Consider the following 70,841-nt stretch of genomic DNA (forward strand, 5'->3'; position numbering starts at 1 on the left):
CAGATATCATATTGCTATCCTTAGCTGAAATGAGACATCTTAGGTGCTCTCTATAACCATAAACCATACAGTACATTGATTCAGGATTCCAGAAATCCTGTACTGAAAGTCTTTTGGAGGAGTAGGAGTAAATATGAGTTTTAATTAGTATGACAGCTGGTAATTATTGGGAAGATGAAATGTTGATACCCACATTAGAAGTTTTCCAGAATTTTAGGAGAAACCTCTCATGACAAAAGTACCACTAAACTTCAGGTTCGTGAATACAACCTGTAGCTTTTTCAAAAGATAAATTTACTTACTAAAGAATGTAGCATCTATTACATTTAGTCTGCCAAGGCTGTTGTGATGATGAGTACTTTTACGTGTTGGAGAGGAGAATGGGTAAATTCATGGAAGAGATCCACTGAAGGTGTCCAAACTCCTACAGGCCACATCCAGCTTGTGAAGCTCCTGAGCTAAAGCAGTTGAGATTTGGGATAGTATTAGGTGAAAGCATCATAATGTTGCTTCAAAGGCTTTTTTCTATGTCCACTGTTGGGGACAGGATGCTGGGTTAGAGAACTGGAAGGAAATAATTTTGATCCACAATGGTAGTTCTTATTTTCCTCAGTGTAGTTTATAATACCACATACATGTGAAAAGTGGAAGGATCAGGCGGCCAGAATGTATATGGAAAGTAAATCAACTAAAAGAATGACTTACAGTACCCATAAAAATAAAGTCTTTTTTTCCTAATATAAACCATAAATGTTCACTCCATGTGTACTCTGACTCTTTGCTTATACGATGCTCTTGAGTTCATGTATTCCCTCTTTAGGCTTCATATGAGTATATTCGTGTAGGTATATATGTATTTTATACTACTACTCTGTGACTGAAAATGTCCATTATTTTGCACATACTAATCATCATTTCCTTCTGCAATGGCCTGTTCTTTGGTTTGCCTTGGAGAAGTCTGTATTCCTAGGACAGAAGCTTAGTGGTTCCAGTTTTACTGATTTTTCCATTCCTCTGATTATTGTCTCAAAAGCTGAAAATAGCAAATGGCTGCAAGTGATATCCCAGAGGTGAGAAACAGGTCACTAATAGTCCATGCTACCAAGGGGCTTTGGGGACTCTCCAGCTTGTACTGCAAATGGTGTGGAAAAGAAAGTGAAATGTCTCACCCAAAGGAGATAATACAAATGAAAAACAGAGATAAGTGTAAACCCCTGGGGAGAGTTAGGCTCAAATTACCCAAGAAGAAAAAAAGCTAGTGCTAAAAGAGTAGGTCTGTGTATCATAACACCTCCTAGCAAATCTCAAATGGATATTTACAGCAGGAAAAAAAGCTGTTAGTCCCAGTGGGAAACCTTGACCCCAAGGTTAAGAGAATGGAAACAGTTGGTTTTCTTTACAACAGACACTTGTGGGTATCAGACATTTGTCATAATTGACACTCTGGTGGTGTTCACACTGGGATGGATAAGCCCATGTAATTATTACCACAGGGGTTATATTCCAGAAAAACTAGCACAGCAGAGCCATGGCTTCATTACTTATTCCTATTTATACTAGGCTGCTGGTAGGAGAACAGTCAAAGTGTTTAGATCAGGGTAAACAGCTTTGGGGGAAATTGGACTTTAGTTTTAGCAGTTGGAATCCTGTGATAACCCAGATTTAGATAGTTATTCTTTAATTAATCTGTTGGGGTTTTTTCTTTTTTTTTTCTTACACTCTTATAATTCATTTCAGAGCTGTTAGTGCACAGTGAGATGGATTTAAAAGTTAGAGGTTTGTGAGGGAGTCATATCTTTCTGGATTAACAGCAAGTGGGAAGAATTTTATAGCAGTGATGCTCAAATGGCAAGTTTGGGCTTTTCCTGCCAACCTCCCAGGTGGAAATTGCTGGCTAAGGAAGTCTATAACTACTAGCAGAACAGGAGCACTGTTGTGTCAGCTGTTTATCTATTGCCAATATTTCATTAGAAAACAATTCTTCCATTTACATAATTGGTAAATGAGACATCTTCTCAAGTTTAATTCATGATTTAAATCCAACCAAGGAGAATAACAGTAAATAAATCTGTAGTACTGTTTCAGTCACCCCGATGAAATGAGTTGAACAGCATCAGTCCAGTTGTTAAAAAGCAGATACACACAAAACAAACTTATGTGCACTAAAAACATGTATCCATGTAGTTCATGACCTAAATCAGACCTAAACACTGAATTCTCCTGTGCTTTCTCTTCTTCATCTCTTTAGACTGCCTAAAGAGAAGACTTCAGCAAGGAAACCTCTAATCTTGCTGCCTATTCTAAACTTCTTAAGAGAATGGACAGATATTTGAGTGTTAGCTTGTCCAGCAGCATTCACCTGGGATTCCCTCAGGTAAATGTCAAATTGAAAAATTGAGTTTGTTTCTTGTAACATCCCTATCCTCTGAATTAATGAGAAAAAATTATTAAAGAAAGACTCATAGGCATATTCCTAAGGGAAGTATGTTTTCTCTGCCATTTCCAGTGTATCACAACTTCTTCTTACAATTTCCTTTTAGATATTCCTTCTGATAATCATCTTATCACCTTGTTCATAATCTTATGTATTGGGATTTCTTTATTTTCCTCAGAAAGCGAAAAAGTTTATTCTTATAGTTTAAAATATTATTTGCAAAAAAAATATTTATTGGACTAACCCATTTTATAGAAACTTATGTTATGTTTATATTATGTTTTTTATATTATGCACATCTGAATCGATCCTCATTATGGGCATAATTTTTTTTGTTGGATGTTTGTATTGTTTCTCCTTCCCAAAAAGGTTCAGAGTGGCAATCTCTCATAGCAGTCACGTTACTGCAGGCATTTTTGCATTCCTCCTTTCAGAAGTTGTGTAGGTAAAAGAAGGCTTATAATCAAGAAGTGGTTGTAATCTAGAAGTGGAGCATCCACGCAGCATGTGGTACAGATGCATCAGCACTTTTAGCTCGTGTTATGGTATTTTGACAGTTATTTGTAAGAGGCAGTATCCTCCCAGGGCCTTTGAGTTTTGATCTCAGTGGGACATAGAAGCTGCTGTCTTGAAGAAGAATGAAATATTTCAGAAAATTGAACATTAATATCTTGCTTGTGGATGAAGGAGAGACCCACAAGACAAAAATGATGTGTTGGTTGGCAGCATTTTGCCTCTTTGAAATGTATAACTCTGTTATTTTTCTGCACTTCTGTTGAAAAGTCTGCTCTTCAACTGGGGAAGGAGAAAACAAGTATCAGAGCATACTAAAAACCTTGTTGATCTCTGAGGTAGCACCCCTCCATGTCTTCCATTACTATCGCCTGGCTGCCTAAGAACTCATTTTTCCAACACTTACTCCTGTTAAAGAGCAGACAACTGAAACACCAAGAAATCCACTGTTTACATGAGACCACACAGTACAGTGGCACAAGAAATTGCATGTTACATCCTGTCCTGGGATGATATCTTCCAGAATGGGCCATTCTTTCCGTTTTTGTTGCTCTAGGTCTTGATGGTGAGAGGTATTGCTTGTGGCAGCAGTTTGACTTGTGACAGCAGTGGAGCAAAGGGATCATCCCTTTCACGCAGAGGATCTGTTTGTTACTTGACCTTTTCTTTGCTACCAGGTTCACCCTGTTTATTGCACAGCATGTTTTCACTTTTCAACTGGGCTTTTTTTTACTCTTTCTTAATAGAGATGGATTTGTTCCAATTATTAATATTATTCATTAGCATGAAATATAAGCATATTGTAACAATGCTTGAAGCTGTGGTCACAAGAGACAGGGAAAAGAGAGTGGTTCTGCCTTCTCCTAGGAGAGGGAAAGTTTGCTAATGCCCCGTGAGGGAGTGACAGATGATTTCTCTCTCAGGTTATACATGCTCTAAATCCTCGCCACCATTTTTCTCCGGCAATGAGGAGACAGATGCTACTCTAACAGCACAGAACTTGTGCAAATCCCTTACAAGAACCTTTATTACTGCTATGAGTAAAAACAAGTGACTTGCTTAGCCTTTCATCCTATTTTTAGATGAGCTTACATTTCTGAAGGACACATTTGATCCCCTTATATGGTTTTGGCTAGTTTTCTGTTGATTTATTTTTCCCTTTTCTTATAGTGTGATATGGGAGGATGAAGGTGGGAGAAAGTGTCTGTTTCTCTGAGCTGTTGTGTTGGTATTTGTTAGCCTGACACTTTATGTGATGTGCCCAGCTCCCTTTCTAGCGGTTTCTAGTAGCCATGGGAATACAGACAGCAGAAATCACACTTTAGACACACAATTTCTCTCCTAAGAAAAAACAACTTATGGAAAGGATAGACAAATGATTTTGGAAACAAATCTTTGATTTGGCCTCAGAGTAAATGCTATGAAGTCTCTGGGGAGGAAGTTTGTTTTTATTTCACCAGTTTAGTGTAACCTGGTTTACAAGAATTACTTTTACATCCAGGGAGCTGCACTCTCAACTCAGTTGTCTTTTTAGGATCTGAACCATCTTCCACAGTTGTCGTTGAGACTCTTGTGATGTTTTTAATGGAGATTTCACCAGGCCCCTTTTCTAGAGCTTTTGTCAGGAATTGCAGTGCGATGGGGATCAATTAATACCATTGAATAATTACTTTGTAGACAAAAGGCCAATTTGTTAGGGACTTCATTGACCCCATAAATCTATGTGGGTACTGATCTCTTGTTAGATATCAGTGACTTCTGAAAACTACTGATGTTTTAGATTGCAATTGCTGTCTCTCAGGTAATAAATCTCTATCATATGCCATTTCCTCTTAAGCTTCCATATTTAATGCATGTGCTTTTTTCTTTATAAGAAAGAGTATGTACTGGACTGTCCTATTTATGTTTTGGTTTGGGTTTTTGTTTTGTATGTTTTTTTTTTATTGTGGTGTTTGGTTTTTTTGTTTGTTGTTTTTGTTGTTTGTTTTTTAGTGTGTGTGTATATATGTAAGGATACATAAGTGTCCATCTTCTGACACAGAAGAACCACAAAATTCACAGTTCTGAAATAATAGGGGATGATTATAGATTGTCATCAAAACTAACCAACTATTGATGTTGACATGCAAATTTTTAAAAACACTGTATATTATTACTCACTAAAGGCAGGAGAGATATCTCTTCTGATAAGTACTTATGAGTGTGTAAGAGAAGCAAACAAGGGAATGATTGAGTGTGTGAGGATGAAGACTGGGGAACACGCTGAGAGAGAGAGAGATGTAGATAAATACCTTTCACCATGGGTGTCAGTTGGACCAGATGTCTCAAACGTGCACACAGCCTTAACCTAAGTGTCCATGTGTACACACCTCCTCCATATACAACATACACATTTGTAGAGGAAAGTATATACCTATGTGAAAAATTATGGGTATGCATGTATGCACACACCTGATGTGGAGTTAAATGACAAGTTGTTTCCACAGTGCAGTGCTTGCTCATATAAAATCAGGGAAATTGTTGCCATCTTGAAAAATGTATGGAAGCTTTGAAAAACCTGTAGACAAAATCATGGTTCTCCTACCTTTTGAGAAGTAGAACATTTGGAGCTTTCTGCTCCCTACCCCAGAAGTGCATCTGATACACTGTACAGGGATTTCAAAGTTTAATTTAGCTTAACTCTTGGCTGCAATCAACTGCTGATAAATTTAGTTGGGGGATTAGGGAACCGTAAAGACTAATAGCTCCTTAAAAGGAGCCTGAAGATGAGACAGCAAAACAAAAACATCTGCTAAAGTCTGCCTTAGAATGATAGCACACCATACAGTCCGAGTTTAGAGAAATAAATAGGTTGGTTTTGGGCAAGAAGAAATTTTTGTATATATAGACACTTTGAAAAAGAAAGCCAAATCTGTAAGTATTTAAGGGAGTTGTTCACTTTACAAAGTGAAGGAGAGGATATCTTGACTGGAATCAATAGCATATAGCAAACATCCTTCTCCTGTAGTTCTAGATAATTTGCTAGCCCTTTAAAAATAGCTATTGTTAACTCCTTTCCCCCATTATATCTTTCTTAAGGACTGTCACATTTGTATAAAGTCTTTGGACTTCTGTGGCAGCATTAATTCAAGTGTAAATTCTTAGAGCGTGGCTACCACATCTTTTTAAATCTACCCATGGATAGTAAAAGTAGACGAGTTGACCAGTACTTTATGTGTCCAGCCAAAAATGGAGACTCAAACCAAATCAGTACAGAAAAACTCAGACACATATTTATTTGCAGAATAGACTTATTAGAAATTACTGGAAGTTTCTCTTCCTAGATGCTCCTTCTCACTTTTTTTATAGTGCATCACATTTTCTATATTGAACTGTAACTGGGGCCTTTTGTAAGTATAGTACTTCTATGTCTCATAGCGAGAAACAATTCTTATGCCAAAGGCACTGTGATCTTGCACAGTCTTCTTTATCCTTAACTTTTAAACCGTGAATAGTCCCTCTCAAGCTAGATTTATAACCTAAATGAGAATCCAGTAACTATTTAATGCCTTTTTTTCCTGCCTTCTTCATGCTGCCTTCTGCTATCCTGCTATCTGCTATACAGATTAGTTTTTTTATTGGCCAAGAGCCCAAGAGAGAACTTAGGTGAGAAAAGGTTAAAAAGAAAAAAGTATTTGAATAATTATTATTCAAACTAAGAGGGAGTAATCATTTGATAAAATTTAAATCTGCTTAAAAAGAAATGTCCTTTCACAGACTGTTTAATTATCTTGTGAGTTTAGCAGCTGGATGGCTATTATCTCAACAAAGAGTTTATTGAGATTTGAAGAAGGATTATATGTTAAAGTAGAGTGTCTGCTGTTAGCCTAGCTAAATCTGATAGACTTTGAAAGCATAAGACAATCATCAGTAAGAATGTGAACTGCATTGCCAAGGCAAGCGTGTATTAAAATTTTTTTTGTTTCATAACTATTGGAAAGACAGTATTCAGAGTAGAAATACAGGTCTGCTTTGATGAATCAAAATATGGATTCAAGAGTGAGAGAAACTAATGATTTTTCTAGTATAAAAATTTCTGATGTTCATAAACTCTTTGTATATTTACATCATGATGTAGGTGGACTGGTAAGCCCTGTATCTGGCCTTCAAATGTATGTCAACAGTGACTTTTCTGTAACTGAGAGCAAAATGTCCCTGACTTTTCAAGTTATATCTCTGAAATACCAATTGGAGTTATGTAGTTATATGGTGAAAGTGTTATCTTCTGTGATTCTTGTTCTCTGAACCAGGTATATCCATAAAACTCTGCAGACTTTCTGATTGTTCATTGGTTAACAGACTAAAGAGTCCAATTTCAAGTTGTGTAAATTTTTCTTCATCCTTTGTTTCACTGTGTCAGGCATATAGCCAGGCATGCTAAGTGTCTATTACCCTTTTATTTCTTACACTATGACTCTTGATGTCTAAAGGCCACAGCATTAGCAGGAATAAAGAGACTGAGGGTAATGGGAACCAAGTTACTAACGCAAAAGAAAACCTGAAGAAGTTTATTAATTACAATTAATTAAATAGAAATTAATTAATTACTAATAAAATTAGTGCAGGTCTAGTGCTTGCTCTATTCATTTTCATGGCAGACATATTTCCCTCCTCTCCCCATTCTGAGCAGTGAATACTTGATGTGTCAGGCGACATTTGAGGAAGGCTGCTCTGAGGAACTTTAGGCATTTAGCTCCCCTGATTATTTTACAAGTATCATTAGTGCAGACCAGGTTTTCCCTGGGATTACCAGGTCAGTTTATGGCTTTCTTTGTCATTCCAAAGCTTCCCCACACACTTGATAGACTTGATGACAAGGGAGCTGACAAAGCAGAAGCAGGCCCAAAGCCAAATAATTAGCTTCTCTTTGCCTTAAGAAATTATTTTCCAACTCAGAGATTCAAGACTAGAAGAATAAAGGGTGAGATTGGGATCAAAAAGGACAATAAAAGGTGATGTAAAGAGGGAAGCAGGTTGAGGAAGAAGATGGACTTGGAGAGGGATTAGCACCATATGGGGAAAATGGTGAAGAAGGAAAAGTTGGAGTTCAAAGAGAAAAGTATTTTCAGATGCATGAGGTAGGTAGTATAAGCAAGGCATGTAGATCAGTTGATTGCTTCTTCCTGGCAATCCAATCTGAGAATATCTATCAATACATTTGTCTTACCTCCCATTCCTTCCTCCCATTCCTTTTTTTTTCTTTTTATACAAGAAATTTAATTTTATAGCACAGTACTATAGACTATCTGAAGTGTTCACAGTTGCCAAATGCATGTGAGATTTTAATTTAGGTCAAGCAGATTGTTTTGGATAAGTTGACGAGTAACTGATGGAGACTTTGGTTAGCTGAAGATAGCATCTGATATCTAAATATAGAACAAATAAGGTTAGAAGGGGCCACTGGATGTGATCTGTGCAATCAATTGCTCAAAGCTGACCTAATATAAAGGATAGATCAAGTTTGTCTAGTCAAAGTTTGCACATTTCCCCAGATGGAGATCCCATAGCCATTCTAGGCCCTTGTTCCAGTGTCATGTTGAATTATTTTTTCTCATGTCCAGTGAGATTTTTTTGCTTGTTGCATCTTGAGATTCTGTCTCCTGGCCTTTCATTGTCCACCTAGGAGAAGGGTCTAGCTGTGTTTTCTCTTTAATCCCACTTTGTTTAGTTAGATTAACAGTTATATCTCCCTGTCGGTCTTTTCTTTTTTGCACTAAACAAAGATAGCTTTTACTTAAGCCTGGTCTGCAAAATCACATGTATTGTGGATCTGAAAGTATAGTTGTGCTAGGCAGACATACTGTCAGACAGTGGAAAAAAGGCTGTGATCTATTAGCTTTTATAATGGAAAGGTCTTAGCAAGGCATATTACCACCTCAGGACACCTACAGACTTCTAGGTACCAACACAGTATATTCCAGGCAGCTCCCTGAAGGGTAAGATCAAAATTTTTATTCATCAGTTTCCCCTTCTTGTCTCCTAATGTAAATTATCCTGGTGTATCTAAGAGATATAATTTATGACCAGCCTGCTGGCTGGGCAGCTTCATGTCTCATAAATTAGATAGCCAGACACATGTGGGTCAAGTTTAGAAATACACTGCACTTTTTTAGAGGAAAGATGGATTCTTCCCAATCCTTCCTTACATCTGATGTTTCTACACATCCCTATTTTTTCTTCTATATTCCTCTTTTTGTCAGCTGTGCATTGTCCCTATTTTTCCTCTCATTCTTTTTCTGCAGTGGAACATGTTGATGGCTGTAGCAGATCAGTATACGAAGTTATCTGACTTTTAAACCTCATGTTTTGTTTATCTGACACCCCAGATACGGAATAAAGGACTACATTCCTCTTCCCAGTCCTTCTTCCCTTCTTCTCTCTACACAGGCACGTATTTCACGATGGGACAAACTGCTAAGAAAGTTCTCTGGATGCTAAAGCTTGTGACGTTCTCTTGCAGCTGAACAACAGTAAAAGAAGTCCCAGCTCTTCTCAAATTCTCAAGAAAGATTTCATTTAGTCTCAGACCAGGTTTCTACTTAATACTGCTGGTCAACATAATTATCAGAGAACCATTAGTGAGGAGGATGCTGTACCATCTAAAGAAGTCTTTAGGCAGTGCAGTTTATTTTGTTCCGGCATGAAGTTTTTGCAGTAGGAGAAGTTATTGATATAATTCTGTTATCAAAGTTCTTTCTTGTTTTTCTTTTCAATCTGAAGTCCACTGACTATGTGTTGTGGATACTGTCAAGAGAAAGAAAGTTGGAGTGGGGAGAAGACAGTGGTATGGTATTTTCTCCTTCTAGCATTATTGGCACCAAAGTAGAAGTAAGTATTATTGAAAATGGGTCTAATTCAATATTTTCTCTACTGTGGAAAATAGATGATTCCAATAAAAGGCATCAGCAAAGATTTCTTCAGTTAACTGGAAGCAAAGAGGGGCATCTGGCATAAAGCCTTTTCTGATCAGTTAATGGGGATACATCAGGTTCAATCCCCTTTTAAGTACATCAGCCCGTATTTTTAAGGTTACTTGTTCATCCTCATTTAGTGGAATATATTACAGTGCAGGCTATCTCTGTGAGATGCAGAGATGTTAACTAGGATGGGGAAAAGAGAAACCAGATTCTCTTTTAAATCCTTGATTATAATATTGCAGAAATCACTTCTTTCTCTATCTCATCAGGGTAGTATTAAAAGAGCATTGTGTCCAAAAGCCTGATTTAGTTTTAGAGCAGCGAGACTTAATCTAATGTGGGAAAAAAAGGGGAAGACTGTGCATCTTAAATTGAATGAGTGTTTGTAATTGCTGAGAAATCCACTGGACCATCTGTTGACAAACAGGACAGAGAGAGCTGGAGATAGATCCCTGGTAGATCTAAGAGCCAAAAATCAACTAAACATCTTGGACAAGTTTGGAAGCTTGTTTTTTGTTTCTTGTTTGGCTCATTTCCTTCTCCCATCCCCCATTTCTCTATAGCAGAAGCAGTGTTGAAGGGTGTGCACTCTGTCTGGCAGGCTCTTGGAGGAGTCTCTGGCCTCAAATTACTCAGCTTGAGAATTCTGTGCATAAAATTAGCAGCAGAGTTCTGTGTATTAGGTGCCAGGGAAAAATGTCACATTCAGCAGAACTCAAGAGGCGAGACGTGGAACAGAAAGAACTGGAACGGGACATCAATCCCCCTCTGCCTTTTACTGTTTTGCAGCAGACATATCTGAGAGTGTCATAACTGGCTGGTTTGGAGTAAAAATTGTTTGGGTAGTAAATAGATTTTATTGCATGTTTTAGTAACAGGGACGTTTGGTTTTTATTCCCTTCCTCCCCCCTTCACTTCCTGCTTTTCCTTTATTCTGAAGATTTTTTATTCTTTACCTTTTCACAAGGAAGGTGCTTTTCAATCATGAAGTGCTGCTGACATAATTTTCTGCCTTCCTTTCCACCTTCCTGTGGTCTGATTCCTGATGAGAAACCCACTGTTATGGCACTACATTTACGTCAGGCAACAGCTTATACAAGTTGTTTGTAGTGAAATCTGGAAAAATAAATAAAGTGCAGGCAAACAGGGCAAAGGCACTGAAGTAGAGAGGAGCAGCTATTCAAGGACTGGATTCCATAGATACTATCTCAGTAGCAGCTATCTCATTCAGGAAAGCTATTACAGAAGAAGTCATGGTTAGAGTGTGTGTTTTGGCTTCTTTCTTACATCATAAAAGTAGTAAAATTCTTGCCACACCAATGTTATGTTGCCCTGAAGCATATGTGTGAAAGAGGTTACATTAGTATCTGTATGTGGAGATGGATTGTCAGGAGACATAAATGAATTGTTTGGAGATGTACATGTGCACACATACATTCGCTGTGTTTTTCCAAGTGCCTTTGTAAGACAAAGTTATCAGGCAGTGCTGGTTTAATGTATTCCTCCTCATTCGTTCTCCCTGTTGATATCTGTGCTGGGAACTGGGCTGGGAAATTGATCTGCATCTTAGAAAAAAATGTTTTTACAGATGGATTAGCTAGCTGATGTATTTTGCAGCAGAGCCTCAGACTTGCCGAGCTGTGGGGCAGGAAAAAACAAGAATATGTGAGGACAGGGAATTTCCTAAGCTGATACCATCACCACATACTCATTTCTTGAAATCACAACTTCACAGTCCCCCACTACCTTTGTTTGGCTCAGATTATTGAAGCAATCTGCCAGCAGAATGACATTCCCAGATTAGGTAGCACTCTAGGCAGAAAACAGTTCTTAGTTTCCTTTCCTTGCTCTTTTCCATGGTAGGACAGGCCCATTAGCTACTGCTGTTTAACATATGTGATAGTTTAGCCACTACAGTCTTTTTTAAGGGTTTGGGCATCTGTTCTAAGGCCTGGCATTGGAGCGTTACTGGCACATTTTGAAAGAACTACATTTTTATATTGTTTTTTGTTTGCACTGCAGGTGATTTTGAGTGCAGGTGGGTTGCTGAGGATAATGGCTGTAGTTTCTCACTTTTCACCTGACTTTCCCAAAGAATTATACCTCTATTGAGCATTTTTCCTTCTCACTTTCACCCTCATGAGAAAAGTATTAGTCAGCCCTTTTTTACAGATGGCAGAGCTAAGGCAGAAGGAATCACACATAGCAAGCCAGTGGCTGAACTGGCTGTGGCAGTTGAAAGATCTCTTATTTAGACCTGGTTTCACATAACAAGGCAGCCTTCTGCCTTTTGAGGTATGGGAGACACAAACTCCAGCCTTCCACACTTGAAATGGACAGACTGGCCACTGATTTGGGATTGAATTTCTTATTAGTATAGTAATTGGCGGACTCATTCTACAAGTTTATCTTTCAAGAAATAAAGGCAATAAACGACCAGTAGGTGAGGCAGCAGATGAGACAGGCTATAAGTATATACTGTGAGGAATACTGGTAGAATTTTGAAAATTACAGGACCTTGATATTTATTGCCTCTATATTTGCCACTTGCCTGCCTATCCTAATCTCTAGCCCCCTTGCCCCCTGATTTTATTAAGGAATATTGTCCCAATTTATGAACCGTTAGAAAATAAACTCTCTATAATGAGCAGACTGGATATTTCTGCACCAGAAAATTGTGGTTCTTTGACTATATCAGTGTAGCTTAAGTAGTACAACTCCCCTAGGGTAAAGACAATTATACCAGTGTAAAAGTGCATATCCAAATATAGCTGAGTCCCGAATGGGAAGGTACCTTTGTACCAGTAATAACTAGGTCCACAGTAAGGGACAGATTTAATTCCTTACCTTTAGAAACCTGAGGTGACAAAACTGGGAATATAGCTATTTTATAATTTATGTATATTCCTAGGGGACAGATAAAACCTTCACAGGTGGAGTTGGCCCACTTGAGGTCTGATTTACTGGCCAGTGGTACCTGTCTCTGTTCACTGTTCAGAAAACTTCACTTAACTAAAGGCACTCACCTAAAGTTTCTAAATTAAGTAAAAGGATTTTCGTCACAGGATTTTGTCAAATGGTTGGGGAAATTAAACTGTTAGTAACAGTGTTGGATGGTTTGAATGCAGCACTGCACAAATTTTAGCAAATCCCAACCCTATTTTGCAACTTGGGAAAGTTCAGTGAATTTTTTTTTTTTTTTTTTGAGTAATTTTAACAGGTCTTTTGAACTCGTGAAATAGATGAAGCAAGATTTTCTTTGTCTTGAGCAGCAATAACTCTGACAGATTTTTGATTCTCAAGATAACTAGGAGATTTAAAACACAAAGACTCTCCTGCCACAAAGATGCACTGCTGCTATGTGCTGAAACTAGGTTTTAAACTTCTGGAGGAATGGTTGTAGACATAGCTCTCTTAGAAATTCTTTCCTACTTCTTTGTCTGCAATGGCCAGTTACCAGATTTTGACATTGATGTAGCTGACTGGAGCACAGGGATACTTCCAGCCCACATCTGTCATGCACAATAGTAGTGACAAGCTCTGCCCTATATCTTCCTTATTTGCCTCTTATCTTGGAAGTGATATGCTATCTGGATGAAAGAACATTCTGTTGCTGTTCCTGAGCTTCCATTTTTCTCACTTAGCCTAGTCCTGGGCATCAATATCCACCTGAGCTATGCAAGAATAGAAAACCCGATTGCTCATTAAGGAGAAGCTACTTCTAACTCCTCCAATCCAAGTTATTCTACTATGTCAGAGAGAAATCCTATATATTGTTAAAGTATTTCTAAAGGAAGCAGGTTTATTTTAAAAGAAGAATTGTTTTCCACAGTGAGGAAGATCATAATACTGCTTGTGATATTGCTCTACGCAAGAAAAGGTGACAAGATCTGGCTATTGCATCATGAACTATCAAACGCCAGAATGGCACTGTTGAATGCATATTTCCAAGGTGATATTTCCTAGCTGATAAGGTCTAAAGAAAAACCTCACTTTTCAGAGTGGTTTTTTTCCCTGCAATACTTATTCCTTGCTTTGCTAAAGGAATAGAGGTGCGAAAGCCAAGATTCAGGTACGTGATTTAGTTTGAAGTTTGGAGAAAAATGTCATTTAAAAAAGGCTGCTCTTTCTTTAATATTTGGTTCTGTAAAGCCCTTTCATGTCGAGTAGTAATTTATTCTAGAAATGGCACCATTAAATTCGCTGCCAGGAACAGTGTTAGATGCTGACCTTTAAATTTCTTTAGTTCAAGATGGATTATTTAGTTGTGTTTATATCAGCAGGGCATGAACAGAGTCCTTTTTTGTAAATGACTACTGGTTACTTTTCACCCTAAAAAAACAGTAATGGAAGCTGTGTCCAGATTTAAGTCAAAGCAAACTTCCAAATCTCTATATATCTATACTACTGTGCCTTTTTTCCTCCCAACACAATGTGTGACTGGGAGAGTATCCATGCACTCAGACATTATGAGCTGAGTTGTTATCTAATGAATAATACAAAACCAATCAGCTCAACTTATGTCCTCTTTGTTTTTTTCCCAAGAAGTTCAGAAAGGTAGGACAACTTCAATTTTTTTTTTTTTAATGGGTTTATTTTCAGCTGTCCTGAAAGCATATAGCAAAGAAAGGGGGTCTTGTTCCCATTAGGCCTCCTAAGTATTTTGGAGCACTACCTGCAAAAAAGCTCTGAAGATTGCAGGGCAGACATGAGTAGCTTATCTTATGTAACTTTTGTGCAAATATTTTGTGGAGCTGTAATTAATTATTCATGTGCTGTAATAGTGAGTTTAAACATCTCTATATTTGAAAATAAATATTGTAAAAGTCTATTAAAGCATACTGTCAAGCTGATGGTAACCATAAAAGAAATATATGTACAAGTATTATTAAAGAACCCCAAATCAGTGTTATCACAGGTGCTGCTCAGTCTCAAGCATCAGTTAATGATGTGTATGGTACAGAAACAAATATTCCATGTAACCTTTGAGAACAAAATGTTGAATGTAAGTATCTTGCAAGCCGATGTGTTTCTACTTGATGTTCAGCTTGCTTGCAGTGACTGTTAAAACATTTTTTCCTTTACAGATTAATCTGTGGTGAGATCAGACATATTTTAAAAATGTTATTCTTGTTTGCTTTATCCTATCACTTAACAGATTTATTCTATGGCTGGTGAGCATACCTACACAGCACTTTTCTAATGTTAGGTGCACCAGAGAGAAACCATTATTCTAGAGTGTACAGACATGCACAGACAAAATGGTATAGTAGTGCTGTCCTAGTAGAGATGGTATGTAGTGCTGTCATCAGAACTTGACTCAGCTGGGTATTTCTGCTATGGTTTTTTTTAATTTACCTTTTACTAGTAGTTCACATATCTTTAGTGATTTGGGACTACATTCTTATTTTTCACTAAAATTCCATGCTTGCTCTGGTTGTTCGGTTATAGCTGATACTCTCAGGTTTCCAAGGTGCTGGATATCCTTGTACGTGTATTTTCTAACAACTTGTGCATTAGACAGAAGACCATGATTTCACGGCTCACAGGCATACATGTCTAAAATAATATAGTAGGTTGTGAACTGTGAATAGGTGTGTAGTGGTGTCAGCATATGGTCATGATTCAGTCATCTGAGGATTTTCTTAGTAGTCTCCTTTAATTAATTAATTTATTCCTATTTCTTGCACTTGGATGGATGTCTGCTTTCTCTTGCATATGTATAAGGGCTGGTGCATAGGGCCATAATGACTGTGCCAGACATGGTGTATCGGTGGGTTTTCTCAAAACTGGGAGTTGACCATGTCAGCTGATGACACGGGTTACTTTTCTAGTAGAGGCATATTTCTTGATGTGGGTGCTGTCATTAAGGTATCAGTTTTGTAATGGACATTTATTTCATTCATAAAGTAATTATTTTAGCAGAGAGAGCATGTGGATTTGACTAGACCAGACTATTTTCTCAACCTAAATAACAGAAACTGTTACTTCTGCTATAGTAGCACAATAGATGGAATAGAGAGAAAACTGCTGGTACTGATTGAGGCACTGATTTGGCAAAGCAGTGTTTCCAATCTTAGTCTCACAGCCTTGGTGATTCCTCTAATCAATCAGCTATGCAATCTTCTGAGGTAGGAATTTACCTTTTGTCAGAAAAGAAAGTCTTGGCTCTGGTTGAGTTTAGAACAAGAATACATTGCAGAATCATAAACTTTCTTAGCAGGTTTAGCATTCTTCTATCAGGTTAGCATTATTACTGGCTGTAACCTCAAGCAGAGAGTAGTGGAATTGAGCTGCTCTCAATTTGTTTTTCGCTTACAGCAAAGTAGTTGCATAGACAATTTGTGAGGTTGTCTGTCGACTTGTTCTTAAAAAGCCACATCTCCAGGTAAACAATGAGCAAGTATTTTTGCATTGTGTCATATCCTCTGTCTACTAAAAAAAATGTGTGTGCATTGTATCTATATTCTCTTCCAAGAGATTTGAAAACATTAGAATAACCTTTTTACGATTTTCTTATCAAAACTATGATATTCATCAAATAGAAAGGTACCTTAGAAGCACCTTTCTCTTTTGTTTCTATTAAAGTTTACACAGGTCTTGTGCTTTCCACATCTTTTTGTGTGTGTCAGGAGGGCTCCCCTGAATTTTCATGAGTTTGTATACGTCGATATTGTGATTAAGAATTCTAGTCAAGGTGATCTCTTCCTATTTCCTTCTGAATGTCAGGAGAGAGCAAGAGGACCGCAGTTATAAAACTTGATTATTGTCTCTCTCACTCAAGGGAAGAGTATAATGAGCCTGATTTAGGGTTACATGAGGATTGCACATTTAGCAGGCCTAATCAAAAAAGCAGAGTATACATCAGAGTGTGAAGTTCTGTGGAAATACTTAGGTCCAACATCATCACTTAAAACAGCTCTGCTAAGTCTGTGTTGGAAGCTCAGAGTAGCACTCAGAAAATGCAGTTCAGAATTTTGTAGGTTCTCCTGGTCACTTCTGATCAAGATGCACTATCTCCCCTCTCCAATTCTATAATGGTGCCTTCAGTTACCCACAAAAAAGAGACGGGTGAAGAATTTACTTCATTAAAATGCAGTGAAATGCAGTTACTCTCAAGGCTGATAATTACAGTTGTAAATAGAATTTTATTTTCAGGGATGCCAGTTGATTTTTGTCCATTCAGATGGGAATTTTTGTGCTTGACAGCGGAAGGAGGAGAAGGAAGCAAATACGTATTGAACATGAAAATGGAAGAGTCTGAAATGGAGAGGCAGATACCCATGACAGCTTTTGACTAAGGCGGGTAAGCTGTGTTGCAACTTATCTACAGTGTTAGCAAATGATGACTTCCTCATCACTTTCTTGCTCTTATTTTCTTCTTGAAAAATTGTCAGCTGATTTTATACAAATGCTCTATCACTACCATTTGAGTACAAGGCAGAGTGAGCCATTACCTTATCTTTGTATGTGGCAAATGTGGATTGTTTTGAGTGCATGAAGCTGAAAAGGTCTCTATCTTTCAAGGACTTACATCTCCCTTACATTGATCCATCCTTCAAAGCTCGTCTCCTGTGTCTGATACCCTGGTACCCATATGTTTGACAAGGTTGAATTTTCTGATGACACTTTCTGTTCCCATTTGAAAATTTATTCTTTAGCTCCACCTCCTGGCTCTTGGTCCATGAAAAGGAGGATTCTCAGGAATCACAGAGCCTCAAGAAGGGATCAGAAGTATTCATCCTAGCTTACGAACATTAGTGTAGGGATGCATATGGGGACATTTTAGCTGAAAAAACAGAATTTGTTGAGCCCACTCATGCTGGCTTTCAACAGAGGCAAATGTTCTGGTGGTGAGGTGGACAACAATATGTGGCTCATAGTTTCTGCTTTTTGTTGGACTTTTGGTTTCTCAACTGTGGCAGTTTTGATACATGACAGACATCACAGAACAGTCTTTATGACTGTTTTTTCTCTGGTACTTCCTCAATCTTGTGGGGGTGGGGAGGTACAGGAGAAATCGTCTGACACTGAACCATTAAAAAAAGACCTCTGAGGCCTTGCAAAGGAGTCTTGTTTCACACAGGAAGAATTTGACTTTGTTCATCCTATTCAACCAGGGACTGCCCAAGAAGCAGAGGAGTAGAGCTTAGCCACCTGGATTCAAGAAGCTGAACCCATGTCTCTTCCCCGACAGCTGCGAGAAAAGAGGTAGCGTGTCTCTCCCTCCTCCTGCTCCCCCACAAGCCTCATGTAACTGCTGTGATCTGTTTGTTTAATTTGGATGCAAGCATCTTTGGTCATTCTTCTTGTTATCCTAGCTTCCACACTATTAGGCCGCTCAGTGTGGAGTAGTCCATTTCTTAGGTTGGAGTGGACTTTCTTCTTTTTGTGAGGAATAGTCAGCACCTAGGCCATAACGGGTAATTGTCCTCTTTATAGCTACAAACAGTTTCCCTTTTACTGGGGTTTGTGATATGACTAATTTTATCTCCATAACCACATCCCTCTTCACAGTAAGGGATAGTATTTACTGTGTTGTGGGTGGTGCTGATTCATGGCATTCTCCTCGAACAGCAAACTATTGAAGACCTTGCATCATTACTTCATCCTTTCGAATGGAAACACCTGCTTGGGATATTCTCCTGGCAGGATAAACCGAGAGAACTGACAGCTTTTTTTTTTGTATTATCAGAATATTTAACATTATGTCGGCTTGGAATTTCTTAGATGATCCTTTTAAAAGTTTCTCTCTACCTCATTTGTTACCCTTTTTTCCTCATTCCTGATGCTTTTTACTTAGGTGTTAATATAAATACTCCTCTAACAGCACCGAATTATAAGACTGAAGCAAAGGTGAATTTGTCTTCTGCTTGTCAAAGCTGTTGTACCGGGGAGAAGGTCACAGACAGAAAAGCACCTGCCAATTCTTGCTGTTATGTTGTGTGGACATTATAGACAAGTAATATGACTTTGCAGTAATATGGCTGCAGCGGCCGAAAAAACGCACACTCAGTCAGTTGACAGGCAGCGAGCACTTTATTTACAGAAGGCTTAGTTTTATAGTCTTTTCCTTCTGTCCACAGGCAAATATACCATATCTCATTGGGTAGGTGTTCTTGTTTATGTGCCTAAGCTCCTTTTCTAATAGGTGGTCAGCATTCCTTCATGTGCTGGCAACTCTCCAAACAACACCTGTTATTTACTGCAGTTCTTCTTCCTTTTCTGTTTTTTTCATCTTCAGTGTTTACATTCCTTTACAATCTCATAGCTGTAACTGCTCAAATTCAAGGCCTAAGCTGTCTACAGCTCAGTTGTTTCCCTCATATGGCTGCTCTTTAGGTGTTCCTGCAAGGATCCTTCCTTCTCTTTTGCTTCAAATCCAATACTTTCTAAGATCTGCAAAGCTTTTTCTAACCCTGCCTACTGTCATATGTTCCTTCACATATTTTTGACATTTTCAAACAAGTGTCTTTGCTCTTACTTCAGGTTGTCTGCTGTGAAGGTTAATGCCAAGGTCACAGGTTTGATCCCCGTACGGGCTTAAGAGCTGGATTCAATGACCCTTGTGGGTCCCTTCCAACTCAGAGTATTCTGTGATTCTGTGATGAATCTTACCTACTGTGACAGAGAGATCTCCCTGTAAATATTTGCTAGCCTACTCATTCTTTTTTAAAGCCCCTTTAGGAGTTTGCTTTATTGTGATGTCTACAAGAAAATGTAACAACATTTTGACAGCTGGTGCAGGCACCACTAGTTATGATATAGAATAATACTATGTTTGTCTTTCTTTGCTCTTTTTCTGTTTGTGCTTATCCTTTGTTTCTTATCCACAATGTACAAGGTACATTGTATGAATCTTGCACACGGAGTGTAAGGTTTTTAGGAATTAGCTTTGTGCTGTCAGTTTCTACAGCACCTGGCACAACAAGCTCTTTTCTCAGAACTGTTTCCTATTCCCTACAGTAATGCAGTAATAATAACAGCATAAATCATGATATAGAATGATCTCCTTAGAATAAGATATACTGCTGCAGAGTTATTACTATAAGTCTTCTAAATGCTGTAGGAAGGATTAAGAATGCATCCACAGTTGATCACATTTTACAGGAAAAGCTTAGTAGCTCAAGCATTTTTTTTGTAGTTCTCCTCTAGAAAGCCTAGGAATGATAAGGGTGGTTTTCAGACATGTCGAATCCTCACAGTGGTCACTGACTTTGCTGAACTTGCAGAAACTTGAAATCTTGAGATCAGGCCTCCAGAGGAAGAGAAAGACACCACAAGTGTGTGATTCTTGATTTTGGCAGTAGATAATGTGATATTGCCTTTGTTCTGTATGGCACAAAGACCTCGAAGGCTAATACCAGTATGAGTAACCTAAATCTTTTGTTCTTGCTTCACAGTGATTTTGACCAGCTTCCAGATGATGTACCTGTTTCAGCTAACATTGCAGATATTGAGGAGAAGAAAGGCTTTACAAACTACTTCGTAAGAAGGGAGATTCATTCTATCTCTGTGTGCCTTCGTCTGTGACTGGTTTGGTTGTGGGAAGTAAATGCAGTTTATCTGGTGAAATTGCTTTTTGCTATGAATAGTTCCATGTGGAAAACTTCCCAGTGCTTGTTTTTTCTAGAATGGAGGATAGTCTATCATAGATTTAGTTTAAAAATTTATTTTCTGAGTGAAATGTGACAGAGGTATCCTCTAACATCACTTGTTTTCTAAATTCTTATCTAATCTCCAATTTTTTTCCTGTTGGAGTGCTGTACCTTTGCTGAAGAGAGTGGTAAAGGAGTTCAAGAAGGGTAGAAGGGCAGAGTTGTTATTCCTTAGTACTGGCAAGTTAGGATGCTCCCATCTCCACAGAAGATAGCATATTAATAAAATATGAAAGAGCACACAAGAAGGGAATAGTAGGGAAAAGCACTAAGGTTCTGAAGATTTTGAATACGACCAGCTCAGTCTGACTTCTGCTGGAGACTTTGCTCATAAACCCTTCCCACTGCAGTATGCAGGTTTTAGTCTGGAATGTAGTGATGTTTGATTGCTCTGTTTTTATGTTTTCTGAAGGATCTGGCTGCAATGTGACTCAAAGGTCAGTGTATGGAAATCATAGGTTTCTTTAGAGTAAAGCAATTTTGTCAGGAGATAAGAAATAAAATACTGGTTGGAGGCAGTCAGACCATAATTTCTGAAATTGTGTACCTTAAAGTCAAAAAGAAGTATGAATGCTTTCAACTCTGAAAATCAATTCATTTAGATGCCTGTCTATAGACTTAGATGTCCAAAGCATCTCACTGTAAAATATTTGTATTTACCTCCCTAATGTGTTTTGTTTGTTACTGAGGGAAGGTGCGTAAGCATAAAGTAGAATCTAGTCATTTCATGTTTCCTTTTAAGATTATATAACATAAAGTAAAGCAGCCACAGGGATATGCATCTTGGGAAATCCGGACCCACAAATATGCCATGCTGGTGCTAACTTGTTATTTTCTAGTTCTTGAGTCTGCAGATACTTAACTGAAAGCTTGCTTTCCACTCTGCCCCTAAGAGAATATTCCCTCTAATGGAGCACTGATCTTATGATCCTATTGCCTTACTTTCATTTGGTAAGTATTTATGAGTATGAATATCAGCCTGAATCTCTCTTCTCTGTTTCAGATGTTTGTCATTGAAGTAAAGCTTAAAGGTCGTGGCAGATACCTGATTTTCCGACGCTATCGTGAGTTCTATGCCCTGCACACCAAACTAGAGGAGAGATATGGGCCAGAGAGTGATAATGGCCCATTCACCTGCACACTCCCTGTATTGCCAGGTAAGCTGTCAGTACCAAGTCTTTCCATGATTAGCAGCTTTATCGGCCCCAGGCTGTCCCAAAGAGGAGTTCATTGAGGGAACTAGTTGTGACAAGGAACTAGTTCCCAGCTGTAGATGCCAGAGAAGTCAAACTCCATTGGCAGCACCTTCACTTGTGGTAAAGTTCATTTAGAAACATAAAATGCTTTAGAAAATATGTATTTTCTTGGAGATCCTATTTTCTCCTGATTGCTTCATTTCTCTGACAACCTCCTTTGTTTTTTCTTCAATAACTGTCACAGGTTTTATATTTTCCAGGAAAAGTTTTTGTTGGTGCCAAAAGGGAAATTGCTGAGAACAGGATTCCTATCCTAAATGTCTACATGAAGGTAAAACTTAATTTTAAGGTGGAGAATGCACTGAGCACTGCAGATATTTACCCCTTGAAATCAGCTAAGAGAGACAGTACTGCTACAGTCCTAGGTATCTGCTTCTCTCTGTATTGATTTTTCTGAATACACAGTGCACACACTGTGGTACAACCTGCAGTCCTCTTCCCCAGATTGTTCAGACTGTAGGATCTGCTGGAGTACACTGTTCACAGAGGCTCACTCACTCCCTTCGTGTACAGATAGATATCCTTAGCAAAAAAATCCCCCAACACGAGATGTATGAGGAAATGGTGAATCTCCAGGTGCTGCATGAATACAGGATTGGTATGTATGTCTAAAAGACTGGGAGAATGGTGTGTGGGTTGTGTTTTAACCTTGCCCACCAACTAAATACCGTGCAGTCACTTGCTCACTCCTGTAACAGAATAGGGAGGAGAATCAGAAAAAGGTGAAACCCGTGGGTTGAGATAAGAAAAGTTTAATAATTGAGATAAAGTAAAATATAATCCTAATAACTGTAATTTAAAGGGAGATAATGAAAAACACAGAGAGAAATAAAACTAAAGAAAAAACTAAACAAGTGATGCACAATACAATTGCTCACCACCTGCTGACTGATACCCAGCCAGTCCTCTGAGCAGTGACCAGTGGCTCCAAGCCAACTCCCCACAGTTTATATACTGGGCATTCTATGGCATGGAATACCCCTTTGGCCAGTTTGGATCAGCTGTCCTGGCCATGGTCCCTCCTGGCTTCTTGTGCAGCTCCTCACCAGCAGAGCATGGAAACTGAAAAGTCCTTGGTTTATTAAGCCACTGGTTAGAAGCAACTAAAACAGTAGTGTGTTACCAACATCATTCTCATGCTAAATCCAACACACAGCACTGTACCAGCTACTAAGAAGAAAACTGGCTCTATCACAGCCAGAATCAGGACAGGTGGGCTTCTGGTTATACCTGCTCTACAGTGAAGATGCATCCAGTAAACATCAAGGAGATAAATTCTTTGTGTGCAGGTTAACTGAAGACCTGACTTTAAATCACTAAAAGCTTGAAACACTGGCCAAGGCTTACATGACTTAAGATTACCTTCTTTCCACAGTCATTCATGTTCTGAAGGGAAACACAAAAAACGATTTACTTCTGCAGTAAGTCAGGTACAAAAAGAGTGAAGCAATACATTGGCCAACTCCAGGAGTAAAGAAGAGAAACTGTCAGCTGTTCAGCTGTGTCCTGCTGAGTGAGAAGGGAGAGGAGAGAGATTTCTGGCAGTAATGAATATCCTTCATGATCCTGTAGGTCAGAGAGGCATATTTGTTGCATGTAAATAAATAGAGAATTGGTCTCTCCCACTGCTACACTCTGCTTCCTCCTTGCTCTTGGCACAGAACCTACTCTGCCTCCCTGCTTGGGTGTTGATGGATGAAGATGTACGACTGTTCTTCTACCACTCAACCTTCGATAGCGAGCAGGTGCCTCACAGACTGAGACGGCTTCGCCCACGGACCCGCCGAGTGTAAGTGATTGACATGTTTTTTCAGCATTTCTTGGTGTAAAAGATGCTGTCCAGTTTTGGGGGGGAGAGAGAGACATGAGGGTCACCACTGTGTTTCCCGTGTGAATCCATGAATTCCCAATATGAGGATCTTTGTGGTAGAGTGAACACAGAGTATATCTTCTTTTCAGTAATCTTAGCTTTTTAAAGTGGATGTGGTACTTGCATTAAAGGAAAATTCCAAAAGGAGAGTATAGCTTGCTTTTAAAAAATACTGTCCAGTTCTATCTGCCTGTATTTCTTTAATGGTAATCTCTATTATAATGTGCAGAATATACAGGCCAAGCTTAATGACATAGGCTTGCACCACTGAAGTCAATGTGAGTTTTGGCAATTAATTCAGTGAGATCTGGTTCAGACACTAAATGAAACTGAATATTTAATTTGTTTCTGTCCTTTGTCCAAACAGGGGCCTGTCCTACATAGCAGCATTGACACCCCTTTGGAGAACTGTTAAGTAGACGCCATACTTCATTACCCTTTAGACAAATTAATTCTCCTTTCAGCATAGCAAAGATGGACCCGCTTCCTTTTCACTTACCTCAAACACTGCAGAAATTGCATGTGTGTATGATGACAGAGTTTGAACTAAATGCCATAAATGCTAGAAACAGAGATGCCCAGAAGGCAGAGTAGGGGGGCTGAGCAGTGCTGTGGAAGTCCAGGATACTGACTATATTGAAAATTCCATCTGTTCTCAACAGCAGACACCATCAGATTGTTGCTACTCTGAACTGAAACTGAGGGAACTAGGGCAATGTTGTTGCATCCGTATTTTTTTACTTCAGTGCTGCACACAGATTCATTTTCATGCAGTTTCTCCAGTGGTCTATGGCTTACCTGCCTCTTAAATAGTAAAAATGCAGACATTGTACTACTGTTTGTGTAGCATTTTTTATGACTAGAAAGGCATGTTTATCTCCCTGCTGTCCCCTTTCTTTGCAGTAAAAGCATTTCACATCAAGTACCTATTTTTGACCGCACAGCAGCTCCGCGGGCTGAGGTGAGTACTCTGCACAACCTGTCACAGGATAGGAGATTAAACTCCATTTTACTTTGGTACCTCATCCATCAAGTTGCCTTTTCCAATTAAAACCTGGGGGAAGAAAGTGAAATCAACAGAGAAAAACAATTGATTTTAACAACAGGGAGTGAAACAAAGGATGGAAAGAAGTGTTTTGTTCCTCATCACTTGAGTAGTAAGAAGGTCCATTGTGAAGTCAGAGCGACAGGACATTCAAAAATGAGACATGTACAGCTTGCTGCCAAATGGTGCATATTTGCATAGTGATAACCATAAATTAAATTTATAACAGGCACAAGCTTCAGCTTCATTGACTTCAGCATATCTTTAAAAGCTTTGCAGGTGAGGCATCTCAGTATTTTCTGTAGCACAAGTGTTCTACTGAAAAGTGCCTATACCCTTGTCTTTTGTGGTATATTGTCTCACTATTAAGCACATGGGACTGCTTTGTAACCAGTATTTGTCTGAGCATTGTCTTGCTTCCTGGAACTTTGCTATGTAAGATTAAAAAAAGCCATCAAATGCTTTGAGGTTTGTTGGTTTTGGTTTTCACACTGACAGTGACAGGTCTTGGAACAGTCATGCCTCCTGGGTTTTATCTATGAATTTATTAATATCCATTATACCTGCCAAAACTTTTCAAGAGGTGAAAAAAGCTTTTGAAAGAGCTATTAAATAGACATATGAACTACGAGCACAACATTAATAAGAGTGAAAGAACTATCTCAACACAGAACAGAGAACACCTTTTCGTTTTTGTTCCTCTAAGAGTGTTTAAATTGCTATCATGTTCTCTAAGGACAATGGGGGAGCTGTGCATTTTTGTAACTCAGCAACATTAATTGTCCAAGAACAGTTTGTTAAGATGGTAGCATGTACTTCCTTTTTTTTTTTTCCTCCTGAAGAGGACATCTAAATTCCATTTTAACCACATGTCAATTTCCCAGGCTTCCCCAAATCTCTCAGTTCAGCATATAGACCTGAAAGCTAGATGTAAGAGCAACAGTTACTTACCCTTAAATTAGGACACAACAGTTCTGCAATTTTTTAAGACTTTTTATGATATTTTGCAGCGAATCTAAAAGTTGTAAAACTGCAACCAGAAATAATATATCTCTTCAGTTCTCAGGATTTCAAGCTGTCAGTTGTTTTCAGCTCTGTTGTCTTATTTGCTCTTAAGTGTTTTCAGCTTATGTATATTTATTTCTCTGGTGCTCAGGGTTCTGTCCCTTTAAGAATCCTAGCATGCAGTTCTCTCAGGCCCATGTTTATCCTAGTGCTTTCACTATTTCTTCAAAGCATTTTTGTGCGTGCTGAGTAGGAGAAGAAATTGTGAGAACTGCAGACTGTGGTCAAATATATGTGACCTTATCCCAGAAACAGGTCTGTGACGACAAAATGCACACTATCTTGCTGCTTTATGCTTTCACCTCAAGTACAGAAAAGAAAAAAAGGTTTACTTTTGTAATTCTGCAAATTAGTAATTTCAATGTTATTACTTTCCATAGGCACTGTTTGATTTTCCTGGAACCAATAAACTGGAACTCAGCTTCAAGAAGGGAGACTTGATCTACCTACTCAGCAGAGTAAATAAAGACTGGTTGGAGGTAAGACTGCAAGAGCAATACTGAATTATTAGCATACCTTGACATATATGAGTAGAAAGGGTTCTCCTAATCCTTGTGACCTGTCTCCTCCTTTCAAGGAGAAACTCTACCATAATCAAGTCTTACTGTCAAGAATAAATCCTTGATTCCAAATTTATAATTGCTTTGTTCCTTGATGGTTTTTAGCTTACAAATTTTCTGCCCTCCAGACTTCAGTTTTCATTTGCATTTTTTTCTGCTGGAATGTTCTTAAATTCTTTGGAAGTGATTAGAACACAGAAAGGCCACAGAAAGGAGATGGAAACTCCATTTCAGTGATTAATTGGTTTCTTGCCTCAGGCTGAGTTGCTGTATGCTTCATGCTTCATACCACAACACACGTCAGCCTGATTAGAGAGAACTTGGGTAATGCAGCAGTCTTCTGAAAGAGGATGAGGAGAACATACTGCGTGTTTGCTGATATGATATCTCTGCTTGCTCAAACACCACAGCCTTCCTTGCTAACCATCTGACTTTCATTTTTTACACACTGTTTCACCCTCCTGCCTGGTATTTGACTGTGCAATTGTATAATCTTTTTGTAGGGATGCCATCAGGTCACTTCCATAGCCTTTCTTTTCTGGATTATAGTAGAAAAATTCTTATTGTTGTTTCTGTGGAAATTAATTGAATTCCAGAACTTATGCATGTGGCCGAAATGGCGTGGTTTTCTTGATTCTAATATTTCCCATCATTCCAGGGAACTGCTAATGATGCCACTGGGATTTTCCCATGTGCTTTTGTGAAGATCATAAAAGATTTACCACAGCAGGAAGACACAGTCAATAAAGTCCGCTGTTATTACCACAGTGAGACTGTGAGCACTATCAGGTAATAAGAAAATAGTATTCCAGATTATTGCTGAAGAAGCACCAATAATTCTCTTTTCATGATATGTAATGAATAGATTTGTTCTGATTACAGGGATATCTCAGTGGAAGAGGATCTGAGCAGCATTCCATCATTCAAAGATCTCATGGAATTGATGAGGTACAGTGCAAACAGTTAGTTGTATATTTAATACTTAAACATTTGTCAAGCTTATGCCAGTCCTAGATTTTTCACATTCTACTTGGTCATCACCAGGTTTTGGTTGTGAAATACTTTTCAAATGTCTTGAAGAAGTTGTACTTTGACTTGGCCTAGGGCCATCTGTGCAAACACCTATCTTCCTTGGGATTGTCAATAAGTATGGAATGACCCACACTTCTGATTCACTTATGCTGTGTAGAAGTTTCCATTTTTGTTCTAAGGTCAAAGCAATCACCCCTTGAAAACATCTTTTGTCTAATATACTTCTTCAGGATGCAGGACTCCACCTTCTAACACCTGCTAAACTAGTGTTAAACTAACTTGATCTAGTGTTGAATATCAACACTTTAGAACATCAAATATTAGTAATAGAACACCTATGCTAATACTCTTACACTCCTCAGAAAAAAAGCAACTGTAAGTAGGCAAAAGTGGTTAGTAACTACAGTCAGCATTTTTTGTATGGGAATTTTATCAAACATACAGATTAATTGTGCCATTTGTGTGGTGTTACTGTAAAAGGTTCTTGGTTCTGATAGATTTCTTAGCTTAAACACAGCGCAGCACAAATGTGGCTGTATAATTTCCAGTACTAGCTGTATCAAGAATGCCAACACATGCAAGGCTTTATGTGGCTTTTAGCAGAGTTAATTAGATTGTCAGTATATTGTTCATCATTGTAGCACCTCCCAGGCATTCCTTGATTTCTGGGGATCAATCCATTCCTTTTCTACCAGGCGGGAGTTTGACCAAGATGACATTGCTTTGAATTATCGGGACCTTGACGGGGATCTGATCCGGTTGCTCTCCGATGAGGATGTTGAACTCATGGTATCTCAGAGCAGGAGAAGGCCCTCTGAGAAGCACTTTTTTCCTTGGAAGTTGCACATCACTCACAAAGATGACTTGGGTGTCTACAACACTAGTCCAGGAATAGATGCTACTCAAATAGTAGGAGCAATGTAAGTGCTATATAGATATATTCCAGTAGGTAGCTATACAGTCCTTTAATAATCCCTCTCTTCAAGCAGTTTCCTTTAATATGGCTTTGAAGTGACCTCGAAAAGAGTAATTTTTAGTAATATGTTACTTTTCAATGTAAAATCTGTACTTAGCTTCTACAGCTTTTTAGCACTCCTCTGCAATAGAGACATCTACATAGAGACCAGAGAAGGTGAGGAATAGATAAATAAAATCACTGGCCATATTCACAAAGCAAGTCAGTGTTAGCCTGCAATAGAGATGTCTGGAGTCCCAAGACCTGCTCTAATCTCTATACTCACTCCCAGAACTAATTATTTGTCCAGAATGCCTTCATAAACTTTTCTTTTTTTTCTAGATTGCCATAATTTTCTCTTCATTTGCTGATATGAACATTTGTGTGCCAGTGCATAATTATTTCTGTCATGCTGGAGTCTGATCAGGTATTCAGAGTTTCTTCTAGAAGGATCAAGAAAACTTTTTTGTACTTCAGTGAAGAAATTGCAGCCCACCTTAGCTTTCTTCTTTCCACTGCCCAATATATTGAATTTTTTGAATCAAACTTAGTACACCTGTGGTGTTCCTCATAGACCTTTTTGTAATTGTACAGACTACTTATTTCTGCATTCTGGGAAAACATGCATGATGCCTATTCAAACAGGAGTTTATTCTCTGTCTATCTTCTGCTTTCGGACACTTCATTTCAAAGGAGAACTAACAAGAAATTACTGTATCAGATTCTTCAACAAATAAAGTTAAATATGAGTTTATCAATTTTTATTTAAAAGTGGGTTTTTTTGGGGGGGAGGGATTTGGTTGACATTATTTTACTGAACTATTACAAAATGTAACTTCCTGCTTCAAAGACATTACAGTTTAGAAAGGAGATGAAGCAATATGCGATGATAATGTCAGTGATCTTACATGTTGTGATACATAAGAAAATATATTGTAAGTTTGAAACCTAATGGCATGCATGGTCTGCAAAGCTTCTGGTGTGCAGGATTACTTGTTACCTGTTCCTGGAGTTTACCAGAGCAAATGACATCTGAAGATTTTCACTTACAGCTAGGTCCTGTGATATAAACAGCAATGCAGCATGTATGTCTGAAAACGGAGGAACATTTTCAGAGAGAAAGGGGAGGGAAGGAAAATGTCTGTTGGGAAACAAGAAACCTCTTTTCTAAGGGTGGGGGAAGAAATAAACATACTGGCCTCTGAAAATCAGAGCAGGATAATTCCTCTCTACCTTTATACTCCATACAAAGTAAATTCTACCCATCCAGCAAAGTCACATATTCCCCTTCTTGTCTGCAGGTTTTATACAGACACCTCCTGACACACAGTTTCTTCAGATATTCTCATGTTCTTCATCTTGCTCTGCATGTTTCTCTTATTCACATTATCCTTTTTTTTCCTTGTTTATTGCTGCAGTTCTGGTGAGAGCGTAACTGAGCTGACTGTTGTTTTGGTCAGTACTCCAGGAATTTAGAGGAGGTGTAGTATGTATCAGTGCAGGATAGACAGACTCTAGCAGTTATATTCTGTATCTGGGGGCTCAGTCTTCCATGGTTTACCCTCCAGAGCAAAAACGTGAGTGTATGTTTTCCTTATGGCTACCTAACTTTCCTGGAGATCTTATTATTGAAGGCTACTGGCCTAAATTTTAAAGTTGGATTAAAAGAGCATGGCTGCCTTGGTTGTAGGATGACTTCAGATCAACTCTTCTCATCAATTTTCTTTTGTTTCTTCTGTGTACTCTAGCACTTATTAACTGTTGTTGAAATAGGTAAAACTTGCTTTTAGAAATATTGCTCAAATTAAAGGGTTACAGAAATAAAGGTAGTTCACTAGTCCCCAGTATAGACATACAAATGAAAGTCCAGTGTGATCCCTGCCATGAAGATTGTCTAGTCTAGATTAAAGCAAGAAACAGCACTGGAGTGAAAACTAGAAATTCTTTCTTTGTCTTCCTTACTTCTGCTGCAGTCAATCCCTTCTTTTTCTTAAAATACATTAGTCCCATGATCTGGTAATTGCTAACACGCAGATTGACAAACTTCCTTTCCCTCCCTTCCCTTAGTGCCATTTAAGTGCATACTCTGGGGGCTAAAATAGGAACTACAAACTTCCTATTTTACAAGAAATTGCATAGACTTCCCTTGAAGGGGTGGGTTCTGCTTCTCCGAAAGTGGCATTTCTGATGCACGGAAGATGCAGCATTTATTTTGAAGACTTACTTGCCAAGGAAATCCTGTGCTTGGTTGATAGCTTCTGTCTCCAGTTCTAGGTAAGTGTGGGTTTGCTGGTTTCTGCATCAGAGGATTCTGGTGCTGTGGGGGCAGGCTGGATCAGGTTGAATGATCTGCCTCACGGACATCTCTGGGTCCAGGTAAGGGAATGGTTTCCTTTCTGGGGAAAGCAAAATGGCAGAATCTGCCCTCATACAAAGGCTTGTGAGTGACTAAGGGATTCCTTAGCTGTAATGACTATTCAATATCATTGGCTCAGCCAGTTGTTTCTCGCATAAGGAATTGATGTTGAAGAGTCTGAAAGTCAATAGGAATTTAAAAGGAGTTTTTCCATGCTCCCCTGAAGTAGAAAAGAGTCTCAGATCTGTAATGTATTTAAGTAGGTGAGTGCATTATGCTTTTGAGAGAGCAATGAGAAATGGCCAAAAGGACTTGAATTCCAGTATGAACGGTGTGGTCCGTGGTCTTGGAACTGCTCAATCTACTCTCACTCTCTAGAATCACCAAAGAAAATAGTTTCTTTGATATTATGTCTACAATTTGCAAATTGTTTGGGGAGCAGCTAGAAAAGTAGCATGTTGATGAAAAATCTGAAAGTGAATGAATATGGAAATTCAACCACTATAGCTCCCAGGAATTATGTGGTTGGAGATCATATTTTTGAGGAAGGGTAAAAAACAGAACACTGTAGTGGCTCATTAGGAAGGCTTTGAGCATAAAGAGGAGAAGGATAAATAAATTTGAAGGCTGAGTTCTCTTCACAGATCAGGAATGTTTCTTGTTGCTACTCAACAATGCAAATGTGCATTTGCTTCATTCTTTGCTTGTATTGCAAGCTCACACAACAAGAAGACATGAATTTTGTCCTACAATAAATACTTGGTAGAAGTTCTTTCTGAATGCCACTCCAACACAAATATAAAAGAAGTTCCCTCATTCAGTTTTACTTCTCTTTATGTGAAATGGAAACAAGCAGCTCTACAGTAAGCAGAAGACTATGATCTGAATTAGGATCAAGCCTGCAGGCAAAGGACAGTATGAACATGAAAGAGATTTTCATCCTGCTGCTGAACCTGTATTTGGTCTTCAGTGTTCAAGCCATTCGAGGTGAGATTCAAATTTATATTCTCTTTTATCTTTCCTTCCTTCATTGCCTTTCTTTTTGTATCTGTTTGCTTCTTTCAACTAATGATCTTCCTCATTTTTTGCTTGCTTTTCTGCTTCCTTCTATACCGTCTTCTCTACTATAGGAGAACAGACATTGTGATTAAAACCAGTGTGTAGCAGGTGCATGTGCAGACAAATCAGTTGTATGTTGGTGGTAAGGACAGGCGAAATACTGGATAAATGGATGAGATAAATAAGCTGACTGGATAATGAGTGAATGGAAAGGAGGAGTAGACCCTGGTAATTAGTGAAAACAGGAAAATGAAGGGCTGCATAATTCCAATGGAACTGTACAGGAGTGTAGTCATGTGGACAGACACAAGACAGGGTGGTGGGGGCTACCAAGAGCAACATCCAGATGACCTGATTTTCTTCCTGTGGAATTGCTGACAGATAAAGAGACCATCTGCCATATCCATTGCTTGTGTTTCTGAGTTTAATATCTTTCCTTTCTTATGCAATGAGAGCTACTCTTTACCCCTAAAAAGCCCCTTAAATAGGCCGATAGTAGCTCTCATCATGAAAAACTACTTGAGGGAGCACACTCATGTACGCACACTGATATCTTTGTCATCTGAAGCTGCAATATCCCAATAGCACAGCACAGATATTACCTTCAGAGAAAATAAAGCAGGATAAGAAAGCAACTTGCCTCCTAGTGCATGTGCTAGAGGCAAGTCTGTATTTTCCAACTTAACAATTGTGAACTTAAAAAAAAAATTTATCTCTCACGAGAGGTCTGGCTGTTTCTGGATCATGAATCTAGTTCCAATAAATTAGTTTGGTCATTATTCTGAGTCATAACAAGACTATTCTCAGAGCATCTCACTTTTAAATATACCTTTCTAACATCATCATGTTTACTAGGAAGTTAGTGGCAAAGAAGTCTATACACCAACACAACAAAGATGAAATGATTGCTATGTGCCTGCTGTCCATAGTGTCTACTAATCCTTGGAAATAATCAGTGTTGGAAAAGTGATACCTTGGCTGGAATTATATTCCTTGCAGGCACAAAGATCTCAACTGTGGGTAGTTATAGCTTGGTTTGGACACTTGTGTATTGTAGAGATGTGCAGAATGGCCACAACTCTGTACATATTTTCACCGAGTTGTGCCCAATCCCTGGAGGTGTTCAGGGCCAAGTTCAGGGCTCTGAGCAACCTGACCTAGTGGAAGGTGTCCCTGTCCATGGCAGGGGGGTTGGAACTTGATGATCTTTAATGTCCCTTCCAACCCAAACCATCCTACAATTCTATAATTTTCTGGTGGCAAGAGGAGAGTACTGTTATCAGTGCCTTACCTGTTTTGTACTCCTACTATCTCTCACTGTTTACGTTTGTAGTCACTGCATCCTTTTTTTTTTTTTTTCCTGAATTCCTTTCTCAGAGAGCATCCCTATGAAAAGCTTGAGCTGCTTGAATGACTACAACTCACAGGTCACCTGCACATGGATGGAGCATTCAGATGCTCATGACCTTGTTGGTATGATTCTTTACCACAGGGATGATGTTTTAATGTAAGTACCTATAATGTGCTGAGCTGGATAAAAGACCAAAGGGAAACTGGCCATAACTTGGAACCCTAGAGACCAGCAGGCAGATTTTAAGAAAACATGCCCACCTCTTTCTGTCATCGGGTTAAAACAAAAGTTGTACCTGCTTCTGAGGCCTCATTTAGGAAGGGAATAATGAATAGGCCATGCTAGTGGAGTTATTTTTTTCACCTTTACAATTATTTTCCATGATTTTGTTGTGAGATAATAGATTAGAAATAAGACAGGGCATATAGGATGCTAATAATGGAGGGCAGAAGATGGTGTCAGAAAAATGTGAGCATAAAGGAGAGTTTTTATAAACCCAAAAGGAAGAAGGCATTCCCCGTGTCATTTTGTCAATTTAGAAGCATCACTGAGAGTGTGGTTTTGATCACTTCTGAGCAACATGTATAGATTCTGTGTTTGTGAGATAGAGAAGACTGGTAAGTTCATCTGTGCTATCGGTTTTCCTCCCAGAGATACTGGTGTGTTTATGAGAGTATCTCTCTGTTACATCTGTTTCCTTTTGAAAAGGGAACCGAATCATCAGACTGGATCGATTGTGAGGGTAAGAAAGGACAGAAGGGAGGAAGAGTTAGGGGAGAGAGGAAGGCAAAGATGGATGGCTGAGAAGAAAATGATTTAGAGTATGGGGATACAGGAAGGAAAGTAAAGAGAAAGAACTCTTAATTTTATTGCAAACAAGAGAGAATTAGTAGATCTAAAAGCAACTGAAATCAGTGGAAGAACTTTGGAACAGGACCTTGAAGTTAAGGCTTCTGAGAAAAGATGATATAAAGTTACTTGGACTTTTGGAGGATTCTCTGCAACATTGTTACTTGATGGAGTGTGTGGATCATGAAACATGACTGAACTCATCAGATGAGTCAGTATTAAACACGGACAATCACACAGCTGAAATCAAAACAGCCAGCAATTAAACACCATCGGCTCATAGATGAAGAATAGTTGATTAAATCCCAGACTATAGGGTAATGGTGAGTGGACAGAAATTTCTTTAGGACTTCACAACCCTTGGGCTGACTCTTGTTTAAGGTTATGCACATGTATGGTCAGTCCCACCCATATTTCAGCAATTTCCCTGGTTTCCTTGCTAATACTCAACTTTTAAAACTAGCAATAGTGCTGAATAATGCTTGCTGACATATAGTTGGCTAGAAGACTCCATCTTATCCTGGAAGACAACATTTGGCCTTAAATATTTGCAAGTTAATATTTCTCATCTGAACTGGAACAATATAATATACTGGGCATGAAGCCACAAGCACAAAAAAAATTCCAGAGAGTACAAAAAAAAGCAACACTTCTCTCCAGCAGCTAAGGCTACTGCAAACACACAAATATTTCCCTCTCCTGCCTAGTTTAAAATACTGTTTCTAATTTTCATGATGTTCCTTGGACTGGAGAAAGGCTATCTGAAAGAATGATTAACATTTTGGATCAACTCTTTAATGAATGTTTGAGGTCCCTTGTCAGAACAGAACTACAAAGGATACAGAAGTACATTTTGGTTGGACAATCTTTTTTTAAGTGTCTTTTTGGGACTGCAAAATGAATGTCTTCAATAAGCTAAGGATCATCAGAACTTTACTGCCTTTCACTTTGAGTAAAAGGTGCATTTACATGACATTAATTTTCATCATACTATTTCTCACCTAAAATATGAGATTACATAGAGCTAGGCTAAAAAGTAACAATAACAGACTGGTACTAAAATATAGCATTCTGCTGTATAACTTCGAAATGAGGAGGCATTTGACAAAAATCGTGGTGTTAAAAATATTTGTCATATCAACTGATGCAAAACAGGACTAATAGATACGGTGAGAAGAGGATATAAGTGCCTTAGTAAATTATAACAACAGAATGGGATGAAATTGGTTTCAGGTATTTAATTTTGTGTTAACTGTAGGTCTCCAGATCAGATCTTTATAGATGACTTTATACACAGGGAGAACAAGGAGATGTATTGCAAACGCCAGACAGAAAACGACTTACATGAGACTCCTGATGTGTATGTGCGCTGGGTTTGTCGCAACTCTACAGACTATTTTGGAATGGGGGTAGAAGATATTTATGGCTTCAAACCTAACAAGATGCTTCAAGCAGAACTAAATGTTGATCTTTTCCAAAATGGTAAGACTTAAATACCAAATTCTCATTTTCCAATGAATTTTAAGGATCTTTGGGACTGTGTTTGCCATTCAGCCAAGAACTGAATTCTACTTCCATTGTGAAAACTGCCAAAGAGGTCCACATTGAAAGGGTGGGTCAGGGAGAGGAAAAGGCATGTTTCTGGGAGCAGCTGGACCTGGTATCATCTCAGGAGCTAGTCAAGCAGAAGATACTTGGTGTGGCAGGGATAACATACTCTGGAAATGGGGAAGCTTACCTAGATGTTCTCTTCCCCTCTTTGTGTCCTTCCCTCACTATCTCTACTCATGTGTTGTACCAACACCTTCCAGTTCAGCCCCTTCCACCTCAGAACCTCTCAGTCAGCTTGATGACATCAGGAGACTTCTTGCTGACCTGGAAAACAGCTGATGAAAGCCAAATGCTGGGCAATGCACTGGAGTATGAAGTCACTTACAAGCGGGAATGGGAGTCCTGGGAGGTAAGAGTGGAGGAGCTGAGCTGTCCTGGGTTGGACTGCACCATTTTGGGCAATTGAAAGTCTGTGGTAAAAGTTGTGTGAATTAATGACCTTTCCATTCTCAGGTACTAAGAAGATGCAACAAATATTTTTTGGGTCAGGCAGAAGGGATTCTCTTTCTATTTGCAAGTGACTTGCCCAGTGAAATACCATTTGTCCTGAACTGAAAGCAAAGCTCTCTTCTCCACTGAAAAAAACCAAAAAGGGATGCTGTGCTTGGGTTTTGAGTTGGAATTGATTTTGCCCTGAATCCCTTCCAAATAGAATTAAATCATGTTCCAACAGGAGGCTGTGGGTTCATGAGGGGAAAATGGCAAAATACATTTGAAGTTGCTCCCCCATGGACAAAGATATGTTTTGGAGTTTTTTGGTGGAGTTTTTTGTTGTTTGTTTTTTTGTTTTGTTTTGTTTTGGTTGGTTGGTTGGTTGTGTTGTTGGGGAATTTTTTTTTAGTTTTTTTTTTTGTTGTTGTTTTTATTTTTTGTTGTTTTGTTTTGTTGTTGATTTTTTTTTTTGATTGGTTGTTTGTTTTTTAATTTTTAGTTTTTAGAAGTCCATATCCTTTGCTCTATTGTTTCCCTGGATCTTCATATGTTTCTCTTCTGTATCTGTCAGCTTAATCTTTAGTTTTTAAGGGAAGTATCCTGTCCAGATTCCCACATAATTCTGCACTGAGAGTTATGAACATGTGTAGCTGGAGGTGAACACAGTCAGGACTCTGCAAGCTGCAGGAGCTGGCCTACTTGTTGGGAGAGGTTGTGCCTGAGAGTGCCTGTGCCTCAGCCTTCCTGTGCCATGCTGGCAGCATGCGTGCTGAAGCCCCTCTAGTATGGGAGTAAGGACGACTGCATGGCAGCATGGACATGGACCACTGCATGTGTGGGACTGTTGAGAGATGCCAGCTGGCAGTCACATCCTCTCACTCTTTCCCCCCTCCACCCCTCTTCTCCATTCCCCAACTCCCCAATTTCCTCCCTCCCTTCCATTCCCTTTTATCCCTCGACAACAGGGAGCTGCCTCACTCTTGCTCTCCAACACCACTCACTGCAATCTCAGCCGTGAGGACCTCGTCCCAGGGAGCAGCTACATTGCCCGTGTGCGAGCCAGACCAGGGCAGGCCAGTGGCTTCTCTGGGCAGTACAGTGAGTGGAGCATGGAGGCGTCATGGAAGACCCCTGAAGGTAGTATAGGATGGAGAGGGGCTGTGCAGGGTGGGAAGCTCTGGCTGAGAAGCCAGACCTTTCCTGTCACTTGTTTCTCTGAAGGTGGCCTTCAGCCCAGGAACCTTCGCTGCCTCTTCAATGGTGGAGATCGTCTGACCTGCAGCTGGGAAGTGAAGAAAGCGATCACCACCTCTGTCCTCTTTGGCTTGTTCTTCAGGGCCACTCCATCATCAGAGTACGTGCTCTGCCCATGGCAGCATGTCTGTGCCTCTCCCATGGGGTTTCTGCTCTGCCCCATTCCCCTAATCTCAGTTCAGCCTCTTTTTTTCCCCTCAGAGAAGAGGAATGCTCTCCTGTGCGTGAGAAGACTTTGCCCCACATCCCGTACGTGGTGCAGAGCTGTGAGATCCTTGTTAGCAATTCCAGCAGCCAGAGCCAGTACAATGTGTCTGTCCGGGCCAAGACGGAGGAGAAACTGATTGAAAGCTACAAGAACAGTTAGTTACTGTGTTGTTTCTTCCTTCTTCTCTTTCTTTCCTTCTTGGAGAGATGCCTGTCTGAGCAAGTGGGGCTGAAGACAGTGGCAAGGAAGAAAAGGGAGTAGGGAGAAGAATCAATTACTGACAAAGAAAGGAACTGTGTCAGGTCAGAGCTCTGGGATGTAAGTGTGGAGTTCCTCAGTGGCACTCTGAGGAAGGTGATGGTGACAGAAACTGCTGTGCAGAAATTCAGGTTGTAACCCAGAGCTTATCAATGAGTGATTTTCACCCTGCTGACTTCTCTGTGATTGACCTTCAAGAGTGTCCCAGGTGACAGGGAGCTGTGGTGAGAGGTGTTTGTGGGGAGTGTATCACTATGTGATTTCTCAAGAAGCCAGTGGAGCTCTTGTGGGTTTGTGCCTTGGCCCCTGGAATACTCTATGAGGTAGGAATCCTCTGCCCAGTGAGGTGCACCAGATGGATCATTTCTGCCTACATATATCTGGAGGTATTTGAGCTATTTTTTGCAGACTAAAGATGGGAGAGCTCCTTGCAGAGGGTGAAAATATCAGGAGGTAACTCCAAGAGAGATGAAAATCTCTGGAAATGTGGTGGACCAGTAACAATGTTTTACCTATTGCTTCACTACCTCCCTGTACCCAGGGAGTCCTGTCAACATTCATGGGTATGGATTTTCTGTTATTTAGTGGTCTACTGGTTTATTCTATTTGAGTAGAAAATGAAGATGTGGAGAATTAAGAAATGTTAAAAAGCTGAGACTTCTTACATTGCACAAAACAATCGTGTTTTCAGTCTCTGGAAGTGATTTGCAGTGGGGAAAAAATGAATCACTTTTTCCAGTGGCCCAGTAGGTTGCCCTGAGACATTCCATGTGTTCCAGTTCAGGTGCTCCCGCCTGCAAACGTGTCAGTAAAAGCAACAGAGAACCAAGAGTATGAACTGAGATGGGTAAAACACACTATGGGATACAACTTCATAACACAGAGATATCAAGTTGAATACTGGGAAAACAACCAATATGAAAAGGTAACTTTCACAAAGTGCAGGAGTCCTGGATATTTCTTTGCTAGACAAATGGAACGAAACTTCTTCTTACCTTGTCATTTGTGCTTATTTCCTCTTTCCAGACTCTCCAGAAGTTAAGTATCAGCAATGATGAACCTCCTTTCATCTTCACTCTGCAGATGCTGGCAGCATCTACAGAATACAGGGGGAAAATGCGCGCAAGGGTGAATACACCCCTGGATTATGAGGGGCCTTGGAGTGAATGGAGCGAGGAGTTCACCTGGAAGACTGAGAACGGTACTTTTCATGCAGGCTGCTTTTGTAAGGTTTGCATGGACTGTTAATGGCTGAAATGCCTCTTGAGAAAAATATATGCTCTCAGCTGAGGTTGGAGTGAGGTGCAGCCATGAGTTATCTGGAGTCACTTAAGGCAGCTTCTCTGCCTGCATCCTTGCAGTACATCAATGCCAGTGAATAAGGTGAATGACCTTTTAAGTTTCTTTCATACTTGCCTTCATAAGGTGAGTACAATTAACCATAAAGTTTTCGACATGGAAAATGAAACAGAGATCCTGCCCAAAAGATCATTCTTGTTTCCTGGTTCCAGTAGTCCATTCTGCTGTCAGTGACTGAAGAGCCTGAGACTGAAAGAAGACAGAATATAAGCCATCAGTTTTTTATATTTGCACAGTGACTATAGGGTTGTGTAAAACACACCGTAGGGTATGCTGGAGATAAAACCTTTACATGTTTTTACTGTTTCTTGACTGAGAGGTAGAATATCTGCCCTCATACAGTCTTGTGCCCAAAGTAATATGATCTGACATGATTTGTTCTGAGGAAACTTGTAGCAGTGATACTGTTAGGCAAATTTTGATGAGTATACTCAGGAAGAAATTGGTGTGCTGTTGTTGCTGATAGCAGAGAAAGCTCTTAGAAAATCTCTGAGACCCCATTTCTTCAGAACTGTAGAGTCAGGCAGACCTAAGATGCCTGGAGACATGCCTGTTGTTCGGGATGGACTGAGGTTTCTAACCATCTTCTTAATAGCATGAACTGTTTACTCTGAGGTCAGTCAGATCTAAAAAATGTATCAGTAAAGGTAACAATGAACTCCTTTGGTCAGTTAGCTGTACAGGCCATGTTTGATCTGTCCTGCTTTGGAGGGTATTCCAACAGTTTGAAAGCCTTATGATCCTGTCTCTTGACATAACCCCTGCGTTTTCCTGATCTTCCTGTGTGAAGAGTGACCATAGTGAAAAATCTGTTATGGGAAATGGCCACTCGACAGGTGGATACCTATTTATCTTTTCTCTGTTTCAGTTCTGCCACCAGTGGTTCTCCCAGTGATGCTCCCAGCTCTCATCATCACTTTGCTAATAGTTGCTTGTTGCAGCTATAAATATTTCCTCAGGTAGGTTTGTGTTGCAACTAGGACATTCAGCAGCCTGTTGGCCGAGTGGGTGGCATAAAGGCTAAGGCACTTCTTGTCCCCCATGAGATAGAGGTCTATGTGGAGATGAACCTTGGTGGGCAGCCTTGTCCATGTCTGTGCAAGGGTGAGAGTTGAGTTGGTGCTGTGCCATTGCCTTGGCGGTGCCTCGCTGTGCAGAGCAGCACAGTGTATGGGGTGCAGTCTTTTCTGGTTGCAGTCACAGTGAGAAGCATATCTTGAAAACTCTATGTTGTTGCTGCAGGAAGAAGAAAATGTGGGAGGAAAATATTCCAAACCCCAGAAAGAGTCTCTTGATCCAGAGCTACGTGGGGGTAAGAGGGAACTGTACCTTGAAGGGTTCATTATTTCTCTCTCTTTTTCAGGACTTCCAGAAATCTTAAGAGCCTTTCTTGTTTCTTGGTCCACAATGAATAGTTATCTTCATTAGCTGATGAATTATTTTTAGGAGAAGTGCTGGTCCTACTCAACGTAATAGTGTTCTTATATTTATACCAGCAGACTTCTTTGTGCTGCGCTTGTCAGCACCACTGTGATGTAAAATCAAGCTAGAAAATTTTCAGTACTTTAAAATTTTAACTGACTGAAATAATCCAATGTCATTAGCAAACTTAATTAGCTAATGCTGATCACTGAATATCCAGAAGAAGAGATCAGCACCTCCCTCTTGACTTTCCCTCCTCATAAAGCTATAGAGAGAGGTGAGGTTGCCTGACATGCTCCTTTTCTCCAAAATAGCCTTTTTACCAGCTTTGTTGTCCTCCTCTGGATGCATTTGAGTACCTTAAAATCCTTCTTAAATTGTGGGACCCAGAACTTCACACAGTACTCAAGGTGAGGCCACACTATTGCTAAATACAGCAGGATAATTGCCTCTTTGACTGGCTGATGATGCCATCTTTGAAGACCCCCAGGACAGAGTTTTCCCTCCTGGCTGTCAGGGTGCATACTGATTTGAGCCAGCACCCCCAGCCCTTTCTGCAGGGCTGCTCTCCAGCTACTCCTTTCCTAATTTGTACTTGTACCCAGCATTATGCTGTTCCAGGTGGAGAATCTGGCATTTGGACTTGTTAAATTTCATTCCATTGATGATTGTCCAATGCTCCAATCTATCTAGATCCCTCTACAAAGCCTCTTTTCCCTTGAGAGAGTCAACAGCATCTCCCAGCTTGGGATTGTCAGTAGATTTGCTAATGGTGCCTTCAAATCCTGCATCCAGATCATTGATAAATGTATTGAACTGGCCCTAGAACTGCATTCTGAGGTACACTGCTGGTGACTGATCACCAGCCATATGTAGCCCCATTCACTAAAACCTTTGAGGCCCTGCCCTTCAGCCTGTTTTTCACACAGCACACTGTACCTTTGTCCATGAGGAACGTACAGTTCCTGATTCTGATTCTACGGCCAGTGAGACACTGCTCTTTGGTCATGTCTGCTTTTTCATTTTCAGAAAGCACAGTTGGGAAACTGGCCAACAAGCAACCAGCTGGACTTCAACAAATACAGCCTTTCAGAGAAGACGGAGCAGGCTAGTTTCCTTCAAGTTCTGGACAGGTGAGTGAACAGCACAGTGACACTGTGGATGATAGCCTCTAAGAACTCCCTGCATCATGGCTGGATACAATCAAATGCTCTGTCACTAAAAAGCCTGTACAGGTTGCTTTTGAGGAGGGGATACAATTGTTTATTACCTGGGTTAGACTGCATCTCCAAGAAAACTTTTCTAAGCCTGTGTTTAGCTATGTGTGTTTTCAAATAAGCTTGTTTTATGTTTAATGTTTACCACAATAATCTCTCTCATGAGCAACTTTTAACTTTCCCCCTTTCAGGCAGGCGAAGACTTTGGCAGAGTACCCTGAAGGGCAGACTGAAAAGACAGATGTTTCCCTTGTTGCACCAGACCTACAGAACTCATACCATGCTTTAAATGAGGCAGAGCATGCCCCAGTTTTCTGCTCTAGTCAGATTGCTGGTCATTCCTTTCCTGTTTCAAGGAAAAACAGTGATGACGAAAGTATTGCTCCCCACACAGCAATCCCTTGCTTTGCTTTCAATGGTCCATACTTGTACAATCCAGTGATGTCCTCCCACCCTGACATACATCAGTCCTTGGAACTGGACCAGGTGGGACTCCGTAAGAAATCAGTTTCCCTTCAGTATGTGACTCTCCCAGGGGAAAACTGTCCTCAGGCTCCACAGAGGCAAGAAGAGCCAGGAGCAGGTCCTCCAAAGCCCTACCTACTTACAGATCAGAAGGAAATGATGCAGCACCTCAGTGATAAGGAAGAAGTCTCACCGGCCCCACCAGCCTGTGGGAAAGGCACCAAGATGGAAACAGAAGAAGAGAGCTCTCCAAAAGCTCCCAGCTGTACCACATCTCCTCAGCAGTGTCCCTTGGAGTACTTCACTACAGAGAGCCTGTTACTGCCATCAGCCAGTGCCTCCACCCATCCTCCACTTGTCACTGCTGGGGAATCACCTGGTGGCTCACAGGAGCCCCAGCCCCCCAGTGACCACTCTTACCATGGGAAAACTGGTGTCATGGTCCAAGTTTCAGGTCAGGCACCAACCTCTTCTCCTGAATTGCACCTGGAGAGGTTTGGAGACTATCTTACTGTGCCTTTAGGCCTCAATGGACATTCAGAAGCCACAAAGATTCCTTTGCCTGTCTTACAGAAGGAAAATGGTCTTCCTAGAAAGCAGCCTTTGTCAGAGGGTAACTTAGTGGTGTTGAACCCTGACAGCACTGAGCCAGTTTTCCTTTGCCAGGTTGGTGACTATTGCTTCCACAGCCTAAAACCCAGTGTGAAGATGGATAATGGTCAGGAAGACCACCAAGTCAAGAAACTTTCTGAGGGCAAGACAACACTTGGGAAGCCTGTATCTGATGATGACTCCATCACTGGCAAGGAAAAGGATGTATCAAAAATGCAGGCTATTCAGCTTTTCAAAATCCTGAAATCAGATGACTACTTTTCCTGGCAGCAATCTTTGAGGATTAAAGAAATCTGTTAAATGGGCAAATACTAATCAATACTGAAGAGACTGATAACTGAAAGAGGCTGCAACTGTCTGATGAAAATGAACCTTCAAACCAAGGAACAAATAAACACCAGTTTCATTTTCAAGCTTCCAGTCCAACATGTGGAAAAACCTGAAGTAGCTCAGTATCATTCTCAGTGCTCTTCACACATTTGGCATGAAATACATGTATTTGCCTTTGGTGTTTTTTAAACTTTTTGACTTATCCACAATGAGCAGTTTATCCTCCTTATGATCCTGTGACAGATCACAATCATCTTGCAATTATACCAAATTGCCTGGCAAAACTGATGGCAGGAAATGCAGACTTAACAGAAGAAGACGAGCTTGGACACCTTGGAAAGAAAACTTAGATTCTTAAGAGCAATTTTTTTGAACTTCTGTGTGTTTATAAAATAGATCTAAAAGTCACCAAGGAACTTTCATATCTCTGCCTTTCTACTATGGCATGAAATAGGTATTGTCTAAGGCAAAAAACTCCCCAAAACCAAAAAACAGGATAATTATAGAAGGGTGACTATAAAATGTGAAAAAAAAATGTTGAAGTCCAGGAAAGCTTTCTTAATGTTAATGTGCAGTACATCACAGCAAATGCTAAGGATAAGAAGGTAACGCTAGTGGGATACATAAAGTAGGCTGTAGAGAACCATTTGGAGGAAGAAACATGGCTGAAAGAAAACCCAAGGACTCTTAAGGTTCAGTGAGAGAGAGGGAGTGGGGCAGGTAACAGAAAACAGCATGCAAGAAATGTTGGGAAGCTGCACAAGTTTAAATCTGCTGCAGCTTTTCTATTTATAAGTGTTAAAATACCATAGTATTTTAAGTTAATTGACTGTTTATACATAATATTCTTAATCTTAACTGTGTAATCGATTCTTTGGGGTTTTTTTTCCTGAGTAATAAGATGTGTTGAGAAAGAGGAGACATTTTTTCCCAGTTTTACTGTAAAGAAAGTGGTGTAAGGAAAGAGCCTTTGTTCAGATCCGTGACTTTGTGACCAGCGAGAAGGCTTTGATTTCAGACCTGAAGGTGGACTTGCATTCAAAAAAATTTTCTGTTTTTCAAATATAAAATCTGTACTAATAAAAATATTATTTCTTCATATAAATATTTCCTTTCACATGTTAAAATATTGTGGTTACAATAAAATTACTATTAGTTTGTTTGATCAGGCCTCAAAAAATTCTGTATGTTAGCTATGCCACCTGTGAGGCAGAACACTTTCTCCTGACTTTGCTATATTATTTGACAGAGATAATGATTTCTGTGTTTCTGCCAGCTGATTCCTCCTGTTGAGTTAATGGGACAGCACTGATTCAGAAATTGCAGTGAAATGAATTGTTTTTTGAGGATTTTATTCTCAGAAATACGATTTTAAATCTGAAAGGTGTGCAAATTGAGTTTGGTGTTCTTGACAGCAAAAGATACACAGTTATAACCTCTGATAGAGAATATTGATGACCACTTTGAATGATTTTCAATGTAGACCTTTTGTAATCAATGTATTTTTTTGGCCTTTCTAGAGTGGCACAATTAATTTCTTCCAGGCTGTATGATTGTGCTCTAATTGTGTCCTAAAAGGAGATGTTTAAATTCATATGCAAATTTTGTATCTGGATTCACATCTTAGATATGCATCACTTTCCTGGGCTTTGAATTGCTGGGGCTTGATAATCAAGATTAGTGAGTGGGAGAACTTTTATTCAACTCAGTGGCTTTTGAATGGAGCCCATTTGCATTGTCATCAGCACTCTAAGAGCTCTCTGTTCCTTTTGTCTCTCTGCTCTTCACTGGGCATTTGCAGAGGCTGATTTTGGAGACACGATTTACAGACAGAAGCACATAATATCCACAGAGCGGATATTATCATCTGAAGATCACTTCAGGAGCCTGGAACTTGCAGAGTAACATGCCATTGTCAAACTAGGGGAACTGAGCAGTGGTTTTCTTTGCAACTATAACAATCGGTTTAGGGCAGAATGAATTTCTGCTCTAGGGACTCCTTGTTCAATATCCATTTAAGTATTATTAAATAAAATCTGTAATGAATGTTGGAAGCAGGGCTCATAATCTACAGCTCTGCTGTGCCAGAGGAATACACTTTTTACTGGGTTACTGAATCAAAACTTCCATAAACTTCTTCTGGTGCTGATCCTATGAATCTTCCATGCTCTTCTGCATGAGATCCAGGTGCAGTGCTGGTGGTAAAAAGCATTTTACAATACTGTAACCTGGTGTGGTGATTCAAGACTTAGAAGCTGTCATGAGTCCCAGGTCTTCAACTTCCTGATCATTAACTTAAGCCCCAAAGTTACTGTGCAAAAGCAGGTTGCTGCTACCTTTCCCAGTGCTAGGCACTGATATGCAGGAGAGGAATCATCATTGTGATGATTCAGGAGCCAATTATGACATGCCCCTCTCTCTACAGCTTCTCACTAAGTAGTTCCAGCCCCACAGCCTTTATATCTGTGTGATGAGCCACTGATGTTTCTGATATAGTCAAAAAAAGAGAGGTAAGCATCTCAATACTGTAAATCACATTTTACAGCTCCCTATTTACACTGCAGTGTATATGCAGTTATGAGATTATTGCAACCCTTTCCTCACTGCCCACTCAAGCATAAAAGATTCTGCCCGTGTTTCAACAGCAGACATTTTTCTTTTCATTGCTCTGAAGTAATCACTTTATTATTCCATATCATAATCTTCATCAACCGGAAACATATTACCTGAATTTGCATGAGATTAGGGGAGGAAGTATATTGTGTTCTCAGTGGTTCTAAATAAGGTCAATGCTGAACTGCTCTGTTGTTTTGTTTCTGCTATCTCAGGGTTTGTCTTTTATGTAAGGAAGGAAAATGGAGCTAAATGGTTTGCTAGAAAAAGAAACCTGCAGTGGAAAGCCCTCCAAGACCTCAGGGAATGACAGCTGGAGAATTTCTGAGAACCATAAAATCATAGAATCCTGTACCTCTACAGGGTAATGGAAAACAAACCTAATCGATCCTGCAGTCCTTTTGGTTTCTTGTTCACAAGCACGTTGTACACACAACCTTACTCCCATAGAACTCCACTGAATGATCTCTGCCTCTTCTCCTCACTCTCTGCTTGCTCCCTTCTGCTCTCACTCTGGAGATGAAATTTCCATGAAAAGAAACACAACGTGTCACATTCTCTACATGGGGAATAAGTAACACTTGTGCCTCTTTTGGCCCTTTTTACAAGCCTTTTCAAAGGCCTACCAGGATTCCATATGCTACAATCTGGATCCTAACAACTCCTCATATTACACAATAGATGTTTCACCATGATGTTCAGTGAGTGAGCCCAAGCTCCTCTGCAAACTCACTCAACATGAGCCAGCTTTAATTCAAAATCTCTGCAGATTTGTTTTGTACTTTCCAACTCTTTGATAGAGAAGCATATGGTCCTCCTTCTTGAAGGATAATTTGTTTGTCTAGAGAAGGAGTTCTAAAGCTATCTGAAACAACTGGGTAGGTTTTCCTATTCTCCTTTTCAAAATTTTCCAGCTCCTGGTTCACAGCATGCACATACACTGCAAAGTTTTGAGATGAGTACTTTTTCATCTTCTAAGCTGTTTGTCCTGCAGCATTCAGATGTATATAAGATGTTGACACACATTTTCAAGTTTATTTCATTCACTGCAGGTTCATGAGAGATTCATGGTGTTGTTTCAGCATCTAAAGACACCCTTTTTCTCCCTTCTACTTGCAGCAGAGACTGTAGTATAGGAAGATAAGACTAACACATTAGATCTAAACAATCATTCCATCTAGCCCAGTATTCTGTCTCTGCCAATATTTGCAGTGGATGCTTAAAGCCTGGGTGTAGTAAACATGAAACAGTATCCAGCAAATAATTAAATCCTCAACTGATATATTTACCTGGTATCTGGCCCAGAGCATTCCCAAATTGGAGGTTACATCTAAGGTGTTGTAGACAATATGTGCTCCATGTCTCTTGCCTTTAAAGGTTCAACTAACTCCTTTCTATAACCACTTAATTGTTGGCTTCATAATGTCTGATTGGAAAGTATTACTATATTTGTTTATAAATAAAACCATACAAACGAAAAAATAATGCCCACATTTTCCTGAACTCATTTTGTGCCAATTGCATGGTAAGTAGCTCCTTAGCTTTTGTTCTAGAAGAATTTATAAACCATCATTCCTTATTCACCATCTCGTTTGAGATGCTACAAACTTCTGTCAAATAATTTCTCAGTTGTTTTTTTTCCAAGCTGAAGAATTCCACAGTAATTAGTCTCTCTTCCTGTAGATCATGTAACTCTTCTAACAACTTTGTACCTGTTCTGTTTCTGCACAGTATTCTGCAGTATTCATTCAGATATGAGATAACCAGAACTGAATTCAAGAAAACATGTTGTTTAGACAGCCTGTGATAACTGGACTCTCCCATTATTATTTGTCTGCTCTAACGGGTTCTTAGGTCTTGTTGTATAGTTAGAATTATTTTTTTTCAGTCACGTGAATGTCTGTGTTTCTATATTTCAGTGTGCACTTACAGGCCAGAAAACCAAGAGTATCCTGGGCTGCATCAAAAGCAGTGTGGCCAGAAGGCTGAGGGAGATGATTCTGCACCTCTGCTCTGCTCTCGTAAGACCCCACCTGGAGTGCTGCATCCAGCTCTGGGGTCTCCAGTGCAAGGAAGATGTGGACCTGTTAGAGTGGGACCAGAGGAGGCCATGAAGATGGTCGGAGGGCTGTAGAACCTCTCTTCTGATGACAGGCTGAGAGAGTTGGGGTTATTCAGCCTGGAGAAGGCGGCAGGGTCACGTTATTGTGCTCTTTCAATATATAAAGGCAGTTTATAAGAAAGATAGAGAGAGACATTTTACCAAGGTCTGTAGTGACAGAAAAATGGGCATCAGTTTTAAACTGAAAGAGGATAGATTTAGAAGAAGAAATTTTTTTAAATGAGGCTGGCAAGACACAGAAACTGGTAGCCCAAATAAGTTGTGGATGGCTCTTCAATAGAAGCTTCAAGGCCAAGTTGGATGGGGCTCTGAGATACCTGGTCTAATGGAAGATGTCCCTACCCATGGCAGATAGTTTGGATCCTTCCAACCCAAAGCATTCTATGAACCCCTGGTTCTATGATTCTACTGTCAAATCCCATTTATACCTAATAACTTAGTGTTTTTCCCCCTCATCATTAGAGTTGGAGTAACCCAGATAAAATTTTGCCTTTTCAGTCGCTCAGATCTCTCAGGTAAGAGATTTCTTATCACTCAGTCTTAGAGATAATTTATAATTATGTTGAAGATCATAATTTTCCTGAGAGAAATCACTTAAATCTTTCCTGCAATATGAAAACTAACCATTAATTTTTTCCACTTGTTTTCTCTCTTTAGATGACTTTAATTTCCATGATAACCTTCCTTTTATCTCATTGTTTCTTAGAAATGCATTTTTTAGAGACTTCAAGCTTTTTAGACATCTAGGTATGATGCACTAATTGGATAACCCTGTACCCATTTGCTTCTGGAGTTCTTCCAAGAACTCTACCAGCTTTATAAGCATGACTATTCTCTTTTATAGGGAGATGTTAATTGTTCCCCGGAAGATTTTTCTCTACTATTTTTATTTTTCATTATAGTTTGTGTCACCTATCCTGTACAAAAGTCAGCCTGATTGGTCAGCAGTTGCCTGGATTCTTTTCTGAGTACTCCTCCAAAGCTTTCATTTGGTATTTCTTTTTCTCTGATGTTGAGGCCTGTTAAAGCCTTTGATTATTTATCTCAATTATTTGTTTGGCAACTAACTGTTCAATTTCCTTTACAGATTCATATCAAAAGAAAGCAATTGAGTAAGAATATAGGTTATGCAGGGCTTGTAAAGAAAGTAATTATGTTTTATTAAACAGAAGGATGTAGCTGAAAAAGATCATTATAAGTTATCCTTTTTCTCTATGCGTCTTGCCTCATTTACTTTTTCAGAACATTAAGGATATGATAACCATAATTTCATAGCATGGGTAGACTTATGAAAGGCCTAAGTGCACTTCTAAATTTTTGTATGATTCTTTAAACAGCTTCTTTGTCACTGAAAACATTTGATTCTTTAACAGTTTCTTGGGCTTATTTTATTTTTACCAGTCTTTTCCTAAAAATATTATTGTAGAAAACTTGTGGCTTTCGCTGTTTCAGCTTGTACTACGTCTTGTATATTATTCAGGACTAAATCAGTTTCTTTGCATTCTCATGCGTGCTTTCACAAACAACTGCAAGAAGCAATCATTCACAGTGGCTAAAAAGGTAGACTCTGTGACTAGATCCGTACTAGCAAATAAAGCAGATCAAGGTTCCTTTCTGGCTGTAAGAGCAGTCATGGAAGATTTGTGTATCCAGTCTCTTTCCCCAACAGTAGAAGGCCTTTTCCACACTGCATATTGGAAACTATCCCTTGCTTGCTCTTTGGTGTAGACAAAAGCCGTGTCAAAGTGTTCGCTAGCAGTTGAGTGGAGTCTGTGGTCCCATTCCAGAGCTCTGACCTTTGCCTTGTCCTGGAAAATCTGTGCATTAGTGTTCTACTGAATCTACTCTTTTCATCAACATTCCTTAATGCCTATTAATTTTTTTAAGACATTTGCCAATGATCCTGCCATGTAAAATGTGTTTTAAAAAGCAAATATTTGTATAGACATATTTGGGCATTTGTCTTGATTTGGTTGTACAGTTTTATATGCTCTGCTTACCCAGGTTGTTTTTGTTCTTGTTTCTGTTTTTCTCACCTTCTGTTCTATCCCTTTTTCTGAGTCATAGGCTTTCTGTGGTTTCAGAACACACAAATAGATCAATCTGAACAATTTACTTTCCACATCTGGCATAATTTCCTTGGTTTTCATTTTAGAATTGCCTCATAGCGTCTTTAATCTTAAATTCAGCAGCACTGATTCTGTTTTGATTGGGTGGAGCCCATCTTATATATACTTAATCTGCTTCAAAATTTTACCAGATATGAATAAATATAATCCCTCTTTCCCTACATGGTTTAATCAATCATGCACTGAGACTCTGTTATCTGACAGAGTGTATAAAAGCAGGACCATTGAAGAATGCTACTATGTAGGACTGCCTTTTCAGCCTCTCAGTTTAAATTTTGTTTTTGGGACCTCTCGCCTGCTGTTTCTTTGTTGGCAGTGTGGGTATGAGCTACCACCACTGGGTCTTTCTTGGCACTTACTGAGGGAATGCCTAGCTTTCTTGTGCTATATCGTCTTTTCAACTGTGCCTGTCTTTTCAAGCAAAATGTTTGTCCATGTTTGTATTGGTCATGAGAAATGAAGGAGATATTTTCCATTTTTCTGCTCCTGAAGGGAACCCGTCCTACCAAAGACACCTATCAGCCCTTGCTGCACATGCTACTTGTTGAATAACTCATTGTGCAGTGTTGGTAGTGTTCATGCAACTCAGGATCTCCTTTTGGGAGGTGACCTGCTCCTGGGGGTGAAGGCTAGATCCAGCAGATGATGCCTGGCTACTGTGATATCAATCCATGACATCACATGCCTGACAAAACTTCCACTGAGTGCAAGAGAGGCTATGGATGGCCTAAATGGATATGTCAAGCCCCACACAGTGTCTAAAGGATGATTTGTCTTCATCTTCATGTCCTGTCTTGGAGCTGAAAAGCTTGACTTGTCCATCTATTCAGTCCAGTTAAGTGTCTCTTTGGGATAAAAGCTTTTGACAGTTTTACAAATGGCCTTTTTGTGTGTCTTGTCAATTCACAATTCTGTGTTTTCTGAAAGGATTAATCAAAGTGTTTCTGGTCAGAGCCCATCCCAGTAGCCCTGCTTTTTATATATTCCCATGAAAGTTGCTTTCACTATGCATCCGCAAACAGAGCAGGAGAAGTCAGGGATTTAGACTGATCCCTCCTACTTGGTCATTGTATCAGAAGAGTTTTCTTGAACCTCTGCCCTAAGGTGCTGCTAAAGGTTCTTAGTTGATACCACTTTAGATAGAAATTAGCACGCCAGTTAATTTTGTGCAGCCTTTAAAAAGAAAGGCTTCACAGCCTGACTATACAGAGGAAGTTGCCTTTCACCTTTCCAAAGCCAAAGCTCTTCAGGCCTTTTTAGCACAGTTATGTCTTGGAACAGTCATTTTTGTGCAAACTAACAAGGTAACTGCTAGTGCCAGACTCTGCCATGAGACCAGCATGGTGAATTTGCTGTCAGTGATACTGTCACATTCCATGCAAGCCCAAGTTATTGTAGCAGCTCTGCTGAACAGACATGCCTCAGTTCTACTCAAGGGAACTTTAATCTCATGTTCACCAAGCATTGCTCTGTTGCAGAAACACTCCATCTGATAGGTAGTTTCTTTGTGTCTAGGGATGCCAAAACTTAATTGGAGTAAATTAAGTGAGGGGAGTAACAAAGTATTGCTTGGAATCACACACAGTGCGGGTGTGCTTAACAAGCATGAAAAGGATAAAAAGCAATTACTTATGAACGACTGAAGTTTCAAGAGACATTGTGCATGGATATTCACTACCAGTCCTCATTTTTCACCACTGAGGTATCTCCATCTAAGTGGGATAATTCTTTTGCCTGTTAAGAAAAAACTGGAAGAATAAGCTTACACATCTCCCTTTCTCTCTCTCCATTTTTTTTTTTTTTTGATCTGGGAAAGTATGAAGAAGGAGAGTGCTTGTGTGTCCTTTGGGAAATGTGAAGATGAGAAGTCTTCACTCTCAAGTTCATGTCTGTACACTGTGTACAACATTAACTTTTACAATATATCCTGAAAATCATTGTCAAGTGCCTTTCCCTTCTTCCTCTCTTTGGCCCACTCTGTTTTTCTTTTAGCTTTTTAATTTTTTATTTGTAAAGCATTTCCAGTTGGCACTGATTCACAAAAAATTTTCTATGCTGTGGAAGATGTAATCCAAAGTTGCCTGAGCTCCACTACTTTCAATTGCTGAAAGTACTGCCCAAAACTACAGTGCTCTCTTCAAAGAGGTTGCAATCTAGGCTGGAGAAAACAGTAAGAGACTTCACTGCCTCTCACTTATCTAAATGCCACCACTCCCCTTCCTTTTTTTCCTAAGATTAAAAAAATCTAAATATATGTTAAATTACACTGTCTCCATTTGAGTGTATTTTCCTCACTTCTACTGATGCAGAGTGATATCACTTAAATTAAATATGTAATCAGAGTGTGGCTTGAATTTTTATCTCCCAACTGTGTGGGTTTGGTTTAAGCAGAATCCACAGTTCTAGTGCTACTGGATGGAGACAGTTTTATACATGTCAGGCTTAGCAAGAATGTGTCTTAAGGACAACATTGACAACATAAACTAATATTTTATTTAATGACCATTTAACTTCATGGAAATGAATTTTTCTTTCAGAAAGCATTGTACACAAGGAGAATGATGATTTAAAGGACAGGTTCTGAGTGCAGATCAACAGAAAAGGGAACAAGCGGTAAAGTTCAGCCTCTGTCGAGAGATCATTACATCTCACTTGCAGAAAAATATCACTTTTCTGGGAAATTGTTTAAGCAAAGTGTAACAGTGAACAGTGAACTTCCCTATTCCTCTTAATTTTATGACATCTGATCAGGAACCTAATTGCAGGACCTATGCTAAAGTCAAGAATGTCAGAGAGAACAAATCTTTTGGCAGAAACTGATGTGGAACAGTAAGTTCCACATGAGCATGAGGAAGAACTTTGTTGTGTGGGTGACCACACCCTGGAACAGGTTGCCCGGAGAGGTTGTGGATTCTCCCTCACTGCAGATATTCCAGAACCACCTGGATGCAATTCTGTGCAATGTGCTCTAGGATGACCCTTCTTGAGCAGGGGGGTCAGACCAGATGATAAGTTTGGTCCCTCCCAAACCTACCCGTTCTAGGATTCTGTGAAATCAAACCTACTACTGGTGCTGAAGACTACAACAGCACAACTGAAAGGGAAAAATGGAGTCCAGGCTCGTCTGGAGGGGTTGGGCTCCGGGTGTCCCACGGACAGTTACGTCTGCACTGACTCAGTGTGTGAGATGAGACAGTCAAATAACACCTGCCTTGAAGACCACTCAGCATTCAGGTGAGTCCCACATGCTGTTACTGTGGGGAAGGAATTGGCAAGGGGCCCTCTCACCCCTAACAAACAAGGGTGAGCCCTCTCCCCCCTAATAGCCCTGTGAATCAGATCTTAAAGGGAAGAAATAGGAGGACTGGATCTCTCAATTCACCAGTAGTGTGTTTTTGAGAGCAAGAGTGATAAGAAAGGCAGGGAAGTGGTTCTTTATGGACAGGTTTATGGTTCAGTGGAACTATGTTTCAGTGGAGTGTACTTTTTATGAATCAGATGTGTGAATCAACATGGATAATTAATTTCTTCTCATAACCTAGGGGTTATTTATTACTCTAAAGGTGAAGGGAGAAGGTAGAAATTCCTATCATTAGTTCCAAACAGCAGTCCTTGTCCTGTGGTGAAGAGGCAGAAAGTTTGCCTATTAATCAATCTACATATGAAGCTACTCTGAGACATGATACCAGTGCTGATTGAAGAGGTGATTTGGGGCCTAAAAAGCCCAAGACTCCCACCTAACCACAGAGTTTTGATTTCAGCTATACTCAGTGACAAAGAAGGAACAACAGTGACTGCTGAGCATTCATTTGAGGAAGAACAGTCAGTGATGCCAGGAATTGTCCTAACATAAAATCATGCTTGCGTGCAAAGCTGTAAAGATGAGAGAGCTCATAATCAATTTTATTCTGGCTCCTTGTTTGGGTTTGGGGGTTGGAACTAATAGATGTGAGTTTCAGACTCTTTTTTTCCTCCTTCCTTTTCTATTATTGCTCCTTTTCTCTTAGCCTGGCATTTCTTCATCCTGCCTTTATTTTCTACTTTCATCTTGATGACAGAAAGAGAAGGAGACTGTGAGAGTACACACATATCCCAACTCTCCCCATGTGTATCAGTGGGAGAGTTGTGAATGGTATTTAGGGAAGACCTCAAACTTCGTGGGCTAGACAGTGTTCAAAGCCTGACAGTATATTTACTTAAACTGACTAGTCATGAAGTTTCACACCTGAGTAGGCCTGACTGTTACCAGCGTGAGCTGTGACTTTGCCTGTCCCATTGTTAGGTGTCGTTTTGATATGGATTGTAAGAAAATTTTCTTCCATCCTGCCTTTTTTATCTCAGCAATAGGTGTCTCTTCCTTATATCTGTTGACTTGTCCTACCTCTAAGGTTTCTGTTTTCTTTAGACTTCTTTAGAGTGAGGTCTGGCTGCTTCCTATGAGGCACAAGTGGAGATTCGGTTGATAACACAGCTGACGGAGCAGAGGCACAGGACCTGCACAAGGGAGGAACTTGGCCATTACTCATAAGTGTTGGAGGCTTTCTGGTGTTTAATAAAAGGTATTGAAAATGTACCCGTTTGTGATCTAACTCCACTTGGCAACTACCACACAGCTGCTCACTCAGTTCCCTATGGCAGGGAAAGGGAAGGGTAACAGTGAGAAAAATTGTGGGTTGAGACAAAGGCAGTTTAACAGGTAAAGCAAAATCCAGGCACAGAAGCAAAGCAAAACAGGGAACTAATTCACCACTTCCTAAGGGAAGGCAAGTGTTCAGCCATCCCCAGGAAAGCAGGGCTCCATTTGTTACATGTTATGGTTACTTAGGAAGACAAAAGCCATAATTCCAAACATTCCTCTTCCCTCTTCTTTCCCCAGCTTTCTATGCTGAGCATGATGCCATACAGTGGGGAATATCCCTTGAGTCATTTGGGATCACTTGTTCTGGCTGTGTCCCCTCCCAGCTTCTTGTGAACTCCCAGCCTACTCACTAGTAGGATGGGGTGAAACAGAAAAGGCCTTGACTCAGTGTAAGTACTGATCAGCAGGAACTAAAACATCCCTGAATTATCAACACTGTTTCCAGCACAAATCCAAATCACAGTCCCATACCAGCTACTGTGAAGAAAATTAACTCTACCCCAGTGCACCATTGCACACCTATCGTTCCGAAGACAAACACGTATCTCTAGTACTTGGGAGGATTATAATCCCTTGCCTAACATGTGATTTGCAGTACTGAATGCCATGGACTCTATGGTCTCTCAAGCCATAACTCTATGATGGCTGAAACAACCTTGTCTTGGCAGCATGTTTCACTTTTTGGACCTGAAAGAACCTTGGCTTGGGCACAGGTATTTCTTGCAAGATTAGGCATCAGCTGCCCTTGGGCTGCTAGGAATGGCAAAATCATTCCTTGCCATCTTTTTTTCTACTGTTTCTGAAAAACAGAGCTCTCTACCAAGCTGACCCCGGGCCAGTAGTTCCCATGATAGCAGAGACAAATTCAGCTCCTGTTCTCGGACTTTGAATTCTCAGGGGACAGCACATTAATTTTCCCTGTTTAACAGTGACCTTCCTCAACACAGACACAGCTTACCCTTGCCTAGATGTTTTTCACGAAAGAAAAAGGAAAAGCAGGTTCTCTGCAAATCCACCCATGAGGTATGTTTGTTTACTGATAGAGGGATACGAATTTTTCAGCTGCTAGACTTTTGAAGTACATTTTCCTTGACAGAAAGCTTTCTCTTTTCTGTGACTTCGTAGTTAAACAGAGCGGATGCCTCTCATTTTTGTATATAACCTCCTAGTGCATATGCACTTCTGCATATGACTTCCTAGAGCTAAGCTTCCTTGCTAAGGCAAGTGGGCTTATTCAGTGAGCACAGGAATGTATTCACCAAATTAAAACAACCCACAAAGTCAAAGCTGAATGTCCTGCTTAATAAGACATCTGATGTTTTTTTGCCTTAAACAATAAATTACTCACTCATATCTTGCCCTTACTGACTTTTTGCTGAGACCTTTTTCAGCTGTTAGAAGAGTAGTGGATTGGTAAGAGCATTTGTTTGGCTTTTAAAAAAATCTATAATTTTTTTTAGAAGTTATGTCTCTAGATGTTTGCCAGACTCTTTCTCTTGTTAAGGGGTAGAAGAGTCAACACTACACTGCTTAGGTCCTGAGGGTCTTCCCATTCAGCTTGGAGCCTTGTTTATTGCAAAACATGCAGAGAATTACCAGGACTCAGAACTATGCTTATCCTAGGACACTGATGCTGATGTGAGTGCTCTGCTAAATTATTCCCTGTTCAGCATTATCCAGTTTGTCATTTCCTCCAACAACAGGCTTCTTACTGGGGAGAGCTGCTCTGTCAGGCTTTCTGTGTTATACTCATACTTGCTGGACAGTTTTCCATCTGTGTTGGACTTTCATGGGGCATTGGGCCTCTGCAGCTCAGGAAGACAAACAGAGGTACAATCAGAAATCTTAGATGATAGTTCACTGTATGGGAATGGCTGTGATTCCTGTCTGGGGGTGGGGAAGAGAAAGAGAAAAACGTGTTTGAGGTTTTAGCCAGTGTTATAAGGCCCTTTTGATTCAAAGGCATGAAGTCCAATGAATTCCAAACCTCAAGCTTAACCCTTTGGTTAATCTTTTGAATTAGAATATTTATTGAAAATTAATTTTACCAATTACAAAACAATTCCAGATTTTCTTTGCAGGTTGTAAACCAGAATACTACTTTTTTTGCATGACCATTTTGATTTACAAATGTGTTCAGAAAGTTGAAACTTTCTCAGTTCAAAGACTCACAATAAAATTCTGATAAATGACAATGTAGCAACAGTCCATCAGCTCTTAACAGCAGCAGCTGATGCTGGAGACTTCTTGCCACTCTCCCACGAAGGGCCAATTTTTATTGGTGAAATACATGCAGTAGGGATCAATACCAGGGATATTCCTCACAGATCTCATCACCCAGCTCCTCATTTCTCTGTCTCTGCCTTCTCCAGTGTAGAGTAACTTGTGTTCATTTTACCACTTCCCACTGTTTCCTTTAGCCTGATCTGTCTTCTGATTGTTTCCTCTTTTCAGAGAGCATCCCAATGAGGACCCTACAGTGCTGTCACAACTACATACCTCTTACAACTTGCACATGGATGGAGTGTTCTGAGGCTCATCAATTCATGAATGTGATTCTGAACTTTAACAACTGCTGTGAAAACTAAGTTCCTGGATGGTGTTCTGTGAAGGGTCTAAAGAGGCTTGGTTGATGAACCTAAGAGATGGAGCTGAGCAAAAGGACAGTGAAGTGATCTTGCAGCCAGCACAGTATCCAGCTTGCAGACACCAGTGTTATGTCCAGGCTAGGGAGAAAGCTGGATCTGTACAGGATGAGGAAGAACAGAAAAGAGAGCATGCTAATCCAGTTGGTTTCATTATCTTTTCAATCTCCCCTGCCTTTGCTGTGATAGCATACACACAAAATATAGCAGGACATGTTAATTATTGCACTCAAGTGGAGAAAAATGTGTTACAGTAGAGACAGTGGTGATAAAACTAATCAGATTGGTAAAGAAAGCTGCTTCTTCCTTATGCCAGCAAGAGCATAGCTATGTTAAAATAATTTCTGCAAAACAAACTGTGAGAAAAACAGAAGTTGTTTTTCTCATCGGGTTTCCTCTCAGAGATAGTAGATATGTCTTGCACTATCTTTTTGTTACTTCTGCTTCCTTTCAAGCTGAAAACAGAAGAGTCAAACTGGAGAGTATGAGGGAGAGGAAGGAACAGAGAATAAGGAAGAGAGAGGAGAAAGAGAAAAAAAATATAATAGTAGAAGCTAGAGATGGAGGAATAAACAGCATAGAGATTGGAGGGTGGGAAGAAAACACATGAAATAAGAATAGGGAGAAGTCATCTTGCTATTATTCTTGAGAAAGAGCTGTAGGATTCATTAATGACTTGACCTTACAGCTGTGAAGTCAATGGAAAAGGTGGCTCTTACTATCCCTTCAGTATTGAATCACATTCCAAATGTTAGCAGTTTGCTGTGGATTGAAGTCTCAAACCACAGAAGTGTTCCTGTGGCACAAGGGACTCCACAGTGCACAAAAAAAAAAAATAAATTCTGTTTGTAGGAGCTCTGCAGTCCCACAGTCCTCACAAAACCTCTGTCCCAGCTGGTGGCTACATTTCTCTGGTGTACCTTCTTTGACTTCTCCAGTGTGAGCACAGCATAACAGACATATGTACACATGTAAACTGCCAAGCCTTCTGCTATGGAAGCTGCAAACTTTGCTTGCTTGGGAAAGGTGAGCTGGGAGCTGAGGGTGACAGCAAGGCATTGGCCTCATTGACAACGGTTTAATCTCACAGTAACAAGAAAAGCAGAACAGCTTTGCTGCTTCCCCGTACACAGGGAATGCTGTCAACATTCATGGGTATGGATTTTCTGTTATTTAGTGGTCTACTGGTTTATTGTATTTGAGTAGAAAATGAAGATGTAGAGAATTAAGAAATGTTAAAAAGCTGAGACTTCTTACATTGCACAAAACAACCATGTTTTCAGTCTCTGGAGATGATTCACGGTGGGGAAAAAGAGTAGGTTGGTAAATGCACTGAGACATTCCATGTGTTCCGTTTCAGGTGCTGCCGCCTGTAAATGTGTCAGTAACAGCAACTGCTAATGGCTGAAAAGCCTCTGTAGAAAGCTACATTCCCTCAGCTGGGGTTGGAGTGAGGTGCAGCCATGTACCATCTGGGTTCACTTAACAAGGCAGCTGCCCACCCTACATCCTTGCAGTACAGCGACATTGCTAGTGAAGATCAAAGAGAAAAGGATCTCAGCTTGTTCCAGCTAGAGAATGAAGGCTGAAATGTAGAAAGGAACAGCAGATTGGAGCAAGGAGCAAGGATGAAGGAGGGAGAAGTTGATTGAAATGTTAGAGCAAATCCAGGGGCTATGAAGGTGCCAGGAATACTTTCAGAGTGGTAGTTTTTTTAACCTGTGTCCATCTATGTGAGACTGCCTCTATCAGCGTTTCTACTGTGTTTACATGGGCAAACAGAATGGCCCTAAAAATCAGAACAGCAAGGTTATTTGGACAAAAGTTATTTAGGAAAGATTACTTCTAAAACACAGGTTGAAAAGTTTGTAAATCTAATTACACAGTGTGAATGCCTGGAAGCTTGTTCTTGTCCTAAGTGTCTATCACAAATGTGCTGCTGGTGTTCTTGTGCCCATGGCTCCTGGCCTTAACACGATCTCTCTTTTCTCAGAAGTATTGCAATATTTATTTTTGGCCAGTGGCAGCCAGTCAGGTGGTCTTCAGTTGGCAGAACACTTCTGAGGAGTTCAGTAATCTTCTGAGGCAAATAAACTACCTTCAAGTGCTGAAAGGGTGAGTAAGCAGCCCACCCCCTCTTCCTTTCTTGAAAGATTCCTTACTAACCATAGGGGGAGAGCAGGCTGCACATGGATATCACCCATTGCAATAGGAAGAACAAAGCATTCTCACCTGTTTATATCCTAAGCCTGTGTACACCTTTTAAACATCTATGGAAGTTGTAAGGAATCACTACAGGTCCAGACCTTGACTTCCCTGGATGGAAGTTGGAAGATAGAAACCTGATTCCTTTCTTCCTCCATATTTCCTTTGGAAATAGGTTTAGATAAAAGACATTGACCTAATAAGGTGGTAAACATGTTGGCTGAATTTCTCCCAGCCTGTCTGAACTCAGCTTCCCTCTCACAAAAATACACATATTCCCTTACCTCCTCATCCCCTAGAAATGACATACTTTTTGTTCCTTGAAGCAAAGTCTGACTTTGAAAGTGGAATGTAAACAAAGAAATGCTGCATTGTTCCTAGCTAGTGTGATCAGAAATAGCTCCAAATTGTCCATAATGCCTCAAATTTGTGTCGTGCCTTCAAAGACAGAGTGGGAAGGTGACTATGATGCTCTATTTGGGAAAATATCCTAGCTTGCAGAGCAGTCGAGGAAGCTGACACAAATTAAATTGACTCTTGGGTTTCATGATAATCATCTGGCTCTTAGGAGGAAGAGTCAGCTCTTTTAATATATACTTTTCTAAGTTGTGTGAAGGAAAGATGGGTTTGTTTGTAACTTGGAAATCGTTGTCTTCTCCCTTTTTCTTGTCTCACATTCGGTGCTTGTAAGAGACAGAGGACCTTTATTTTGAAAAACTAACTGAAAAGTATCCCTGAAAGCTTGTGAGCTTCATAAATGCTGATGCTAGCAGTCACATTGCCTGAGTTATTACTCCTAAATAAGTCAGGGCCAAGATGTAGTATCACACACTGCCTCGTAACTGCTTGCACTGCTTTGTTGTCAGCACTCTCCCTGCCATGGTTTGGCCTGTGCCAACTAGTGCTCTCCAAGATAACAACCTGGCACCTTTTGGGAGATAGCACAGCATAGCAACCATTCCCACTGGGCAACATGGACACGACTGTACCAGGGTAGGCTGTGTCCAGTGTCCTTCAACAGTATTCTGGAAGGCTTTGCACCCAGGCTGTGCAGCACACATCCCTTTTCACTGCCAGTACAGCTATAACACAGTGGTCACAGTGTGCCGTGCACTTTGAAATGAAAAACAGACACAAAACTTTAGCTGTGTTTTAGACTGCAGAGACTCTGTGGAGAGGAGACCAGCAAGTCTGCAGACATAGCTGGTCTGGGTCATTTTACCAGGGGGCCAGAGAATGGTCCCTGGCCCTGCTTTATTTACAGGAAAAATATAGTTTTTCTCAAAAGCTGAATTGTGCTTGCATATCTTGGAATTGGAACACTTGTAGTTGGCAGTAAACAGTTGATCTTTTCCTGTGGCACAGAAAAGTTCAAGGCTTGCATCTTCTGAGGAGTGTACAAGAGATGGGGCCAAAGATTCCTTGTAGCTTCCTGGAAGACAGTATAGGTCATCTTCTGTTTTATGCAGTTAGTACCTTAGAGAGTACCTTAGAGAGCTGCTAGTTAGAGAGCTGTCAGTAGCAGCTAAGTCCTGTGCTTTTTTCATCCAGCCCCTCAGTGACCACCCTTGCCTTGAGTTTTCTCCTGGGAAAACTGGTGTCATGGTCACAGTCTGAGGTCAAGCACCAACCTCTTCTCCTGAGTTGCACCTGGATGTGTTTGGAGGCCCTTCAAGCCCCCACAGACACTCAGAACCCACAAAAATATCCTCACATATTTTTTGAAAAGGAGTATTTTTTTCCTGAAGAACCTGTACTGGAGATCTGTGTAGTCATATTTAATTCAAGCAGCACTGTAACAGTTTTCCTCTCCCTCTGTCCAGTTGAGGAGGGCAAGTGGCAGAGTGGCTTAGTAGCACCTCTCTGATAACACATCTAAGAAAGGGTAAAAACTGCTGCACAACTGGGAGGGAGGGGTGAGAATATATGGCATCCGGAGGCCAGCCATGGTCAACCCATCACACCAAGTAAATAAGTTTTGTAAATGCATTAAAATGATCAGAGAGCCTGCACATGATGGTGGGTCCATCAGGGACGAGGAAGAAAATGCACAGAATATTGAGATCTTTCAGGTCTTCAGAGCCCTAAGAAAGCTGTTGGAAAAGGAAACTAGCCAGCTTTGAGATTCAGAAAAGCCTTCTGGAGTTGTAGGTGTCTTAGACAACCAATCCAAAAATTTGAAAAATGACACCATCATAATCACATTTTCTTTCCACAAATGCTACCTCTCCTCTCCTGATTCTAATCCAACATGGTGAAAGATCTCAAATAAACCTACCTCTTTCTTAGTTATATTAATGTATTTGGTAAAAGGGACAGGTCATAATTTCCATGCACCTCCATTTAGATAGGCTTGTTTTGCACTCCCCTGATAGGTGAGATTGGCAGGGGAAGAAGCCAGATTTAGCTAGGGCTTCTTTCTAAAAATAGTTAATCAATTTCAGTTCAAGGCTCTCAGGTTATAGGAAAAGAAAATGATTTTGCTTGGGCACATAATGAGCTTAGATAATCAGTTTTCCTGCTCAGGAGCAATGAATCCAAGGGTTTAAACAAAAAAGAATGTTATTAAAAGGGGTAAAATAGTAACTCAGCATAAAAATCAGTAGGCCTGTTTACTAATCAGAAATAGAACCTGAAAGCTTCTTGGTAATGTAGCTCTCGCCCCTGTTTTGCCCAGAGCTGAGAGAACCCATTCTCCATCCGTAAGGAGATGATGTTTCCAAGTGCAGTGATCCCACCTCTCCTACCAGGTCACTGCTCTTGGCAGCTTCAGTCCATGAAGTCTTGGCTCTGTCAGAGAGGAGTCTGTGGCAAACAAAACCCAAAGCGAACCGTGAGGAACGCACTATTTGATTTTGGGTTTTTTTTTTAACTTTCTTGCTGCATGGCTCCTTTGTTCTACCAGTATCAAGGGGAACTACACTGGTAATTCCTAACCCTCAAATCACCATTCTCTCTGGATGAATAACTGTTTTGAATACCTTCAAACATAAGACACAATTGTATTTTAAACCCAGTGCCCAAGAGTGAAATCCACTGAAGTCCACCCACTCCCTTTTTTGTTGTGATCTCTTGACACTTCAAGCAGTGCTGGATTTCTCTTTTATCCCATTATAGGCAGGATCAGCAGTAAGTACTCCATTCTTTTAGGAATACTGGGCTTACCTCAGGATAGATGTAGCTCTGAATTTAAGTTTTACTTCTGTGCAAGCTCTACAGCACAAAGGGTTGAATTGAATAGCAGGCTGAAGACTCTGATAAGAGTTTTTTGCATTGACTGTCTTCTGTTCTTACGGTTGTCACCATCTCTTTATATGAGCTATTCAAAGTCATACACAGTGGAGATACCAAAGGTTGGAATTGTTCAGGATAACGTGAGATAGGCAGAGGTTAGAGGGTTAAATGAAAAGAAAAAAATATTGTTTGGAGAACAGGAAATCCTTATTAAAAGTGATATCCTGCAAAATACTCTATGCCTCGACTGCAGGTATGCATAAACCTGAGCTTGGAAATAGCCATTACTGCAAGAAAAAGTAATGAGGAGAGTGCTGCAGAAGCTTAGATGCAATGGATCCCTTCTGTTTCAAATCTTTATAGTATAATTATCTTTATTTCAAGTGCATTGACTGTTTATAGATGACCAAAACAGTTCTTAAAAAGCAATTTTGGTGAATGGCTTAGCTAAACCAGAGAAAAATCTCACTTTTTTCCCCAAGTTCTGCCCTGTCAGATAAAAACATTGGCTCAGAGCTGCCACCCAATGACCAGACCGTGTAAAATCACTTAAATACAGGCTACCTGTGCTGCAAAGCACTGAGTCCAGTGAGACAAAATAGTGGACGCAAATTAATTTCTCACTGCATTAAAAAGGCAGGGAAAGGCCATTTCCCCATCCACTGTCTTTCCACTCCCTTTCCCCAACATCTATATCTCTTTGTCTGCAACAAGGTCCTTTGCTTAGAAAATTTAATTTGTTAACCTATTAACTTCGTTTGTGTTTTTGTTTTGCTTTGTTTTTTTTTTCTTCTGTATTGATTTTCTGGTGGTTTATCAAGTTGACTCAGATCAGAGGATGCGTAGGGAAGTGTCAACACCAGCACAAAGCAAACAAGAAGGAATGAGAGCAGAAGAACGAATAGAAGAGAGATTTCAGCTGCAGTGAGCACTTATTTTGGCTCTATTCTTGTCTAACTTCATATGGTATGATACTTGGAGATTCCAAAGCTGGTTTTGACTACACATGTTCAGGTAGCTAAAGCACTCTAGTCAACACAGAGTGCACACAGGGCAATGGTCCAGATGAAGGTTCTGGCTAAATTTGTCTGTTCAGCACTCAGAGACTTCAGTTATTGATTGTTCCCAGAGGCTGCGCTGCCTCACTGAAAGCTATCATCTCAACTATCTCTGCAGCTTTCAGTGTGTCACATCTCTAAAAGTGTTTGTCCCTGGCTGATCTGTAACAGTTGGCAAAGCAAAGAAGATGAAGGGGGATTGCCACATCTATGTTTATCATCAAACAGCTGTCACCATTTGAATGCATTATACAATGCCAAGTATTTTATACTATTTAAGTGCTTATAAAATATTGTAATTTGTAAAAAGCACACCAAGTGACTTCATTCCACTGCAAGAGGAAATGCACAGTTTGTGCACAGTGGTGCACCAACAGGACATTTCAGTCCATTTCCCTTCTGATCCAGTCTCTTTATGAGCCCTTCACAGATAGCAAAAGGGTATTTACCTCAAGCTGTACCATAATCTTGCAGTCTGCCTGCCCTAGTGCCTATTTCTAATGGCTAATAGGCATTTTTAATGTCTAGTAGAAACAGATCTGTAATTCTACGTGCAGATTCAGCCCACATTATGTGTTGTGTATTAGCTGCTTGTGCCCTGAACTGCCTGCTTCCAGTATGCCAAACAACGTCAGTAGATTTCTGCTCAGCTCCATGTTTTCTGGATTAGGACCTGCTGTGGTCTCAGAAGACAGCGTTTATTATGTACCTGGAGTTATATTGGCCATCAGAGCTGGCTGCAACACAGAGAACAGGCTGTTCCTACAGAGCTGCGCTTTTTCAGCCGGAGCTAGTGTGGCGTGTACTCAGGCAGGAGCCAGTTAGTACTGATGTACAAAGCAAACCCATAGGGAGGTTTCTACAAGCTGCCGTTTGGCCAGTTTCCTTAATTTCAAAGGCTTGGACATGTGCCTGGAAATATCAGAAGTCCAAATGGTTAATTATTGGCGGTGGAAAATGATTATCGCTTGATTATTATATTAAATTTTAACCTCCTTCACTACTTTAACAAAGTCAGCATATTGTTATCTAATCACCAGCCAATGGTGAAATAACAATCCTAATTCTATCCCAACACAGTTCATATCAGGGAGCAAAGCATCAATCTTTTAAAGTGTGAAAAGCTTAGGACCAGATGGGAAAGATCAGGGCATTGCTATTCCCAGAAATGTACTTTGTGATTGCCGCACCAAACTGCTACACTTTGGAGCTGGGAGGCAGAATCCTGCAATAAGGACCATTAAACTTGTGAGAAAAACACATCAGGAAGCTCTAAAGACCCTGCATGTCCTGTATCATTCAAGCCCTTGTGTGGTCCTTGCTTACTGTCCAAATACACTCTTGAATTTCAGACTGTACAGACTGTATGGTGGACATGTTTCTCTCTGAGAGACATTTATCTTTGAGTTAGGGAAAGGGCTGTCAGAGACAAGTAAGGCTTATGAGAGCTTCAGTAAGGGTCCGTGCACATTGTGGGGTGATTTGCAGATTGGAGAAGCTTCTTGCAGCTTTCCTATTCTCTCTAGGTGGGATAAACTGTTGTTTGGTTTTTCATTTGCTTGGCCTGCAATTAGTGTGGGCTTTAGTGAATGCACTGATGCCTCCTCTTCTCAACTGAATTTCCATTTGCTTTCACACATTACTGCTGCTCCCTGAAATCCTCCATGTGACAGATATAACAACAGAATTAGAATGGTGTGCAGAAAACCTTCCTTGCCTACCCCATGTAGGGTGCCAATCACACAGAGCCGTGCCCAGGTTATTAAGTGGACATGGTTTGGTGCCCTTCTGGCAAGAGAGCCCAAATTCACCCTGGAAGTATCAATAAGGAGCTGGTTCTTCTGGTGTGTCTAGCTGCCCTGTACACACAGATCTGAAGCTTTCCTGTGCGGGAGCTTTCTAGTCTTCAGTGAGAGAGGTAGACAGCACTCAGGTCCTTGGGCAATTTTGGTTTGTTCCCAGTGCATCCTCTGTATTTCTCTCTGGACTGCTGGGGCAGCTGTCCACGCATCACAAATCTTCTGGCAAACATGAGTTTTCTCACACACACACATGCACCCCTTCCACCGTCACCCTCTTACACCGCTCACAGGTCCTACTCCAACTTAGGTGCTGAGTAGATGAATTTCTATATGGGCTTCTCTCACCACCACATCCCTCTGCAAAGGTATGTGCCTCACACACCAATCATTCCTGCTGTACTAGTGACCAACAAAGTGTTTTGGTTTTTTTTGCATTTATATTCAAATTTATCTTGCATTACTCTCCCTGGAGATACTCTAATAGAGAGGGCAAGAGAGAATCAGCAACAAACCTGCTGTTGACAGTTAGCAAGCAATGGGTTCAGGTTTTACATGGAGGTTTATTAGATGGCTGAGGAAAAAGATCACTTGCTGAATGCACTCCAGTCTTCAACCTTCATCTTCTAAGGCTTGCCTTTTTTATCCCCGTATTTGTCCTTCATTGCTTTCTGCACGTTAAGATCTAGGAAATATTTCTCATACCATTTCCCTGTAAAGAAGGCAAATCATAGTTCAGATACAGCCTCCTTCCTAGCGCTATTATACCCCAAGGATTATTCTAGCTGCAGAGCTCCTCTCTTCTTAAAATGCTAATTTTTAGTCCTCTTGTGACTTTGCCCAAACCCATTCATTGTCCTTGGCAGAAGCAGCACCCATCTAAGGAATTTAGAAAGGTACTTTTCCTGCAGAAGCCATACCTAGCTCATAAATCCTCCTTCCATGCCAATTTTTGGGATCTCTGATTGCCTTCTGAATTACATCAGGGGTGTAGGAATCTCTCATCAAGCTTCGGCTCTTCAGTGGGCCACCTGCAAGGAACAGCAAATAAGGAATTGTATGCAGAAATCACCCTACTGCAGTCCTGGAATTGATCAGGGGAGCAACACCAGCAGTTTCAAGGGCTGAAGAAAAGGCATGTGTTGACTGCAGTACCTTTGACCAGGTCTGTGACTAGTGCTGAACAACAGCTTCATCATCACCCAGGAGGGAGCTTGTGTTTGCCAATTTATCTGCTTTTCATCCTCAAGTATGAGATACACACAGAGGTTGCTGTAAGGTATCATCTTTATTTGTATCCCAGTGCCCTTTCTTCTTTAGTCGAGTGCCCACTTACCTCATGTTGAATCTCCTCATTCACGTGAGTAGCTTCCTACTCAGCAGCACAACTCCACAAAAAAACTACCATCTTAACACTCCAGCCCTTCTTGATCCCCTTTTCTGCCACAATACTTGACAGATAATTCCCAACTGTGACTTCTGTATTCATCCCCTCTTGACTTTTAGCCACGAGGGGGCTTTATTTTAATCTCTCATCCTTTCCACTTCACCTTTCTTTTTATCACACCTTTTTCTTGACAATAATGATTTTGAGCTCCCTGAGGAAAGATGTCCTTCCTTTCTGTGTGACTACACAAACCGAGGACAATGCAGTCTTCAATACCCAGCAAGGTCTTGACATGGAACGTACTGTACAAGGAAAAGGAATGTGTCTTATGCTGGTACATGAGAAACTAGAATCACAGACAATTATTTCAGAGTTTCTTGGATATGATGGTAACAAAATGGGATGATTGCTCAGTTTCCAATATTTGTTTTGATGGAAGGATCCTGGGGAACCTTGGAAACAGAGGTTTGGGCAAGATATTTCAGAGCCCCACATCTCTAAAGTCTTGAAGAGAAATAAACTGGAACTGGAGATAACTAGCAACTGGAGATGACAGGGGACATTGAATTGCAAATGGTGTCCATTTGGACAGGTCTGAAAATGGAGGACAAGAGTCATGACTCATGTTTGCTTTTCACATCTTGGAAAAAAAAGAGTGAATGAAAAGAAAGGGATAGGATACATAGAATAGAATGGGAGGATCTAGATTCTGTTTCCTCAAGTACCACAGTCTGGAAAAGCAGTGACTGCGGATAGAAGGAATAAGCAGAGAAAGTGAGTATCACCTATAGTCAGATGTCTGCACATAGCAATGTGGCTGCCCTGAGTCTTGGCAAAGTGTAGATGGAATCAGCTTTGAAGGTCAGGGATAGGCATGTGTGTCCCCTCACCTTGGAAGAGATTTGATCTCAGGTTGTAACCCAGCTGCTCGTAATCTGAAAGAGATGTCCAGTCCAAGGACTTTTTTGTCACTTCAGTACAGTCAGTGAGTCTTTTCTGTCCTGTGTCTAAATCTGCATTGCACTGAGCTTGATGTTGCTGAAAACACAAACAACAGAGAACCACTGTCATTCCACATTTCCTAAGTGCAAACTCCTGGCATTTCCGCCCCTGCATAGCTCTCTGAGCTATGATTAATCCCTGAGACCTGGGTCTATCCTTGAGTCTCCCTTAGTGCTGTTAAAACTGAAGCCATGGCCCATGGTGATAAATATGGTAATTGTGAGTCTGCTGGCACTAGCAGCAGTTCAAATGGGATCTGGATCAGGTAGGGATGTATGTTTGGATTTGTCAAATTAGCTCAGGACATGATATACAGGCTTACCTTCTGCTCTTGAGGCAGTCATTGGAATGAAGACATCAGCCAGAGGGGTAGGAAGCCTAGTGCTTCACCAAGGCTGACTTGAACCACCACCAGCTTGGGTTTTACACTGTGTCACTTCTTTGCAACAGCATGTCTTATACGATATTGGGATCCTGAAGCTGAAGTTACTGTATTAGTCAGACTCCAGGAGTCAGTGCTGCATGCTCTGCAAAGGTATTAAGGGACAGATCCTCTTCCACAAAAAGAACAGGGCCACAAGAGATGAAGAGAGGAAGCCAGTCCTAACTCACAGGGCACAATCTGCTTCTTTTCTCTATCACTGTTGATTCTTTTTAAAGAAGAACCATACAGTTACACATGATCAAAGTGCAGGAATCTGTGCTGCTAAATAAACTGCTGTGTTAACTTCCACCTCCTACGTAAAACAAAACCAGGTCTGTTTGTTATTATTACTATATTCAGTGGAAAGAACTTTACAGTCTGCTAATGTAGAAATTCCTCCTCTTCTCCCATTTCTTCCAACAAAGCAGAATTTTTGTGTAGTGAGGCAATGTGCCTATTTCCCAAATCCCATTCATCAATAACTTTCCTTTTCCCAGTTACTCCTGGACAAAATGACACTGAAGCCTGAAACTGTTCCTACTTTCTAGTTTGTAACTGTATATGATGTTATTGTCATGCTTCTTGGTTTGCTTCTGACTCCGAGGGTCCAAAGTCAAAGCACCGCTCAGAGACTCCTACATCTTGATGCCAAGAAGGACTTTAAGGTCATTTTACCATCCTTCTCAATAACAGAAGTCACAAGAAGTATGTCTTATTCCTTTGCTAAGCCAATCCTGTGACGGGCAATAGACAATCAATTAGAAAAGACATATCTTGATCAAAGAGCTAAAAATGGTTAAACTTGATCTTTCTTTCTGAACGAAAGATTTAGCATAGCCTAACACTCTGACTTTCTTGACATGCAGCCTTGGAGGAAGAGGGAGCTGTCTTTTGAGGTAGAAAACTAACCTCCTCAGATAGGTGTAGGAACTGGCCATTCTCACCAGCCACCAGGTGTGGCCAAGAGTGGTTTCATATGCCTTCCACATTTGACTGGGTGTCCAAAATATGAGGAGGTTTCATTGACTTTTCAGACCTGAGGAGCCCCATGAATGTCAAAATGAGACTGGATTTTTTTTTTAAAAGGAATGATCCATGATTTACCAAGAGGAAAAGCCTCTTCCATAACTACCTATCTCACCTGGTCCATGATCCCTGGTGATGTCACAGTGATTTGTACAAGCAGGTAGGTCCTGCTGAAGTCCAGGTGTAGAGGTGGGATGGAAACTGAAGAGTAGAGATGGTTGCTGGGGAACAGCATTCCCTCCTTCTATGAGCTATGAGCTCCCTCTCCATGGGAAACAGAATCCACATGGTGTAAAGGATTATCCTGGCAGATTGAAAAAACAAACAAGGAGCAGAGTAAAAGGTCCATGTCTCATGAAATACCTGTACCCAGAAGTTCACATCACACACAGGATTTCTTGGAGACTCTCCTAACACAGTCACGATAATCAACAAGACTGTATGTCAGCAGAATTGGATCTTCTAGCATCTCCAAATGCTTCACGTGAGCTCCTGACCCTGATCAGAGAGGAAGGAAAATCATAGAATCATAGAATAACCTGAGTTGGAAGGGACTCAATAGGATTGTTGAAGTCCAACTCCTGGCTCTGTATAGGGCAGCCCCCGGAATCATACTATGTACTTGAAAATGTTGCCCAAATGCTTCTTGAACTCTGTCAGACTTGGTGCCATAACTAGTTCCCTGGGGAGCCTGTTCCAGTGACGGATCACCCTCTGGGTGAAGAACCTTTTCCTAATATCTAACCGAAACCTCCTCTGACATGGCTTCATGCCATTCCCTCAGGTCCTGTCACTGGTCACCAGAGAGAAGAGATCAGTGCCTGCCCTTCCGCTTCCCATCAAGAGAAAGTTGTAGACTCCAGGCTGAACAAGCCAAGTGATCTCAGCCACTTCTCATATGGTTTCCCCTCTAGACCCTTCACCATCTTTGTTGCCCTCCTTTGGATGCTCCCTAACATTGTTGTGGTGCCCAAAACTGCACACAATATTCAAGGTGAGGCTGCCCCAGTGCAGAGCAGAGCGGAACAATCCCCTCCTTTGACCGGCTGGCGATGCTTTGCCTGATGCCCCCCCAGGACAAGGTTGGCCCTCCTGGCTGCCAGAGTACTGCTGACTCATATTCAACCTCACCTGCCCTGCCTATCCCTCCTGAAGAGCCTGTAAACATCCAACATTCAGTCACAGGACTCATCCTCTAAGTTTCATTTATGCCAATGATGTCGTATCTCTGGGACTGGGCCAAAGGTTCAAGCTGCTTGTTTGTTCCTCATGCTGTATGCATTGGTAGAAACATTTTGAGTGTGGTTCATTGTAGCTGACACCTCATGGAGCAGACCGAGGGATCTTACTTCCTCAAGTTTTGGCATGCCACCCCATTGCTTATCACTGGCAAGCTTGGTTTTGTCCCTTTCCCCCTTCCAATCTAGCTTA

General features: G+C 40.4%; 3 protein-coding genes across 7 annotated transcripts in view; 2 read left to right on the top strand and 1 right to left on the bottom strand.

Annotated features, from left to right (window-relative positions):
* The first annotated feature begins 17,156 nt into the window (after window positions 1-17,156).
* On the top strand, window positions 17,157-29,073 carry NCF4 (neutrophil cytosolic factor 4). Its single transcript, XM_008931568.3, has 12 exons — window positions 17,157-17,209; window positions 18,024-18,114; window positions 20,307-20,391; window positions 21,565-21,718; window positions 22,018-22,088; window positions 23,479-23,606; window positions 24,591-24,648; window positions 26,178-26,276; window positions 27,016-27,146; window positions 27,240-27,305; window positions 28,085-28,309; window positions 28,687-29,073. The coding sequence occupies exons 2-12, from the start codon at window positions 18,083-18,085 to the stop codon at window positions 28,694-28,696; spliced, it is 1,059 nt and encodes a 352-aa protein (XP_008929816.2). The 5' UTR covers window positions 17,157-17,209; window positions 18,024-18,082; the 3' UTR covers window positions 28,697-29,073.
* Window positions 29,074-30,544: 1,471 nt separating this feature from the next.
* CSF2RB (colony stimulating factor 2 receptor beta common subunit) lies at window positions 30,545-44,979 on the top strand. Of its 3 annotated transcripts, XM_029963615.1 has the most exons (13): window positions 30,545-30,618; window positions 31,557-31,687; window positions 33,137-33,266; window positions 35,257-35,441; window positions 35,771-35,919; window positions 36,968-37,356; window positions 37,458-37,618; window positions 38,502-38,647; window positions 38,749-38,923; window positions 39,950-40,040; window positions 40,324-40,393; window positions 41,533-41,636; window positions 41,912-44,979. In XM_029963615.1, the coding sequence occupies exons 2-13, from the start codon at window positions 31,618-31,620 to the stop codon at window positions 43,095-43,097; spliced, it is 2,856 nt and encodes a 951-aa protein (XP_029819475.1). In that variant the 5' UTR covers window positions 30,545-30,618; window positions 31,557-31,617; the 3' UTR covers window positions 43,098-44,979. The 3 variants fall into 3 exon arrangements, with proteins under 3 accessions (XP_029819475.1, XP_017936285.3, XP_017936284.3); XM_018080796.3 differs by lacking the exon at window positions 30,545-30,618 and having other exon boundaries at window positions 31,435-31,687; XM_018080795.3 differs by lacking the exon at window positions 30,545-30,618 and having other exon boundaries at window positions 31,435-31,687; window positions 38,502-38,569; window positions 38,806-38,923.
* A 21,135-nt stretch (window positions 44,980-66,114) lies between these two features.
* Window positions 66,115-70,841, bottom strand: part of TEX33 (testis expressed 33) — a 5,579-nt gene continuing 852 nt past the window's right edge. Inside the window, exons 1-4 of one of the 3 annotated variants that reach the window (XR_001921697.2) lie at window positions 68,283-68,631; window positions 67,849-67,996; window positions 66,492-66,602; window positions 66,115-66,283 (exon numbers count right to left, since the gene is read on the bottom strand). Coding sequence is in view for 2 of the 3 variants with exons in the window: in XM_018080347.2 (XP_017935836.1) it covers window positions 66,198-66,283; window positions 66,492-66,602; window positions 67,849-67,996; window positions 69,526-69,645 (465 nt within the window). In the remaining variant the exon portion in view is untranslated. Of the gene's footprint in view, window positions 66,284-66,491; window positions 66,603-67,848; window positions 67,997-68,282; window positions 68,632-69,525; window positions 70,063-70,841 lie in introns of those variants that run through there. The other 2 variants (XM_018080347.2, XM_029963623.1) reach the window with 2 other exon arrangements.

Source organism: Manacus vitellinus, unplaced genomic scaffold (genome assembly GCF_001715985.3).
Source record: "Manacus vitellinus isolate BGI_N305 unplaced genomic scaffold, ASM171598v3 scaffold_5_pilon, whole genome shotgun sequence".
Taxonomy (NCBI): domain Eukaryota; kingdom Metazoa; phylum Chordata; class Aves; order Passeriformes; family Pipridae; genus Manacus; species Manacus vitellinus.

Coding starts and splice junctions, on each gene's coding strand:
- NCF4 (XM_008931568.3), top strand. CDS start 18,083: ATGTCTCTTCCCCGACAGCTGCGAGAAAAGAG. Junction 21,719..22,017: donor CACACTCCCTGTATTGCCAG/GTAAGCTGTCAG, acceptor TATATTTTCCAG/GAAAAGTTTTTGTTGGTGCC. Junction 24,649..26,177: donor CAGCAGCTCCGCGGGCTGAG/GTGAGTACTCTG, acceptor TACTTTCCATAG/GCACTGTTTGATTTTCCTGG.
- CSF2RB (XM_029963615.1), top strand. CDS start 31,618: ATGAACATGAAAGAGATTTTCATCCTGCTGCTGAACCTGTATTTGGTC. Junction 35,920..36,967: donor GGGAATGGGAGTCCTGGGAG/GTAAGAGTGGAG, acceptor CCTCGACAACAG/GGAGCTGCCTCACTCTTGCT. Junction 37,357..37,457: donor AGGGCCACTCCATCATCAGA/GTACGTGCTCTG, acceptor TTTTCCCCTCAG/AGAAGAGGAATGCTCTCCTG.